This window comes from Nicotiana tabacum, chromosome 19 (assembly GCF_000715075.1).
Source record: "Nicotiana tabacum cultivar K326 chromosome 19, ASM71507v2, whole genome shotgun sequence".
NCBI classification, from domain to species: domain Eukaryota; kingdom Viridiplantae; phylum Streptophyta; class Magnoliopsida; order Solanales; family Solanaceae; genus Nicotiana; species Nicotiana tabacum.
Window position 1 is genome coordinate 64,964,302 of NC_134098.1, and position 72,089 is coordinate 65,036,390.

General features: G+C 37.0%; 3 protein-coding genes and 1 long non-coding RNA gene across 6 annotated transcripts; 3 read left to right on the forward strand and 1 right to left on the reverse strand.

Annotated features, from left to right (window-relative positions):
- Positions 1 to 8,831: 8,831 nt before the first annotated feature.
- LOC107787638 (ABC transporter C family member 14) lies at positions 8,832 to 17,988 on the forward strand. 3 transcript variants are annotated; one of them, XM_016609232.2, is made up of 12 exons: positions 8,832 to 9,143; positions 9,748 to 11,909; positions 12,568 to 12,888; positions 13,322 to 13,408; positions 13,551 to 14,171; positions 14,341 to 14,505; positions 15,057 to 15,351; positions 15,863 to 16,077; positions 16,251 to 16,556; positions 16,764 to 16,827; positions 16,944 to 17,183; positions 17,671 to 17,988. In XM_016609232.2, the coding sequence occupies exons 2-12, from the start codon at positions 9,783 to 9,785 to the stop codon at positions 17,769 to 17,771; spliced, it is 4,542 nt and encodes a 1,513-aa protein (XP_016464718.2). In that variant the 5' UTR covers positions 8,832 to 9,143; positions 9,748 to 9,782; the 3' UTR covers positions 17,772 to 17,988. The 3 variants fall into 3 exon arrangements, with proteins under 3 accessions (XP_016464718.2, XP_016464719.2, XP_075093965.1); XM_016609233.2 differs by having other exon boundaries at positions 8,975 to 9,143; positions 9,757 to 11,909; XM_075237864.1 differs by lacking the exon at positions 8,832 to 9,143 and adding an exon at positions 9,455 to 9,549.
- Positions 17,989 to 19,549: 1,561 nt separating this feature from the next.
- Positions 19,550 to 24,591, forward strand: LOC142173236 (uncharacterized). The gene is made up of 3 exons (XR_012702725.1): positions 19,550 to 20,607; positions 23,411 to 23,509; positions 23,961 to 24,591. It is a non-coding gene; the product is annotated as an uncharacterized LOC142173236 (long non-coding RNA).
- Positions 24,592 to 26,070: 1,479 nt separating this feature from the next.
- LOC107787637 (uncharacterized) lies at positions 26,071 to 28,288 on the forward strand. Its single transcript, XM_016609230.2, has 3 exons — positions 26,071 to 26,481; positions 27,749 to 27,870; positions 27,956 to 28,288. The coding sequence occupies exons 1-3, from the start codon at positions 26,142 to 26,144 to the stop codon at positions 28,070 to 28,072; spliced, it is 579 nt and encodes a 192-aa protein (XP_016464716.1). The 5' UTR covers positions 26,071 to 26,141; the 3' UTR covers positions 28,073 to 28,288.
- A 14,325-nt stretch (positions 28,289 to 42,613) lies between these two features.
- On the reverse strand, positions 42,614 to 43,258 carry LOC142173525 (uncharacterized). Its single transcript, XM_075239129.1, has one exon. It carries the CDS (start codon positions 43,256 to 43,258, stop codon positions 42,614 to 42,616), a length of 645 nt encoding a protein of 214 aa, XP_075095230.1.
- Between the last annotated feature and the right edge of the window lie 28,831 nt (positions 43,259 to 72,089).

Here is a 72,089-nt window from a genome sequence, read left to right on the forward strand (position 1 = left end):
TACATACCTCTGTTAATGTTGAATGTAACTCAAAAAGCTTATATTCCTCTGCCTGAATTGTAAATACTGTTAACCTTCATTAACTGGGCGCCTCCTACCCTTCTTCATCTTGCTTCTTTTGCTTGTTGAAACTTGTATTTATCTTCTGAATCTTTCATTGTCTATCACCATAAAGGTGGATAGGTATTCTTGCCTCAAGGCTCCTTATCAAGAGGCTTTCACATCTTAGCACACACATGATCTACTAAAGACCTTATATTTACTTATCATAAGCATCATGAAAAATCGAGTACCTCTAACTCAACTCTTCCATAGTCACATTCAATCTCTTACCAACTGTCTTTCTAGATATATGTATCATCTTATTACGAATAAAATAGAAGTTAGGAATTTGAATTCTTACAACTGAGCTCTACCATACGATCTAGAGTAAGTAGAAAGAGTGACAGTTCTAAATGCCATGTAGCCTCATACTTATAAATGTGGTGCACGACACACCCATAAGCAAGACTATACTAGACACGACTTGTAGACTCCTTAGGACAGAACTGCTCTAATACCACTTTTGTCACGACCCAAACCGATGGGCCGCGACTGACACTCGGTACCTTACTCAACCGAGTACCAACATAACGTATCTTTCTTATTACATCATCATATACACGTGACATTCGGGCCTAATAGGCCAACAACATCATTTATAAACTCAAAACATAGGACGGCGAGTCCGTACAATATTTTACGTACACGATATATGTCTACAAGCCTCTAAGAGTACATAAATCTTATAAAGGTTAGGACAGAGCCCCGCCATACTAATCAGTACATGTTCTAATCATACTGACCACATAAGCAACTCCGGAACAAATGGAGTGCACCAACATCTTTCGTTGAGTTGATCGCCTACTTGGATGACTCTCGACCTGTCTATCAAGACCTGCGGGCATGAAACACAACGTCCCCATGCAAAAGGGACGTCAGTACAAATAATGTACCGAGTATGTAAGAAATGAAATTCAGTAAATAATAGACATAAGAGAAACATGGAGTAAAAGACTCGACATGTACGTCTGTATAGATCTGTGAATCATTTAATTTTTATAATGTCATGCATATGCGTATAAATGTCATACCATGCATTGGTATATGCGTTCATAACATCATCAAGCCTCTAAGGGCATCCCATCATATCATTTCGGCTACTATGGGCAAATCACCAACGTATGCCAGCTGATCATGTGGTGATTCGTATATAATGTCGTAACCTTTTCCCATATTCCATATACATATATTATACATATATATACGTATATAACGCCATCTGGTCAGGGATCAATGTAAATGAATGCAATGCATGAGAAGTACGTCAATAAAATCTTTTGGAGTGTCATAAGACTGTTATGCCTTTGATTAATATCACGAAATAAACTTTATCAACTTACATATTTTCTAAGACCCATGAACAAATGATAGAATAATATGACACATGGGGAATCAAAAACATAAGCATCTCTAATATTTCTATGAATAGAGTCATGTATGGAAATTATAAATTTGCTCGTTTCGTTTATGTCGTATGGATCATGCCAAAAGAAATAAGGGATAGCCTTAACATACCTGAGTCGATCTCTTGACAATCCCTCTAACATACGTTAAGTACGAAGAAACACGTAAATGCGAGATCGAAATAGGGAACAATCCGTACGAAATGCTCAAAGCAATAACATTGCTATTGCAAAATCATCTTTGTCGAAACCCTTTCTCAAGAGATTTAGAATCAATGTTGTGTAATGGAAAGCTTGCTGAAACTCTTCTTATGAGTTTAGGAATAATGTTACATAAAAATGAAAAGCTTAGTTGAGCTCTCTTAGAAAGAACATTACTATGTTCTTTTCTTAAGAGATTTGAAAATAATGTTGAATTTGGAAAGTTATCCTTAATTATTAGGTGGACCCCACATGTATAGCTTAGTGTCACTTAAGTTCTTCAAGTGTGACACCTTTCATTCCTATGATAGGAGTCACAACTCTTGGGATGTGGACTGCCACGTTTTTGGCTTGGTCTTTATGCAAAGACTTCAATTAATCAACCACTAATCAATAATTAACTAGTTAATTCCCCCATTAACCAATTATTTACATAATTAAAAATTATCTCAAATTATTTAAAATACTACTCACTTTTTAACACACCTTATACACTTTACTATTATGGTCATGTGGTATCTTTTATGACACTAGTCCATAAATACCAGGTATTATAGCTCGGACCGTATTTTATCCTAAAATGTCAAACTTCGACGAAACTCATTTTCTTTGATTCGTTTACCCTCTAACCTTTACGAATTTACTTATCACTTGTTTGAAATAACATAATACTTATAACCTCAAAAATAATCTCATTTCTGAGCTTATATCAATTTACTCATGTCGTACTTTCATGTACGAAAACATGAGGTGTAACATCATTCTCCCCTTTGAAATATTCGTCCTCGAATATTGACTGATGCACTTATCATTATCATAATCTATAGTCCTTGCGAATACTTTAATACTCTTCTTGCCATCTAGGCAACTGTTCCGTGAATAAATCCAAAGGCCAGGGCATTCCCCCCTTTAGACCTCTTTATCATACCACGACTTGTGGTCGGAATCCTTCCGATCTCATAATTGTTGCTACATTCTATCATGCAGCATGTACTACTTTGACCTTGTAAATGTGCCTATGCGACTCTTCTCTCCCTTTTCCCCCAATCTCTATGCCTCATTTTGGGAACATATACAGAACTTGACAAGATATCCCTTTGGACATCTATAGGTGTACTGAAGTGCTTTTCTTGGTACTTTGTCGAACTTACGAATATTGTTATACCTTACTTCATGGTCTCGGTTATCCACCCGTGTGACTTTACTGCATCTAGGTAGGTCATACTATACCATAACTCTTACCTTAGTTTTATTACTATCGAGGTCTGCTATTTAATTCCAAGTTACTCTCTCGCTTCTTATCATAGATGTATAAATCCAAGTCCTTCAATGCTTCCTTATTATTGTTCATCTAAAGGATGGAATCCTTATCTTCTCTCATACGTTGGAACTTTATCCATCTATTGTTTATTTTTTTCCTCAATGCTTATATCAATTTATTCATGGCGTACTTTCATGTACGAAAATATGAGGTGTAACTCCCCTCCCCCGAAAAATATTGGGGGAGTAGAGATTCATCATGTGAGCTAATGTTAGCTCTTCTCCAGTTTCTTGGAACAAACGTCGAAAGCAGGCAATTGTCCTCTACATAGAAGGACTTACCTGTGCCGAACACACCTGGTAGCAGAGGCAAGATTTCACAATCATGGAATCAAGCTTTCCACTCAAAGAAAACGTACCCAAAGTAAAGGGACACATGTAAAAGTATGTAAAACCTTCCTTAGGAAGGGTCACTGCTTCGATAGATCGGGAGTGATGATATCCAATTCATGGCAACGATAATTTTCCTTCACAGCGGGAATACTGGAAGGACGAATGGAAGAAGGGTACCTGCTAACAACCCATGTACGAGGGTTAGCAGAATGTAATTTCTCCTCAAAATCCTTTGCGGTATTGAGTCTTTTTGGTATGATGGAGTCTATGGTTGGAACGATAAAGTCGTCGGTTATGTTTTTGCCTTTTGAAGAACCAGTACATTTTGAGGAGGAAGCCTTCGAAAAAGAGAAAAGGATTTTTGTTTGAAGAAGATGAAGACTCAGTAGGCGAAATAAGATGAAGGAAGTTAGAATACAAGGGAGGAAGTTGATACGTATAAGTAAAGTTTTGGCGGCTAAATCCTTGACTAAGATTACCTCGATAACCGGCAAAAGGCGTGCTAAATCATGGGAAGACGCGTGTTCGAGGCATTAAATGCAGAGTGACATGCGACTAATCAACCGTAAGTGGCCTTCAAAAGGAATTATAGTAATTCCCTCCAAAAGAGTGTTTCTACCAACTTTCCGGTAACACAAAGTTATGTCACCGAAAAGCAGGGGGACTATCTGTATTAGGTAAAATATGTTATGGCACGTGGCCACCCAAGAAGGGGACACGTGGAACCTAAGCCGGGAGGATAAAAAATCGGATGCAGATATCGCGTGTCACCGGAAAAGATAACGTTCGTGAAGACATTGAATACTCTTCGCCCGGTAGCATTCAATGAGGAATATTCCACAACATTAAAGAGCAACGACCCGTTACGGAGAATTTGGCATTTATGTTCACCGTTACGTCTTCATCAATGCTCCTCATAATTGACATTAAAGAAGGGCACAACCCTAGTACCTTCTTCATAGCTATAAATAATAAGCTTAATGATCATTGTAAGTGAGAAGAATTTTCTGGCTAACTTATACCACATTCTATACAAAATTTTAATACCATTTTACTTTCTCACTTTCTTATCTCATCATTATTGTGCCCGGAAACCCTGTTCCAGAACTCGTTAGTTCTGTTATTTCATCTACATTCTAAGGCTAAATATTTTATATTTTATCAGTTATTTTATTTATTTTTAGATCAAATTAATTCACTTATATAGAAATCACGAATAAATTTAATTGTATCGTTTAACAGTAAAGTTCAACATTTACCATTAAACTATACGTGATATTTTAGCATGGTATCTTTGTCCCTCTCGGAGAATGAAATGTGGCACCAAACTTGGTAGAAGGATAATGATTTTCATTGGTTCAATTATTAATCCCATTAGGCAGACTTTTCAGATGCATTTTCTTTGTTGTCACAGAATCATGAATATTCTCTCCAGCATAAACTACAGGACAAAATCGATGTTTTAGAAAAAAGACGGTTACTTTTTTAAATAAAAATGATTTTAGTGTGATTGATATAGATTTTAAGAGGGAAATATTGAATTAAATGTACGTGAAATAGTAATAAGATGTAAAACAGTATTTTGGCCTCATATTAATGAAAATAATGTAAAGTACTTCTCTCTATCTTATTTATCTACTAATATCTTTCTATTTTCTACAAATATCCAATTTCTATTTTCTATGTAAACTGTCTGATATACTTACAGTAGTATAAATAAAAAAATTAAATCTTCATGTGTATTTTTTCACCATTCAATTAAATTCTGCATCCACATAAATTGATTATGTTATGACAGACCAAAAGATTAAGCTAGCATGTTTGGACAAAGATTTGGTTAAAACTTGAAAATATAATTTTTGAAGTTGTGTTGAAAAATAATTTTTGGAAGTTGAAATTGTGTTTGGATATATATTTTATTTGAAAATTGATTTGTGAGTGGAAAAAAAAATTTCATCCAAATACGGCTCTAAATCAGTTTTTGAAAACTTACAAATTTATTTTAATTTTTTTTTCAAAAACTGATCAAATTCTATAAATAAACAATATTTTATTTTATTGTTTTTGAAAAATAATAGCCAAAATTTATCTCCAAATGGATCCTAAAAGAAAGTCATAATTTCGTTGGAAAGTAGCGAGGCAATTTTTGTCACTTCATCATTTAATAATTGCCTCGGTTATTCCAAATTTTAGAATTTAAGAACTTGACACTATCGATGTAGATAATTAAGGCGTCCTACGTCTTTGCTTTAGCTTTGTCTTACTTCAACATACTTGAAAAACCCGAACACTGCCTAATCTTTTGTCTGATACAGTTGTTTGTGATATTTACATTTTATCTCTTTTAATAAAATTTATAAGTGATTTTAAGAATATGTGATTTCACTTGGCACAAACTGAGAAATATAAGAATTGAAGTTAGAAATTGACCGTAAAATGAAGCAAACCAATGTAACGCGCAACTTTGGCCCTCGAGCTAGGTCGCCCTCGAACCAACTGAGTATATTATTGAAAAGCAAAAACTGAACAACGGAATAAGAGAGCTTAAGAGAGAAAACGTAATATATTGCTTTGTTATGCGTGAATCCCCTTACAAAATGATTGGAACACCCGTTTAATTATATAGTAGATGAGTTCTACATATGGTACAATTCTAAATATAGAAGGAAATCTTCTGATTGGCTAATCAACCGGTCTTGACTTGACATATGCCGAGATCTCCGCCACAATCCTCGCCCGGTCACGGATTCCTCAGCTTTCTGTTATTCGACTTAGCAGACTTTCTTCGATCTCGCTAGATCCCTATCCTTCTCGGTCTCGACCTTAGCTGGTCTCGATCTCGATCGATCCCTGAATCATGAGATATGCAATATTTATTCATGCAACGATCCAATATAACTTGAGATTGAACCTCGGTCTGTCACCCCAGTTTTAATTAACCATACAAAATCGGGTAAGCACGATTTTGACCGTATACACACATACTTATCAAAACTACTTTTTATCTTTTCCTTAAAATGTTTCGCTTAGTACCATGACATTAACTGGAACAGTGAGGGGTAGAAATTTGAGAAGAAGGTAATAACAAATTATTTTAAAACAAATTTTAAAAAAAGAGCATTCCAGTGTACAAAGCATTTCCCGTTGACGCAGAGTCCGGGAAAGGATCGCATCCCAAGAGAGTATGATGTAGGCAACATATCCTGATGCAATTATCAGTGGCTGATTCCACTGTTCAAACCTGTGACCTATACGGAGACAATTAACCGTTGCTCCAAATTTTCCCTCCTTAAAACAAATCTAACTTGTCAAAATAATAACATTTGAAATGATAGATAGTAATTTCTACTACACAGTTAGATTGGATAATTTTTTTTCTTTTATCTTTGGGTGAAGTTAATTAGAATTAGTGAAAAATAGTGGGAAGACATGCAATTCTTAACATTAATTCACAATTTGCAAAGAGTGGGAAGACATGCAAGTCTTAACATTAATTCACAATTTGCACAAAAAATGATAAAGAGAAATTTAATTCACTCTCTCCTATATATAAATATAAAGACAAACTAGCTAAAATCAAATTACCAAGGTCAGAAGCTCCAAATTACAATTAAAAATTTGTGTTAGACCGGATCAGTCGTCATACCAAACACTACATAAAGAAGATGGAAATAAGCTTGACGAGTACCAAACTATTTGTTTTCTTAAAACAATTAAGTTAAAACAAGTTGTAGTAAAGGCAGATGAGAATACTAAATAAGTTTAAACAACCACATGATAACATTCAGTTGTGATTTGCAAATAAAATGACAAATTTTTCTGTTAGTAGAGACTAATTAAGGAGGCAATGATGATTATGTAAACAACCTAGGCCCTAGCGAATATAATACTTACACTGTTTTATATATATAGGAGTTATATACCATGCATAATTTCCAAAGATGTTTTTATGAGAAGGCTGATTGAGAAAGTTTTTGCCATAAAAATTATACTCTGTATATACTTGTAGACTACTTTTAGGTAATTTTATAAATATTACATTCTTTTTACAGTGTGAATATATAATAGTTAACCTCTACCTACCTATTTTTGACAAAGTAAGGCTTGAAAATTACTTGTCAATTTCACTATTAGGCGACAAAATTGGCAGTATATTAAACTACAAAGGCACAAAATAATTGGTCGTCCCTTCTCACAAGAATCTGGTGTATAAAACACCAATGTGGACCATACCATACACTTAGTGGGCGTTTGAACGTAGGAATTTCAAAATTCCGGTAAAAAGTGAAAAAAAAATTGAAGTGAAAATGATATTTAAAAATTAGAGTTTTGTTTAAATATGATATAATTTTTGGTTATTTTTGAATTTTTATGAGTGATTTGAAGTGAAAATTTTGAAAAATATTTTTATAGAGTTTTTCAATTTTTTTTAAAAAATCAAAATTTATTTTCAAATGAAAATTAAAATTTTAATGACCAAATACTGATTTTAAAAAAAAATTATGGACGAACGGACCCTTAGTTGCATCCGAAATATCCTTACACTATTTTAAATTTATAAATGTAAAAAAAGTTTAGATAATAAAACGAAAGATTGTTTTCTATTTTCTACCAAGGACGAATATGAATTAGCGCAAAACGACAAGAAGGTTCTGCTACTTTGGGTTTGAATCTGGTCGATTACTATATCTCCACGTCTTTTCTTCCATTACCTCCATTGATTTCTGTCCTAGAAAATTCTTTCCAACAAATTGGTAGTGCTACCTTTTTCTTCATCAATCAAATCCACTCATTTCCTTGTGTTGAATTTGTGCATACTTACTCCCTCTCATTCTGCCATTTTTAACCAGACTCCAAATTTGTGAAAGGCTGGAATCGAGACTTTTGGTTAAATTTGTAGGGATTAGAGGCAAAGTGAGTTCTAATTACGAGTTTGGGGTAACTCACTAATTTTAGTTAAAATTTTATATTTGTATTAAGAATTTTATTCAATATATAAAATTTATTAGTTCAGAATACAGTAAATTGTGCTTTTTAGAATTCAAAAATTATAAACTCAAAATTTTGAATTGCTCGAGAAAGGACTCAAATCATCCCATACAACCGATAGGGTCGTTTGGTAAGCGGACTAAGTTATTCTGGAATACTATTTTATCCCACATGGGAGGTGAGATAAAATAATTCCCAAGTTTGATGAAATGAGGTGAGATAAGGTGGTATATCCAGTATTAAGTCAAGGGATTATATTTATACTTAGAGATCATAATCTCTTACCTAATCCAACGTACCAAAAGTGATCTCTTCTATTTTACTTGAAGGTGCTTAAAGAAATTTTTATTTTTTTTAAAAAAAAATTATGATCTTATAAATATACCATGATATTTTGTGAATGTTAAATCATGTTATTAAAAATAAGATAAAAAGCTTAATTAAATTATTGTTAAATAAAAAAATACTACTGTCATTCAGAATAGGCTAAAAAAGAACGTGTAAAGGAGGGAGAAAATTTCTTATCCTATCGTTGCTAGCAAACACATTGTCTTTGTCGAAGACTTGTAAACATCTTAGAGTTTGGACATTTGTTAGGAGAGATAAATTAGAAGCTAGGTGGAAATAGGCTGCTTTGAAAACAGAACCAAATACCAGAAGAAGAACTGACTGGTTCCTAGTACTGTAAGTGAACCAGCAAGGAAACTGCAAAGTAGATTTCTTGTTCATCAAATAAATCCTTGAGCTGAGAGATATGATTTTTTCTAAGGAATTTCTCTTTGGCTCTCTGTAGTGGTGAGTTTGATTCATATTTCAATCTAGTTTTTAGCTTTGCTTAAAAGCTTCTTCTTGCCACTAGACCAAATCCTTTTCCTTTTTGCATGACACTTTTTTGAGTTTCATTTCTCTTATTTATAGAGAAAATCTTTTGATGGGGATGGTTTTTTTTCTCTTTTGCATTAATGATTAGAATTTATCATTGTTAAATGGTACTCCCTCAATAACTTTTTGATTTAAAAAAAAAACTGTCCTTTCATTCATAATCATCATCTCCTTTATTATATTACTCTAAACTGTTGCTAAAGTTCCTTTTTGTATATTTTCCCTACATGAACTTTTGCTGTACTGTGAAAGTTGATGAACTTTTATTGTACAATGTTTTGGTCCAGTAGCTAACAGCCCTTTTATTTAATTCTGAGAGGTCTCTTTCTCTTTCTCTTCACACTTTCACATGTTTCCGTTTCCTGTAGATTTCTCCTTTCTCTTTCCTTGGTTCTTTTTCCAACTCATAATCTTCATGTGATTTCAATTTTTGTTTGTTTTTATTCCATCCTTTGTCTCTTTTGATATGGGTGACAAACATCTTCTCTTGCTGAATAAAAATTTCACCTTTTTTCAGTGTATGCAGATTCAGGGGATATAAAGACATAAAGGATGAATCTTTTATGGTATAACATGGATATGAGGAACAGTATGTCTTCAGAATCTTGTTTAGCATCACTTTCTTGTTCTGCCTCCACATTTCAATCGTCAGAGGATTCAGCAGTTGTTAAATGGTTAAGATTCATTTTCCTCTCTCCATGTCCACAAAGGACTCTTCTATCTTCCATTGATGTGCTGCTTTTGCTTACTTTCATTGTATTTGCAGTACAAAAGTTGTACTCAAAGTTGAGGTCCAATGAGCACTCTACTTCTAGCATTGATAAGCCTCTAATTGCACACAACAGGACTTCTGTTAGAACCAATCTTTGGTTTAAGCTGTCTCTGATTTTGTCAGCTATTTTAGCCTTATCTTCTATAGTTTTATGCATTTTGGTTATTGTGGGAAATTCCCAGTCGCCTTGGAAAGTCATAGATGGACTGTATTGGTTGTTTCAGGCGATTACACATGTTGTAATCACTATACTAATAGTTCATGAGAAAAGATTTCACGCTATTTCCCATCCACTGTCCCTGCGCGTGTTTTGGATTGCAAACTTTGTAGTTATGAGTTTGTTCTTTGGTTGTGGGATCACAAGGCTTGTGTCACTTAAGGAAATTGATCCTAATTTAAGAATGGATGATATAAGTTCATTAGTTTCATTTCCTATTTCTGTTGTTCTCTTCATTGTTGCCATTAAAGGTTCGACCGGAGTTGCTGTAATTAGTGATTCTGAATCTCACTTAAGTGATGAAACCAATGGTTATGAACTCCTGGATAAATCCAGTGTGAGTGGCTTTGCTTCAGCTTCTCTAATATCGAAAGCCTTTTGGATTTGGATGAACCCTTTACTGCAAAAAGGTTACAAGTCACCTCTCAAGATTGATGAAGTTCCTTCACTTTCCCCACTGCATAGAGCAGAGAAAATGTCTCAACTTTTCGAAAGAAATTGGCCTAAACCTGAAGAAATATCAAAGCATCCTGTCCGAACAACATTGCTGCGTTGCTTTTGGAAGGAAGTTATTTTTACTGCCATTCTTGCAGTAATTAGGGTATGTGTTATGTATGTAGGGCCAACACTCATACAAAGATTTGTTGATTACACAGCAGGAAAGAGGACATCTCCTTATGAAGGATACTACCTTATAGGAACTCTCCTAATAGCCAAATTTGTGGAAGTTCTAACCTCTCATCAGTTCAACTTTAACTCCCAAAAGCTTGGCATGCTTATTCGAGCGACACTTCTCACTTCTTTGTATAAGAAGGGCTTAAGGTTGTCATGCTCAGCTAGACAGGCTCATGGTGTTGGACAGATTGTAAATTATATGGCCGTAGATGCTCAGCAGCTTTCCGATATGATGCTACAGCTACATTCCATTTGGCTCATGCCATTGCAAGTTTCTGTGGCTTTAGGCATCCTTTATACTTACCTCGGTGCTTCAACTGTTGTAACGCTAGCTGGACTTGCAGCAGTGATGGTATTTGTGGTGTTTGGAACTAAAAGAAACAACAGGTTTCAATTTAACATCATGAAGAATCGTGATTCTAGAATGAAAGCGACAAATGAGATGCTTAATTATATGCGCGTTATAAAGTTCCAGGCATGGGAAGAACATTTTAACAAAAGAATTGAATCCTTCCGCGAATCCGAGTATGGATGGTTGTCCAAGTTCTTGTACTCAATCGCTGGGAATATCATTGTCTTGTGGAGCACTCCTCTTCTAGTGGCTACACTCACTTTTGGAAGTGCAATCTTGTTGGGAATCCCGCTTGGTGCAGGGACAGTGTTCACTGCAACATCTCTCTTCAAGATGTTGCAGGAACCGATCAGGGCTTTCCCTCAATCCATGATCTCACTTTCACAAGCAATGATATCTCTTGATAGATTGGACAAATATATGATGAGTAAGGAGTTAGTGGATAAAGCTGTGGAAAGACTAGAAGGTTGTGGGGGTACAATTGCTATGCAGGTGAAAGATGGAGCTTTTTGCTGGGATGATGAAAACAGTAAAGAAGAATTGAAAAATGTAAACTTTGAGATTAGAAAAGGAGAGCTTGCAGCAGTAGTGGGGACAGTTGGGGCGGGGAAGTCTTCCCTCCTTGCATCTGTACTTGGTGAGATGCACAAGTTGTCGGGTCAGGTATGGCTCTCATCCTTCTGTTTGTTTGATTAATACAAACTTTGCTGCCAATTACCTTTTGCCCCTTGTTGCTACCTCTTTTCTGTGGTATAAAAAATTAATGTAGGCTAATGTGTAGAGTGGAGGTATTATATGCAGAACAATTGCAATCAAGCAATTACCTGTGAGATACTATTTTGTTTTCATATTAGTGGACTGGTACATTCTCATTGGTGTATCGTTTGATCTCCACCAAAGCAGAGGTTTTACTGGCCGACAGAGTCAAACTACTGTGCTTCACTCCTTTTACTCCAATCCTTAGTAGTCTTTGCTTCTAATGAACTTCAAGCGTGTAATAGAAACACCATTATATTATTAGCTGATTAGTTACTTTACAATTCCAGAGCATATTTACATTTTCTGCTTGGTTGTCTATTACTCTGGATAACAGTCCTAAATGCAAGCAAAATCAACTGTGTTTTCAGTCTTGAGCTGACCAATTAGTTCATGATGTCCTCAGCTTGTCCAAGCTGGTGCCTCACCGGAATTATGTGGGACCTTCGTACTTAATCAACTAGTTCACCTTCTTCTTAAAAATATTGAATGATTTGATTGGTTAATAGTTCCTTAAATGTAGTAATTATTTGCTAACTTACTTTACCAACCCCTTGTCCAACAGGTCACAGTTTGTGGTTCAACTGCCTATGTTGCACAAACATCATGGATTCAGAATGGCACGATACAAGAAAATATCCTGTTTGGTATGCCAATGAACAGAGACAGATACAAGGAAGTGATCCGGGTTTGCTGCTTGGAGAAGGACTTGGAAATAATGGAGTTTGGAGACCAGACTGAAATAGGAGAACGTGGCATCAACCTCAGTGGTGGTCAGAAGCAGCGAATCCAGCTTGCAAGAGCTGTTTACCAGGACTGTGATATTTATCTTCTAGATGATGTATTCAGTGCAGTTGATGCTCACACTGGCTCTGAAATCTTCAAGGTTAGAAGTCCACAATGTCATGTGTCATTGAAGATTTAATTTAAGATAGAAATTACATTGTTTCATTCTGCAAATTATGGACCTATCAGAGAAAAATCATGGATTTTGAATGGCTACTTTCCCCAGTGAAGACACATATCATTTCCTGGGAGGAAGATGTGAAAGTGGCAAGCTATTTACTCCAAAAAGTATAATCTAAAAGACTTTTATTAAGTTTGGAAGGCTTAATCCATCATTTGTTATCTGTTGTCTACTTGTCTTTATTAAAATTCTTCTTAGTCCAATCACTTTCGATGAAGTTGACTAGTCTTAGTCACCTGAATACTTTAAATCTTTGCCTTGGTGTCTCTATATTTTCAGCCATCTCAATTCCGAAGCTCATATTTGTTTTCTCTTTGTAATGTCCATCTGAAAGTTTCATGCTTTTTTGCAGGAATGTGTGAGGGGAATTCTTAAAGATAAAACCATTTTGCTTGTCACACACCAAGTTGACTTCTTGCATAATGTTGACCTGATCCTTGTAAGTTTCAGAGTGTTTTATCAACCCCTTTGGAACCAAGTGTCAAGAGTAGTGTTTCTTGGTTGTTAAATGATTCACATGTGTGTTGGTTTCTATAAAACCTGAACTTTATGTTTTATCAGAGTGTTTTGCTTTCTTGAAGGTCATGCGAGATGGGATGATCGTGCAATCTGGCAAATATAATGAGATATTAGAAGCTGGAATGGATTTTAAAGAGCTAGTAGCTGCACATGAGACCTCTTTAGAACTTGTTGACGTGGAAACAACCAAAGAGAGCAATGCCTCCCTTGAAGAATCAAAATCTTCTCGAAGATTATCTAAGGAAGAAAACGGAGATGATAAATCTCAACAGTCTACATCTGATAGGGGGGATTCTAAACTTATAAAGGAAGAAGAAAGAGAAACTGGAAAAGTCAGTCCTCGTGTGTACAAGCTATATATTACTGAAGCTTTTGGATGGTGGGGTGTAGTGCTAGTTATCTTGTTTTCGTTCTTGTGGCAAAGTTCTCTAATGGCAAGTGATTATTGGCTGGCATATGAAACTTCAGCGGATCGTGCCATGTCCTTCAATCCTTCTCTGTTTATTGGGATATACGGTGTTATTGCAGTTGTTTCTTCGTTGCTGATAGTGATCAGGATGTATTTTGTGACACTTATGGGGCTCAAGACTGCCCAAATATTTTTCGGACAGATTCTTTACAGCATACTGCATGCTCCTATGTCATTTTTTGACACAACACCTTCCGGAAGAATTCTGAGTCGGGTAAATTTCTGAGGACAAGTTTTTCCTTTTGCATGTAAATTCAAACTTTGCTGCTTAGATGATTAAATAATGAAAAATATCCATTGCATGTTTTAATGTGTATGACATGTTAGAATTTTGAATAGAAGTTCATTCACTGATGTTGAGATGTTTTGTTTTTTTTCTGCAGGCATCTAATGATCAGACCAACATTGATGTCTTCCTCCCGTTTTTTATGAATCTCACTTTGGCCATGTTTATCACACTGCTCGGCATCATCATCATCACATGCCAATATTCTTGGCCTACCGTACTACTTTTGATTCCTCTGGGTTGGCTTAATATCTGGTACCGGGTATGAGCACTGTTTATAACAGCCGTCCTTTTTTCTTTTCTTGTCTGAACTCAAATTTGAATCCTTTGTTTAGAGGCAATTAGTCTGCTCTGAGCATTTTGGCTGACAGTTATTATGTATATTAAAAGGCAACTTTTTTATTCGTTCTGTCCAGCTAAAACTTTTTACTTAAAATGTGGTTAACTGCATATTTCTGTGTCTCCTATTTTTTGATTATTTGCAACTCTGATCAATCTAGATTTGGGGAAGGCTTGTTGTTAGTTGATGACTAGATACTAAGCTCACATCTACATTGGTTGCAAGTAGAATTTTCAAGTTGTCATTCACTTATATTGTTTGAACTAGGAGATTAGCATTCTTCTGCAAGGAGCCCTGAATGCTTGAAAAGTTAAACAGAAAAGAAAAAGTTCAGGGCAGATAGACATAATGTGTTAAAGTAATTCAATTGGAGCACAGATATATGACATGTGTTATTTGGGAGCTACGAAAAAGATAAGGACTATTATGTAGACTACAATTGAAATAACAGGTAATTCATTTCTGGTTTACAGGGATATTATCTTGCAACATCTCGTGAATTGACTCGGCTTGACTCAATTACAAAAGCACCTGTTATTCATCATTTCTCTGAAAGCATCTCAGGTGTTATGACTATACGTTGCTTTAGGAAGCAGGAGATGTTTTGTAACGAGAATGTAAACCGAGTGAATTCCAATCTGCGAATGGATTTCCACAACAATGGATCCAATGAATGGTTGGGCTTTCGACTGGAATTGATGGGAAGCTTACTTCTTTGTGTTTCTGCAATGTTCATGATTGTCTTACCTAGCAGCATCATCAAGCCAGGTATAACACCGTCCAATGCTCATTTATGGGAATTATAAATTCTAGTATTTGATAATCCTTCTGTACTTTAGATCTACCTGCTCTACTGAAAAATGAAATGAGTATGAGGAAATAGAATATCCGTTGAGCATTTATGTCTTTCTATTAAAAATTTGCATTCTATCTTCTTGTTTCAAGTCAAAATCTTGAACAACTATATCTAGAGAATTTTCCTTCTTGTGAAGTAATGCATATATACATCAAGAGAAGTCAGAGTTGCTGAATGAAATAGTAGATCAAATTTAAGTGTTGTGCCTATAAAGAATTGTATGGTGAGATTGAATATAGTGGTCATATTATTTTCTCAATCTTAGTGATTAAAGTATTCCATACAAACAGACAAGCATTTAGTCGTGCATTCATTGGCACTACAAAATTATCAACCAAGAGTAATATTCTTTCAGCTTTCCTCTGTATATGTGTGTTCTATTCTGGAGCTGAAGATAACTAATATTCTTTTTTATTTCTACAGAAAATGTTGGTTTGTCACTATCATATGGCTTGTCTCTTAATAGTGTCCTATTCTGGTCCATCTTTGTGAGTTGCTTTGTGGAAAATAAAATGGTTTCTGTCGAAAGATTAAAACAGTTCTCAGAAATACCATCAGAAGCAGAGTGGAGAAAGATGGATTTTCTCCCACCTTCAAGTTGGCCAAGCCGTGGGAATGTTGAGCTTGAAAACGTGCAGGTAATAATTCTAACTAATTCTGTGGTTGCTATTTGCTAGCATTTGCACAAAAGGAAAACTATAAAAAGTTCATAGTAAGGAAGAGAGGGTAGCTGTATTAACAAGCCTACAGATTCTTTAATTTCAAATATGTTACGTTGAATCTCTATATTGTTTGTTCTACTGGTCAACAGGTTAGATATCGTCCGAACACTCCTCTAGTGCTTAAAGGAGTTACTCTCAGCATTAGAGGGGGAGAGAAGATAGGTGTTGTTGGTCGTACAGGGGGTGGAAAATCAACATTAATTCAAGTTTTCTTTCGTTTGGTGGAGCCTGCAGCTGGAAGAATAATCATTGATGACGTAGATATATCCAGACTTGGGCTTCATGATCTTAGATCTCGCTTCGGGATCATTCCCCAAGAGCCAGTCCTTTTTGAAGGAACTGTGAGAAGCAACATTGACCCCATTGGACAATATTCAGATGATGAAATTTGGAAGGTAATCTAACTTGCTGACTGAAATAATTTACAAAAATCTCAAAATATAGTACAGAGTTAGCCAAACATGTCTTCTGAGTGCTGAGATCTTTTTGGATTATAAATTCTGTAAGAGCAACATACTATTTGTTAGTGAGAAGAAAAGCATATACTCCAGTGTTTTGTTATCTCCCAGAATGTCTCTAACATGAAATCGTGTACATTGCAGAGCCTCGAACGCTGCCAACTCAAAGATGTGGTGTCTTTAAAACCCGAAAAACTTGATTCACCAGGTAAATTTTCCTCCTCTACGTCATCCTTGTGGTTCTTTGCGGAATTATGCAACCAACTTTTTATGTGTTTCAAATATATATACTGATAACTGAATACTGTCATTGGTAAATCATAGTTGTTGATAACGGAGATAACTGGAGTGTCGGACAGAGGCAGCTTCTTTGCTTGGGAAGAGTGATGCTAAAACGTAGCAGACTTCTATTTATGGATGAGGCAACTGCCTCTGTTGATTCACAGACAGATGCAGTGATTCAGAAAATCATCCGCGAGGACTTTGCGGCCTGTACTATAATCAGCATTGCCCACAGAATACCAACAGTCATGGACTGTGATAGAGTTCTTGTTATAGATGCAGGTGCTGATTTCTCTCCTTTTACTTTGTACCTTATTTTGAATCTGGTAAATGATTATTTATCTGTATGTGATGGTTTCCAACCAATCATAGTCAGTACCTTTATGAAGAAATTGCCTAATGTTAGCCAAGTAGTAGTAAATGCATGAAGTCATTAGCCTATTTGTTTTGGATTTTGTGAGTTTCATACTTCAAACTGGAAGCTTATGCTATACTATCTGATCCCTTGTTTGTATAGATTGCTTTCTTTTCCTTTTTCTCGGATTTATCTTATATATAAGCGGACAGAGTAAAAGAATGTAAACATGCGTAATTTGACCTATTATAGCAGATTATTTGTCTTATTTTCCAGGTCGCTGATTCCACTTATTAGGAGTAGTTACACGTATTTATCTTTTAAGTGAAATAATAGTGTAAAGTTTCTTTTGGCACTGTCGGTGTAAAGAAGTTAAACTCCTTTCTTTAACCCCGGCATTTCTTATTCATGCAGGAATAGCAAAAGAGTTTGACAAACCATCTCGTTTGCTTGAAAGGCCTTCACTTTTTGGGGCTTTGGTTCAAGAATATGCCAACCGATCCTCTGAGCTCTAACCACACTATTTTGGCTTTCATGCCTTTTGCTGTAAATTGCAGCTATCTTGGAGGATAGGTGAAACAGGAAAAATACCTATCCAAATGTTACATAGATTTCCAAATAGTGTTATCTCCTACTAAGCTATCCAGTAGATTTTTGGAAATGTAACAATATTGGGATTAACAATTGTAATTGATGAATCTATTAATCAAATACAATGATTATTCTGTTATAGATGTAGTCTGTGCAATGTTATATAGACTGATTTCTCCTCTATATGACTTGTGTGTTTTATACGTACTGCTAAACTAAATTTGATGGAATACATATATCTAATAAATGTCTTGTTTTGATCTCCATGAGATGAACCGCTTATCTTACCGTTCCTCACTTTAGTTTGTATACAAGTAACATTAAAGAAGTTATACTTCTCTTTTACATCTTGTAAGTCTTTTTTGGGGGGGTTAACGGGGATATTATATTACTTAGTTAAAGGGAAATAACATACTGCTTTCCTGGGCCAAAATAGTAGTCTTTCTGGTAATAGCAGCACTAATTTTGTCCCTCTCCCTAGGCAAAAGGATGGAGGGGAAACTAAAAACATATTTGGAGATGAGGGAGCTCTTTTCCGTTAAGAGGTGCCTGGTCTCCTCCAGCTTCATTTGGGACATCATTGACCTGCAGTCATTAACAATGGAAAAAGGATGAGCATTTCAACTGTATCAGTACAATCCGTTTCAACCTGTAATGGGTATAGACCATGTTCTTTAAGCCCGTGTAGATAGCCCAGAGTTCGGCCTGGAGATGGTAGTGTAAGCTAAACTTCCATAATAGCATGTTACCCAATCACCCTTTGCAATTTCAGACGACTCCACCAAACCCTCATACTATTTGCACTGCCATCCGTGTTGAGTCTAAAACTACTTTTCCTGGGACGCTGTCAACATGTATATATGAATTATAACGTTAGTAGAGGTCAACATGTTATACTCAATGGTTCTGGAAACAACAGTGGCCACAGAAAACTGGTTATCGAGATTATTATGATGATTGTTGATTTGTTTCTATTATTCCAAAACACTTTAGCAATGTAGCAATACAGGAATACATGAACAACGGTCTCTGAGAAATTGGATCTTCTTCTTCTTCTCAGTGTCTCCCCATATAAAATTGCGCGGAATCCTATCAATGCTCTTAAAGTGCTCTGTGGAAGCTTAACACATTGCATTATATGGTTTGGAATGCTATTTACGAAGGCTTTTGCCAAAGTGGTATGACCGTCTAAATTTAAGAACTTGGTTTTCCAATTTGAAAGCCTTTTGAAGATCTTTAGCTCTGGGCATATGGTGTATTATAGGAAAACCACAGGTACTTGCCGAAGGTATTAGAGATGGGAATATTGATGTAATTAGCGATTTTATATTTTTTTATCGCTTGGACAGTTTTTTGAAAAATATTTTTGACTTAGCAAGATTAATGTTCTGTCAAGAATGAATGCAATTGGTGCATGATGTCAAAAGATAGATCTCGAATTTTGTACGTAAGATTCTGCCAACAGGGTAAGATCATCTGCAAAAGATAAATGGGATAGTTTGGGATCGGCTCTAATGTTCAATTTTAGGAATAAAAATGACGAGAATGAAGTGCTAAAGATTTTCTGTGTATTGTATTACATCAATATATACAAGAGAAATAAAGAAAAGAAAGATTCTTATTTGTACACTTGTCTTTCTTTTACTAGCTATTGTATAACAAACTCTAACTACTAAATTCTATCCTTAGCTATAATAATTACACGTACGTAAGAATGTTCTGGAAGATACAAAATAAGATGCTTGCCATCTGTGTTATTTATGCTGAAAATAGACGACCAAGATTAAATTCATCAAGCTTTAGATGGACGGTGGTGATGCAAATAATTTTATTCCTTCAAACAGTGTAGAGATCGAACTCTCTCATTCGACTGTCTCTTCTTTCTCAATGAATGCTCGATGCTTCTGTAAATCATCACGACTTCCTAAATCATTTGACCAACACCCCCCCTCCCTCAAGTTGGAGGGCGGTGAAAGTACCCCCAACTTGCCTAGAATTGAATAGTGATTAGGGCCAGAAAGGGGTTTCGTAAAGATGTCGGCGATCTGAGAAATAGATGGTACGGATGACAAAGAAATGAGGCCGGCGAGGTACTGTTGTCTCACAAAGTGACAATCAAGGTCAACATGTTTGGTACGCTCATGGAAGATCGGGTTTTTGGCGATGTGTATCTCCGCCTGACTGTCGGAGTGAAGCGGTACGGGAAGAACCGGCAAAACAGAGAGAACTTGAAGAAGGCGCACAAGCCATGTGATCTCTGCCACCACACGGCGCATTGAACGATACTCCGCCTCCGCTAAAGACAGGGAAACCAAAGATTGTTTCTTTGATTTTCAAGAAATCGGAGAGCCACCAAGAGTAATGAAATAACCATTGATAGAGCATCGAGATTCAGGGCATCTATCCCAATCAGAGTCAAAGAAAGCAATTAAATCCATATAGGGATTGGAGCTCATGAATAAGCCCAAGCTGGGGCCTATGAGAAGATACCCCAAACAATATATTGCAGCTTTGAAGTGAGGAACACGAGGACACTGCATGTATTAGCTGAGATGCTGCATGTATCAGCTGAGATGCTGCACGACAAAGGAGAGATGAGGGCGAGTGTGAGTGAGATAGTTCAGTTTTCCTAGAAGCCCTCTGTAAAGCGAAGGATCTGAAAGCAAATCACCACTATCCAGTCGGAATTGTACACAAGGATCAAGCGGAGATGAGGCAGACTTGGAATTCATGCATCCAAATTCAGATAGCAAATCTAAGGTAAACTTTCTTTGACTTAAAATTATACCTTTTGGCTCACTAATTATTTCCATGCCAAGAAAGTAATGAGCTTTACCTAGGTCCTTGACTTTGAACTCAGAATCAAGAAAAAATTTGAGTGAGGCAATTTCAGAAGGATCATCTCCTGTTAGGAGTATGTCGTCGACATAGATTGCAATGATAGAAGTTCTGCCCTCTAAGTGTTTAAAGAAAACAGAGTAGTCATTGAGTGAGTGAGAGTAACCTTTGAAGTTTAAGGCAGCTGTGATTCTGGAATACCATTGCCTAGACGCTTGTCTCAATCCGTATAAAGACTTTTTGAGTCGGCAAACATGATGAGGTGTAGGAGGTGAGATTCCAGCTGGGAATTTCATGTAAACCTCTTCTTGTGGGTCTCCATGCAGAAATGCGTTGTTCATCTAGTTGAAAAATTTCCCAGTTCTTCTTAACTACAATAGCAAGCAAGCATCTGATAGTTATCATCTTAACAACAGGAGAATAAGTCTCAGTAAAATCTATTCCTTCTCTTTGTATATCCTCTCTGATAACTAGTCGTGCTTTAAATCTTTCAAGTGAAACATCATATTTGTGTTTGACTTTGTAGACCCATTTACAAAGTAGGGCTTTCTTGCCTTTGGGTAGTTCCACTACCTCCCAAGTCCTGTTTGCTTCTAATGCTTGTAGCTCTTTAGACATAGCTTCTTGCCAACCGGGATGTAGAGATGCTTGGGAGTAGGAGGTTGGTTCAGAAATATAGGAGACAATATTTATAGTGACTGATTGAAATAAGATAAAGCTGAAAATGGTAGAATACTAGGGGAAACAGAGGAAGTGAAACAACTAGAAGAAACACCTGTTAAAAATACTGAATTACAGATATAGTCATTTAAGTGGCTAGGTAGATGATGTTCTCTTAGAGATCTTCTAAGTGCATGTTGAGTGTCAGGAGAGGGAGAACTGGGAGAAATAGAAGAAGCTGGAGAAGCAATCTGTGGTGAGGAGGAGTTCTGATGAGTAGGAACGATAGGAGTATGAATTGAGGAAGTGGATACTCTCCTAGATTGAATTGGGGTGAAAGGAGAAGCAGGCTGAATAGAGGGAGAAGAGTGGTCAGTTCTGGACTGCAATGGGTTGGAAAGGACCTGTCCATGATTAGGTTGAGGAATAGGAGAAGGAAATAAATCAGTAGCAATTGTTGAACTATTAGTGGGAAAGATCTGACTGGGTTGTTTAACAGAAAAGAGAAATATTGTCTCATGAAAAATAACATCCTTGGAAATAAAAACTCTATTAGTGTGTAAGTTAAGCAGCTTGTATCCCCTTTTCCCAAAAGGATACCCCAAAAAGACACATTTCATAGATCTAGGATCCAATTTTCTGTCTTTTGCTAAAGTTGAGGCATAACAAAGGCATCCAAAAGACTTGAGTGTATGATAAGCAGGAGACTTTCCAAATAAGATTTCATAAGATGTTTTTCCTTTGAGAAGCTTAGAAGGAAATCTGTTAACTAGATAAGTGGCCGTCAATAAGCAGTCCCCCCAAAACTTAATGGGCAAATTTGATTGAAAGAGCAATGCCCTACATGTCTCAAGTAAATGTCTATGCTTTCTCTCAACAACTCCATTTTGTTGAGGGGTGTAAGGACAAGTTGTTTGGTGTATAATCCATTGTGAAGCAAGGAATTCAGAATACTTTGGACAAGATCCTAATTCCAAAGCATTATCAGTTCTGACAACTTTTACCTTAGTGTCAAATTGTCTTTCTGTCATGGCTAAGAATTGTTTGAGAACTAGAAAAGCATTTGACTTGGTGCTGAGAAGAAAAGACCAAGTGGCCCTACTATAGTCATCGACAATTGTAAGGAAGTATTTAAACCCTTCATAAGTGGTAGTCTTATAAGGACCCCAAGTGTCATCATGTATAAGTTCAAAAATTTATTTTGTAGAAATAGAACTAGATTGAAAAGATAATTTGACTTGTCTTGCCTTAGCACAAATATCACAAGGATGATTATTAGAAGGAAAAGTAGAAAAAGAAACTGAACTGTCATTTTTCATATTAGAAAAGGGCATGTGGCCCAACCTGTTATGCCAAAGGCTTACATCACTAGAAATAGAAACTAAGGATAAAATAGGACTTGAAGACTATTTCCTAATATTCTGATTACAAATAAAATGGTAAAGTGCCTTGATTCTACTAATAACTCCAGCTTTAGGCTTGAAATGACTTGAATTGAAAATATAGAGACCTTGTCTTACTTCACCAAGCACCACTGGCCTCTTCATTGAAGGGTCTTCATTGAAAGGGCATGCAAAATAGCACCAAGAGAAGAAAACATTAGGATGGAACTGAATTGAGTGCACAACTTATGGACTGATAATAGGTTGTAATTGAAACTAGGAACAAACAAGACATTCTGTAAAGTGAGGTTAGGCAAGAGAGCAACATATCCTGACTGAAACACTAAAACCTTAAGAGAATTTGGTAGTTTGACATAAACAGGTTTAGGAAAAGTCTGCACATTAAACAAAAGCCTCAAATTTGAGGTCATATGTTCTGAATCCCCTGAGTCCAATATCCATGAAACTGAGTTTAAAGAAACTCTAATGAAAGATCTAGAAGAGTTTGAAGGCCAAAGAGTAGCATAAATACCATCGCAATTAGCAGAAACTGCTTCATCATTGGACTGCTCTCCTTGATTGCCAATTTTGACATTTTGAAGTAGTTGATAAAGACTGATACTGGTCTTGAGTCATAGGCATTTCTCCTGAATTGACTAATTGATTTGCTTGAGTTTCTGCAGGCAGAACTGGATTGCCTTTTGGCTCCAGAAACAAACCTCTTGGTCTTGGTGAATTTGAAGTCTGCAGGAAATCCAATGAGGCTATAGCAGTTCTTAATGGTATGATTCTGATTCATGAAATAAGAACAGACTTGAGCAACTTTCTTTCCTTCTGCAAAATTCTTTTTGTCAGAGTTATACCTTTGAGCTCCATTATGCTGTTTGGATGCTAAGAATGCCATGTGTGTGGATTAGTGAAAGATATGTACCTATCTTTACTTTTCATCCCTGATGAGCAAAGAGTAGGCATGATTAATGGAGGGTAAATGGGAAAGCATCAGCAGGCTACTCCTAGGTCCAGGGTAAGCATCACTAAGTCTCATAAGGAAATAGATGAGCCTTCCATCCTGCTGTGATTTGAATGTCTTGGTCTTACCTCCACAAGAACACTCACAAGTACAGTGTTGACAAGTATCCAAACTGTCCAGCCCATCCAGAGCCTTTTCATCTTGGTGTTGTATGAAGCAATATCATGATTTCCTTGTACTGATTTATTGATTTCCTTTTGAAGGTGATAGAGCTGAGGTCCAGTACTCTGTCCAAACCTCTCTTCAAGCTCCAACCAGATTTCTCTTGCTGTTTTGGAATAAAGAACACTCTCTGCTATCTCCCTGGAGAGAGTGTTCAAGAGCCATGAAATTACCATGTTATTGCAGCGACACCAAGATTTGAAAGATTCTGAAGAAATCTTTGGTTGAGCAATGGTGCCATATATGAATCCCACCTTGTTCTTAGCAGACAAGGCAATAAGAATACCTCTGCGCCATCCCCCATACCCTTTCCCATCAAAGATTGAATTCACTATGAGCTTTCCAGGGGAATGTGAGGGATGAATATAGAGAGGGTGAGATGAATCAGCAAAGGTTTTTCCAGATCCATCAGGAACGACATCACCTGTGGCATGAGATTTCCCAGAAGCAATGACTGATGTATCACCCATTGGAGCAGAAAAGATGATGCAGAAGGGGTGAAAGAAGAAGAAGAATATAAACTAGAAGGAATCGTGCTGCTCTGATACCATGTTCAATTTTAGGAATAAAAATGATGAGAATGAAGTGCTGAAGATTTTGTGTATTGTATTGATCACTGTACATCAATATATATATAAGAGGAATAAAGAAAAGAAAGATTCCTATTTGTACATTTGTCTTTCTTTTACTAGCTATTGTATAACAAACTCTAACAACTAAATTATATCCTTAGCTATAATAATTACGCGTAGGCAAGAATGTTCTGGAAGATACAAAATAAGATGCTTGCCATCTGTGTTATTTATGCTGAAAATAGATGACCAAGATTAAATCCATCAAGCTTTAGATGGACGGTGGTGATGCAAATAATTTATTCCTTCAGACAATGTAGAGTTCGAACTCTCGCATTCGACTTTGTCTCCTCTTTTCTTCTTCATCTCTTCTTTCTCAATGAATACTCGATGCTTCTGTAAATCATCACCACTTCCTAAATCATTTGAAATCCTGGCACCAACATCTAATAGTGGAAATAGGAATCAAGTTTTTGGTGGAAACACTATTGAACATTTTAATTTTTAATAGATAAGTGCTCTATTGTGATGCCAATGACGGAGGGCGGGAGGGAGGATCAAGTAGGACTGTCGGGCTTCTAGGTTGGCAAACTTCTGAAGAAGGGGTGCACATGTCACCTTAGGTGAATCCCACATCAAAATAAGAGAAAAATAAAGAGCTATATAAGGCATGACACTAGTTTATACTTTTGGGGCTCGATGTGGCATAATCCAAAAGACAAATTCGTGCGGACTAAGGCCCAAAGAAGATAATACGTGCGATGGGCTTGAGTCGTGGCATCTATACACAAGATGAAAATGTATCAAGAAATATGATCGCCTTGTCGAATACCTCTAGAGGGACTGAAGAGATTTGTTCGAGAGCCATTAATGAGAATGGAGATGGTAGTAGTAGTAATGTAGAACATTATGAGATTAACAAATTTTAAAAAAATTTTTAAAAAGAGAAGGGTTTACCTAATATAAGACCTTTCTAAGCGATCAAAACCCTTATCCAAATCTAATTTGATGGCCATATTACTTTTGGAACCTTTCATGCGATTAAAGTAAGGCATATTTATTGGATAATAATAGCATTGTCGGAAGCGCATCTGTACTAAGTCATTGGTACATATTGATGACTAATGTTGATTTAAAGTCTCACACAAATCTTTGAGCAATTTTGGTCTTTGTAAATTATTAATAAATTTTGATAGTTCGATTTAATGAGATTCATAAAAAAATGAAGAAAACTCACATTTTGAGATGTAGTATTTGTCATTTATCTTTGATGTAGATGCAACTTTGAGATACAGTTTTTGATATTTTAATCTATTTCTATTGTCTAGTACGATTTTGGGTGTTGCAATTTTTGGAATCTGATATTGTTTTCTTCGTGTTTTAGGCTAAAGTATTTTTCATGTTCCACTAAATCTAACAATAAAAGTTTATGAAATATTTGGTGGAGACAAAAAATCCTCACTTTTGGCAAATTTAAATGACTAAAACTATTCAAAAGTATACTTAAGGGGCTATTTTAAATCTACTCCAAACAAAGGGGGACCATATTTGTCATTTTCACTCCAAAAAATCAAAAGGGCGAAAGGTTTATCAAGCATTCCGAGTCTCCCCTTAAACCCTAGCCTCTATTTCGCACTTTCAACAGAAGAGATGGGTGGTTCACGGCGAAAGTACAAGAGATCAAAGCCGAAAGTACGAGTCGGTCTACCAAAGAAGAACCCTAATATATTCAAACCGGCGTTTACTCTCCCGCCGAAGCTCCGATCATTGGTGAACTCTCATTGGGATGACAAGGGCAGCGTTATCGACAATTACAAGTCATTCGGCGTCGTTTCAAACCCTAACTTGCTTGGTGTCCGTTGCCGAACCTCTCATATGATTGAAACCGACTCTCTTCAGGTTCCGCCGCCGCAGCAGCCACCTCCCTCTGATGATGCCACCGATGCATTTGAGGCGCTGGATGATTCTGGCAGTGAAGTTGAGGAAGATGGTCAGTCTGCTTTTTAATTTTCTCTTAAATTGCTGTTACTATCTGAATTTATTTGCTAATCTAGCTATGCCTCAATCTCGAACTAGTTGGGTGGACCAAAGAAATACTGCTTAGTAACCATTTAGCTCTGTTCATGTTAATTCTAAAATAATTAGTCTTTTGAGGCAAAATTAGGATTTTCTAAAACTAGAAGCTCTAAGTTTCACAATTTAACCTGCAATGACATACAAGTCTCTAACTGGACTAAAGGACTCCTCATAAATAACAGAACAAGGACCTAATGTAAGTGTAACAATAATTAAGCTTTAATCCTGAACTCGTTGGTGTTGCTATTTTGGTTGTTTTGGAGAAACTGTGTAGTTAACTAAGGTATGAGCTGAACTAAGTTGAGGATGGGATGTTGCAATGTCATAATGTTAGCATTGTTTGATATATTAAATTCATAAATTTTGCACTATTTATTGACGTATGAGGAGGTCTGATAAGACATAGAGTCTGGTTACTGAGGAAAATTTCTTTAGCTTCGTTGTTGAGTTCATTGGAGTGCTTCTGAGTTGAGTTACCATAATGGATGACTATTGGATTTTGTAAAGCATACATTTTGTACTTTTGGCCTTCAATTACGTAACTCGCGTCACCAGAAAGAGAATAGTACGAATAATGAAGGGAAGTGCTAGCCTTCCTGATAAAGAAAAATACCTTTAGGTCCTTTTTTTCCTTTTCTCTTTGGAGGAAATCATTATGTAGCCTTCTGCAATAGAGCCTTATGTCATATCTAGAATGTTTCAAATGATAATTGGAAGCTAGGATTTCATGCTTAGTGTTATTTGGTTATCTGTGATGTCAATTAGAAATCTGAAAGCATTATGCCCAATCTTTGCTTCATAGAGAAGAAGCTGCCAATCAGGTTGGTAAGGAGCTCAGTTATGGAGAGTGGGAGAGAAAGAGGGATTGCTAGAGGGATAGTGCAAAAGGCCAGCTGAGCTATCTTTCTGCATATGGAAAATAATATTCGTTTAAGATGAACAACAAATTCTTTTTGCGGAATTAAAGTAATTTCTTTCTGTTTACTCTTCCTACCGCATGCAGACATGATGAATATGAAGAGTTTGATTGAATATAGTGTATAAAGCATTACCTATTATTATATAGTGTATACAACAGCAAAGTCAATTTAAGTTTTATTAGAGTTTCTGATCCTTGTGTTTTTGTTTATCATGTCATTCAATATCCCCTACAGTTAACATGTGATACTTTTGAACTATAGATCTTAAGACAGCACTTGGGAAGAAGCGAAGAGATGGAAAAAGTGCTCCACTGCAACCACTCACTTCCATACAACGAGTTCATATTGGCAGACTCGTGGAGAAGTATGGAGATCATTTTCAGGTAGTGATGTGGATCTTTAAAATCATTTAACATGCGTTAGCGTTGTTGTTTACTTCTCACTGGAAACTGGTTTTTACCCCTGCAGAGCATGTTCATGGACACGAAACTCAATAAGATGCAGCACTCTGTAGCAACACTAGAGAAACTCTGCAAAAGATATCACATGTACCAGAATAAAAATCCATTACTTGTTGGTAGTTGAAGACTATCCCGGATGATTTACATGGCAATATGGTACTAGCTAGATAAAGGACTTTGGAGGGTCACTCATTAATCAGGGCTAATCTGGCAGAGCTCTGCATTGGTCGGTTTTGTACGGTTTTGAAAGATTTTGGTTCGGTAGTTTTTTTTTTCTTTCTAAAATGTTATATCAATACCATATCGAGATAAGTTAGGTAGGTATGGCTTGGTTATTCACTTATCGATTTCGGTTTGTGCCGTTTAAAATTATATTCTCTCAGCCAAACTTGTAAAATCGTAATTCATGAAAATGATAATCCAGATTGAAGCAAAAAGAGAAAGAAATTAGAAGAGAAATTAAATCATAACGTTAATGATATTTCAATTCTACACTAGACTATTGTTCGTTGCTTGAAAATAACAGTATAAAAAGAACATCAGACACTGTAGGGGTGGCAAAACTAACCAAATCTATTTGATCTGTTCAAGTTTTAATGGGTTTGGGCTAGAATAACTTTGAAAATTGGTTGTTTTGGGCTAGCCCAAGTTAATCCATAAAAATCATTAGCCCAAATGGATCCATAATGATGCCATTCATGGAAGTGCTCAATCTTAGAGTTATATCTCTGACCCATGTTTAGGAAAATATTTTTAAATTTTTTCATGTTTGGTTGATATCCTCAGAAAGAAAGTATTCATTTTATTGAAATGAAAAAAAAATACTTTTTCTACAACATGAGAAAAAAATATTCTTTTTGTTGAAATAAAAGAAAATACTTTTTCTACAACAGGAAAAGAAAGTACTCATTTTGTGAAAAAGAAAATACTTTTTTTACATCATGAAAACATATTACTCTTTTTATTGAAACAAAAGAAAATACTTTTTCTACAACATGAAAAGAAAGTACTTATTTTATTGAAATGAACGAAAATACTTTTTCTACATAAAAAGAAAATATTCTATTTTGTTGAAATGAAAAAGAAAATACTCTATCTACAACATTAAAAGAATATATTTTTTCTACTTCAAGAAAAGAAAGTACTTCTTTTGTTGAAACAAAAGAAAATATTTTTTCTACAACATGAAAAAAAAGTACTCATTTTATGAAAAAGAAAATACATTTCTACATCATGAAAAGAAAGTACTTATTTTATTGAAATTAAAGTAAATACTCTTTCTACATCATAAAAAGAAAATATTCATTTTTGTTGAAATGAAAAAGAAAATACTATATCTACAATATTAAAAGAAAATACTCTAAATAATATTTATATTTAGGGTGGGGGTGGGGATTCGGGGGTAGGGTAGGGGTTGGGTAGTGGGAGGTGGGTTGGGGTTGGGGTTGGTGGGAAGGTCTAATTTTACTACTTTTTTATTATTGATCTTTGTTAATATTATAAGATGAAGAACTATCAAATAAAATTCTAAATTCAAATTGAGGAAAGAAATTATTTTGGCAAGAATTGACATTTAATCCAAAATATAAGTTATAATTTTTATATATGCTTGTTTTAAAGGTTGAGAATAATGCAATGATTTGGGTCAATTTGGTCGGGTTGGGTTATAATTCATTGTTTAGTTCATCTTGACCAGCCCAAACAGCCCATTTGCCACCCTTAATTAGAGATAATATTATTAGAAATCAAATGTCATGAACTATTAACGAGTGCAAAACACAACACAAAATTATTGCTCGCTAGTCAAAGATAGTATAGTTTAATTATCGTCTCCACAAGGATTGGATTTAAATAGTGTTCGAATAATCTTTAGTTAATCACTATACAGGAAAACTAACACTTGATGGAATGGTTATTAACTACGATTATGTAACGACCCTGACAGCCGTTTTTAGCATTATAACCTCGTTCCCCCATTTATTGCTCAATTTATGCTTTACAATTGTTCTATGACTTACCGGGTTAGTTGGTTCGGGTACGGAAGGAATTCGGAGTGAAACGAGAAACTTAGTCTCATAATTGAAAATTTAAGTTATAAAAGTTGATCGGATGTAGATTTATCTGTAAACGACCTCGGAATTGAATTTTGATGATTTCAATAGCTCCGTATGGTAATTTTGAACTTATGAGCGTGTCCGAAAAATTATTTGGAGGTCGGTAGAGGAATTAAGCTTGAAATGGCGAAAGTTGAATTTCTGGAAAGTTTGACCGGGAGGTTGACCTTTTGATATCGGGGTCGGAATCCGATTCTAAAAATTGAAATACCTCTGTTATGTCATTTATGACTTGTGTGCAAAATTTGAGATAAATCAGACGTGATTTGATAGGTTCCGACGTCGTTTGTAGAAATTGAAATTTTCAAAGTTCATTAAGCTTGAATATATGTGGGATTCGTATTTTTAGTGTTGTTGGATGTGATTTGAAGACTCAACTAAGTTCGTATGATATTTTAGGACTAGTTGGTATATTTGGTTGAGATCCCGGGGGTCTCAGGTACGGATCAATTTCAGACTTAAAACCACTGCTGGAACTTTTGCTTCTGGTATTTTCGCACCAACGGAGGTTTGATCGCAGGTGCGAAGCCGCATGTGCGTACCAGCCATCGCAAAAGCGAGCTTTCCGCAGAAGCGGAGCTAGCCTCGCAAATACGAGCTCGCAGAAGTGGCTCTAGTGGAGGCTTGGCGAAACCGCAGAAGCGGCTAAGTGAGTCGCAGGTGCGGAATCCCTGGACAGTATACATTTCGAAGGGGTTCCGAGTTTTGCCATTTTTAGACCTTCAAGCACAATTTTTGGGGATATTTTGAGAGAGAATTCGAGGAAAACTTGAGGTAAGTTCCTTGTGATTATTTCTACTCCATAATATTGAATTATCATCGAATAATCCGACTAGATTACATATTTTTGAGGTGTATATCGGGGGTTTGAACTTAGGGATTTGGAAATAAGATTTGATGATTTGGAGGTCGAGTTGATGTCGGATTTTGATAAAATTAGTATGGTTAGACTCGTGGTTGAATATGCTTTTGAATTTTATAACTTTTGTCGGGTTCCAAGACGTGGGCCCCACGGGCGATTTTTGAGCTAAATTTTGGATTTTTATGAAAACTTGCATTTTCTTATGGAATTAATTCCAATAAATTTTATTCACTGAATCGAATTATTTGTGACTAGATTCGAGGCATTTGGAGGCCAATTCACGAGGCAAAGGCTTAGCGGAATAAGAATTTCACGGTTTGAGGTAAGTAGTAGTTATAAATCTAGTCCTGAGGGTATGAAACCCCGAATTTTTGTGTCATGTGATTATTTTGGAGGTGACGAACATGTTAGGTGACAGGCATGTGGGCATGCACCGAAGGGATTGTGACTTGGTCAGTCCCGTGAAACTGTAAAGTTGAATAACTTGTTGTTAGCTATATGCTCTCTTTGTGTTGAAGAAATTTAACTGTAAATCATGTTAAAAATTATGCTTAGGCTATGTGTTAGTACTGTTGGGACCCACAGAGGTCGCGTACTTGTTGAATTATTTGCTAATTGCTGTCTTGTACTCAGTCATGATTTTACTTGTGCATCATACCTCAGTCTTTCTTGATATTTGTTGATTCACTATGTTATCTTTTTTGGGCTGATCTTTGTGATTTACGAGAGCCCGAGAGACTAGAGAGGTTGAGGACTGAGTAAGACCGAGGGCCTATCGGTGAGGTAAGGATATATGGCACGTGAGTTATCTGCGCAAGATATTATAGCACGTGAGTTGTCCGTGCAGTACGTGAGTTGTCAGTGTGGATTATAGTGCTTGGGTTGTAGAAGCCCCTCCGGAGTCTGTACACCCCTAGTAAGCGCGAGTACCCATTGAGTGTGAGTGTTAAGGGCTTAGAGCCGAGTGGTTGAACTGTTATGAAGAGTTGAGTGACTGTTGCCCTGAGAGGCTGTACTTGCTTTTCATTTGTTGTTGCATTTAGTTGCTGTCTATCATTGTTGTGAAATTCTCTGAAAGATTCTATATCGGATTACATGAACATGAACTATAAAATTGATTTGACTTAAACTGCTGGATTTGAAAGCATGTCTATTCTTTGCTGGAATTACTGAAAGTGAACTATAACTGTGTAGCTTGTCACTATCTTCAGTTCCTTAGTTATTATTGTTACTTGCTGAGTTGATTGTACTCATACTACCCTGCACTCCGTGTGCAGATCCAGGTGCTTCTGGACATAGCGGGTGTTGATTCTCTCGTATAGTTGATCTTCCAAAGATTCAGAGGTAGCTGCCGTATTTCACAAACCTTGTCTCTCCTTCCCTATCTCCTTGTTTACCGTATTTTGGTCTTAGACTATTATAGACTGTATTTTTCCAGACTTGCATTCATATTAGATGCTCATGTACTCAGTGACACCAGATTTTGGGGAGTGTTCGTATCAGTATTTGTGAGATTTTGTATTGTATTTAAATATTATATTTTCAAACTTAAAAGAAATTGTGGTTTATTGATATTATCGGCTTGCTAGTATCGAGATAGGCGCCATCATGACAGGTTAGGATTTTGGGTCGTGACAGATTAACTACTAAAATTAAGCAATTGTCAATTGATCACGAAAGACAACACTTGAGCAACAAAGAGATATGAATGAGAGAAGTAAGAGTAATTGACTAGATAGGTGCAAGACAATTGACTCGGGATCCAATTCTTGAGTTAGTTCACTCCATAATACTGTTGATTCTCACGAATTCAACAAATAATCATATTACACTTGAAGTTAATGTTCCTCTTTCGATTAAACGTTAATTTCAGTAATTAATCATATTGAAGCACGATAAATAATTGCAACGAATAAAATAATGGTTATGGTCTAAAGGGTAAAACTTCTCACGAATATTTTCCTATTTTCTAGTTCGATTAGCAATTCAAGAGGCTCTTTTCATTACCTATTTGAATCGCGAATTTAAACTAGAGCAAAAGATGTAAAGAAATTCAATATCAAGCTCCTCTTTCGATTAAGCAAAATAATAACTAACTTCACAATATGATTTAAAGTTTCATCAATTAATTCAAAATAATTGTCAATAAGCGAATCCCTAATCAAGTTATCAATACACCATATCTATCAACACCCTAAGGAAAATTACTCCATAGCAATGGAAAAAGTCATCTCAATAAGGTTTAAAAATATAGAAAACATCAATGCTAATGATTCGATACAAACTCCCGTATTGCACCGATTATTGCTTGAAATCTTGATAAATTCTTGTGTCTTCTTGCCTTAGTTGCTTCTCAAATCTTTTATAGGTCAAAAGTCCCTTCAAAAAATATATTTTTGGTGTATTTATACCGTGTAGAAGTGGGTCCAGACGAAACCACCCTTTCCAAGCCGAACTGGACAATACTCTGAGAAAAATGCACTGGCACGGCACATGACGCGCCAATGGACATTTTCAGAGAGTGGATTCTGACAGAGTTGGCTTGTTTTGCACAACTGTGCCGCCCCATGCAGCACCCCACGCGGAGCGACTGTGATATTTTCTTAGAGTAAATTATTTTCTTCCCTTTTTGATATCCAGACTCGGTCCTCGACCCCTAACGCGATCCTGACTTAATTTCTTGGGCTTTTACTCAGATTTCAAAGCTCCAAATTGATCGATGTCGCTTCAAATTATTTTTTTAACTCGGAATCACTTCCTGCAGGGCATAAAACACATAATAAGTAGAATTCACTATTATTTAAGCTCAAACACACGTAAAGTGCAGTAATTAGAGTGTAAAATACGGCTAAAATACGGGTTTCTAACCTACCATCAACACCCCACACTTAAACCATTACTCGTCCTCGAGCAATCAAACAATACTTCACACAGAAATGACCTCTTTATCAAACAACTTCCCTAACACATCATGCCAAGAATATTTAAAGCAGATTAAGCATCTTACCATAACATCCTAACCTCAAGACTCAACTCAAAAGCACCACGCATTTTTCACAACCTGGTCACTTACTCTAACAAAGAGGTCAAAGTCATTACATTTCCTTCGCAAGTCATATGCCCTCACAACAAAAATAGAGAGTAGTTCCACACAAAATAAAATTCAAGAACAAATAGGAACTCTAGATAAGCAGAATTCACTCACTCTCAGAATCAAAATTCATATGCCACAGAAGATGTACCATAGGCTTGCCCGTGGTGTAACATTCTACTAATTAAGCTCATTCAGTCAAAGATAAAGTAGGACTTTGATTTGGTTGTAATGTAGGCTTCGGGATGGGTAGGATACAATTAGGATAATATTGTCTATACCTCCCTGAATACTTTAATACATACAATTTCACCAATTCAAACCCCACACTAGTGTTGAACCAAATCCCAACCTTCACATCATATTAGCACCAAACTCTCAATTTCTTTAAGCACAAACAAAGCAAGATTTACCACTAGCAAGGAATAATTTTCTTTATAATATATACAACACCAACGTTTTCTTTCTATTTTTCTTCTAACTTCTGAATTTCTTTTCTCTTATTTTTTTTCAATTCCCTACAAGTGGCTCTCACAATTTTTTCAAAGTAGTGCAACTTTCTCCTTTTCCATAGTTCCACTCAAAAATCCAATCATACCTCCACTTAGCTTTTAACAAGCTCATAAATATTTCAAGTGCTCATGAGAGGCAAAAATGTTCAAATAAATGGTCAATTCAACAAACGGGCCAGGCTTGTAGTGTGGTTGTTAAAGAAAATAGGATTACAGGCTCAAGGGCCTAACTAGGATACACAACAATTAGGCGGGTCACAGGCGTATAATTGGCTCAATAAAGAAACACCTACATCACTTCCTATACTAAACAAGACTGCTATTTTGCTCTGCAAACACACTGGGTAAGTTCTAGACATCAAGTGACATGCACATAATATCAACACAAACCTCACTCACACATCACATAACTCACTTAGGATTGGATTTATACTGACTCTCTAGTCAAAGTAGCTAAGCATAGTCGAGATCAAATAAATTAAGGTACTTATCCATGAGTCTAGAACTGAGCCTAAGCGTCACAACTCAGGCAGTCACTATTCTCAAGGCATACACAGTAAAAAAAATTGCCTCATGTTAGCACTATGACTTAAGATTCTTTATTCCTACCAAAAAAAAACTAACTACACCCAGTTCAAAATAAAGCTCTTAAAAAAGAACCGCGACATAAAGAAAACCAAGAGAAAATTATTACACTACCTAAGAAAGTAAAATAAAAATAAGACATATTTTTGGATTTTCAAACTCTTTGATTTTTTTGTATTTTTCTCATTCGACTTCAAATCCCTCAAGAAATCAGTTGATGAAATCCATCGCCGGGAAGAGTTGAAACTAAACAATTATAATTATTAACTATTACAGGCCGATTGAATTTAGAGTTATAATTACAGATCATATTGTCTAAGAAATCAAGAAACAAATCAAACAAATCCAATTGGCAAATAGAATACAAAATACAAGCAAATAAGAGCACCCCACCCCACACTTAAGAGATTTCATTGTCCCCAATTCAAAACAGTAAAACAAGAGTGAAAAGGTGACTCCCTAAGGCCCTTGGCCTAATCCTCATCAACACCCTCAAAGGTGCGCAAGTACTCCTCATCATTGGAGGTAACATAGCTCATGTCCTCATCCGGTGGCAGCTATCCTGCCTCTGCCAAGCCCAACCATTGCCAAGTGATAGCAGAAAGGGGGTTATCCTGCTGCCTCTCTGCCAAGTCAGTCTCCCTTGAGTAGCGTGAAGGCACATATCAGCAAATAACAGCAGTAGTGTCTCCTCGACATGAAACAATCTCCGATCCATAGGAACAACAACAGAAGGGGGGTCTATCACAGTTGTGACATCAAAATCCCTGACAGGATGCAGAACGGGGATCATCCTATTATAATGAAACTCCTCCTCCACATGGTGCATCCGCAGCAGCCGAGTGATCATACTCGGGTAATATAGGCGGCGACCCCCAAATGGGCACACTCGAGCCATGTGCTCCAGCATGATCTTGCCAAGATCGAACTTTATCCGGGTCAAGATAGCATAAATGAGACACACCTTCACCCTTGAGACATCAGTGTCGCTCTGGGTGGGCATAATCTTGGTATTAATCAGCCATAGAAGAACCATGATGGGACGCTGGAAATTGCTCTTCTTCATGTCTTTGTGATACTCCTTAGCATCCCGCGTCCACGTGGCAAGAGAATTAGCTCCACACAGCTAGCGCCTAATATCCGGATAATTGGGCTGACACATCAACCTCTAGAACAACTTATGAGAGTGCTCCGAGAACCCCATAATCTGATTAATCACTTGTGAGGAAAAGGGGATCATCTAGCCTCTCACATGTACATCATACACTGCATCCAAACTGGCCTTAGGCTTCTAGTTGGCATAGAACTCCTTTAGCAAGTTCACATTCCCCGCATCACCGGGACGGAACAAACATTCAAAACCCAGGAATTGGATGTTGTTGTATATACAGAGTACTTCCGGGCTAGCTTCCCATCCTCGATACCAACTTCAGGGTACGGGCTCACCGCATGATTAAATGTCCTGTACTAATTTTGAGCATGAACTGGCACAACCCGAATGTCATACTTGTACCCTAGGACCACATCAACATCCGGATCAATGTGCTATATCTCCTCCTCCACTGGTCAGGGGGTGGTGCACGTCTACCTCCTCTACGACTTCTAGAAGCGACCCTAGAAGAACCAGTGTTAGCACGTTTGCTGGGACGACGAGAAATTGTACCTTTACAAGACGAACACAATTAGCCACAACACTTAGAACAAAAAGAAAGACCAAACGAGGTACCACCCCACACTTATGTCATTAGTATGTTCACAAGTACAATGTGTATCACGGACTCAGACTACCCCATTAAAAGCACGCCACAAGTCATCAACACTCCACCCAACCACCGAACTAATATTACAATAATACAAACAACGATTATACTACACTATTGTAAAGTAAAAAATCAAGAAGCTAATCTAGTATCTAAGAAAGAAAAAAACAAGAATTTATACTACACTACTACACAAGTACATAACATAAATCAGACATCCCAATTAGTAACTAATAATACAATAGCATGGGGTGGTCAATCGATTAGCATTCGGGGCTAACACGCTATAATTTTACACATAAAATATGACCGCCTACCCCATACTTATCTTCTAACAACAAGTTCATTACTAAGTCACAAGAATCAACTTTGTGTTCATACTTCACCATTGAAGTCATTGTGGCATTTTTTCAAACATGTAATAGGTATTAGTGTCAATACTTTCTTCAACTTTAATTTGAGCATGAATCACTCATAATTGTATACCAAACATATCACCCAGTACAACTATAACATCACCACAATATAACAATTCCATAGGACGCACAAAATACATCCCACAAGGCCTCTAATTTTCGGCCAAAAATATACCCCCACAAAGATTTATCACAAAATAACTCCAACTCCACCAAGACATACCAAAAATCATCCACAATCATAAGAACAGTGAAAACCCTACAAAATTAAGCACAATTTTCGGCCAAAATATGAAAATTAACTAAAAATAATAAAAAACTACCTAGGGTTAGAGATATTAACTAAACTACCTAAAATCACTACTAGAAAGAGAAGAGAGAAAATATGGGAGAAAATTACTTACCTTGACTATGGAATACGAGGAGAAGACTTGAAATTGGGGAAGAATTTGGGGAAAGATAAGGGAGTTTGGGGTGGGATTTGAGAGGAGTTAGAAAGGAGGTAAGGTGAAAGAATGGGGAAAAGAGGGGAAGGGGTCGAGTGTTTTTCTCTTTTTTTCTAATATACAACTAAGATGTGTGCTTAGTGGTGATTTTTATTAATAATAAGAACAAAATATAAAAATATTGTCAGGAGGTCTCACAAAATGAAGAAAACTAAAACATAAAAATACATCAATCCTATTACTAAAGCTGAGCATTATACTCAACTTTAACAGTACATAATGAGTTATGAAGCCTTGCCTATGAGGAACTAAACTTAGCCAATTGATTGCATGATTAATGATCATCCAAAGAGTGCCCAATATGCTGGAATATTGCACAAGTGATGTTAAAATTGAGCACTGAAAATCGAAGCAAACTAGCTGCTTCAAATAGCACATGGGATTGGAATTCAAACTATGCAAAGCCAAAATGATAGCTGAACCATACACAATTATGCTTATGACCACTGTCCAGCTCCGTGCCGCCATATTGTTCTTTAGACTTTGTATCATGAATTCGTGATTGTACCTGGAAGTTATGAATAGAATCCTATTGAGCCTACCTTCCTCGAGCATAGGACACGCACAATATACCTGGAAGCTCCTCCAAAAGATACTCAAACAGCCCGCAAAATGAGCCTAAATCCTATGTCCTAAGTTTGAGTAGTGTGAGTCTCATGCGTGTTCCAAAAGCCATTGTTCTTCCATGAGCCTTGTTATAGCATGTTTGAAGAGCCTCCAGGGAGAAGAAAAATCTAAGACAATTATGCCTTTTAGTGCTTTGCTCCCCATCAGAACCAAGCTTATACACAATACATGTATTCTAGTTTGGTATATTTGTGTGAGGCTTCTTTTACTGTTTGCTTATTGCATTTTGAGCTGGTTTATGCAGTGGTTGTACCTACTAGGAATGAGCATAAAAGATGCTAATATCACCCAAATAATCTTGACCGCGACATAGAATCCAACTCCAGTAAAAGTACCTGCAAAACAAAAACATAGTTAGTTGAAAAAATCTTCATACTCTCCTCCATATGGATTTGAGTAGGAAGTTGAATGTGTATTCCTTCTCCAAGGATCACCTCATATCTTCCATCACTACACTTCACCCTCCACCTTATTACACTAAATGTCCACATCATCTTCATATCATCATATTTCCTCATCATCTATGATTTTGCCTTGGCCATTCTTGCCCTTATGTAGGGCATATGTAGTTTGTCACTATTTAGAATAGTCCTCCCTCGAATGTCCATCTCCAAAAAGTATTTCACCTGAATCATGGCATGCTGCTCAATAGATAGATTAGCAAGTTGATCAGTCAATTTATTACCCTCTCTCAGCACATGTGCAATTTGAAACACACCTCTAGCCATTGGAGATTTAATCTCCTCCACCTTATTGATAATGCTCCAAGGTGGCTCCCAAACATCATCCAAAATAATTTTCATCAATAAGGAATCTGTTTCAATCAAGCAAGGAAGAAACTGTGCATGAACTATATACCTTATTGCCTCCAGAATTGCCTGGGCTTCAGCTGGTGATGGAAAAATTGTTAAAAGAAAATAGTTAACCACCCATACTATCCATTAAAAAATGGGTTGGATAATGAACTTTTTAAAAACGGGTCAAATATGGATAAGAACCATATTATCCATTTAAAAAATGGATAACCAATGGGTAACCAATGGATAACCAATGAGTTTAACTTTTACATTTGCAAAGCCTCAAATTGGGGGTTCCTCAAGTTTGGGAGACTAGGAATTCTCCCAAAATAATCATATTCAAGAAATCATGGATAATATGGTTACCCATATTATCCGCTGATTAACCCATTTTTTTATCCATATTAAATATGGGTTGGGTCGGATAATTTATTCTTTTTTTCATTACCCGTTTTCAACCTGAACCATATCTGACCTGACCCGCCCGTTTGTCACTCCTAACTTCAGCTATATTATTAGTAACATCTTCAAGTTCTGCTGCCTGTGCATATATAATATCTCCAACTCCATCTCTTATGAAAAATGCATATGAAGCTCCATCATTATCACCTCTTCATGCACCATCAGGGTTACACTTAATTCATCCCACAGGAGGAAATTGCCACACTTTAGTATACTTCAACTTAGGAACATGGTGTAATAACTTGTCATTTAAATCTGGCCAGTTGGCAGTAACACATGTGAGGTTTTGCCTTCTCACTTTTAACAACATCTGTATTGATGTTGAAATTTGATAGATCAACCTATTGATGGACACATTTTTCCCATGCATACCTGAATTTCTCCTCTTCCATAGATGCCATACTATCAGACTTGGCATAGCATGATACACTGCCTTCAAACTTGTATTCACTGGCATTCTCCACCATTCATTTATAACTTGCAATAATTGTTTCCCATCTATCTTGATCCGTGCAGGAGCACCAAAGTAGTTCCATATGTATCTAGCTACTAGAGACTTCAGAAAGACATGAGGGAGTGTTTCTTCCTTAGGGTTTCTACAACACCAACATTTGGATGTTCTGAAATATCCCAACCTCAAGAAAAATCATCTAGGGGCAATTTTGCTTTCCACAGCCTCCACATAAAGAAGCAAACCTTAAATGGTAACCCCTTTACCCACATGAACTTGTATAGATGAATTTATTGCCTTTTTCTCCTTGTGTATTGCCAAGCAGATTTAATTGAGAATTGGCCTTTAGTTTCCTGTTTCCACCATGGTTTATCCTTCACATTATGGCAGGAAGGTGGTGCAATTGACTCCATAATATGATCAACTATATCATTAGGCAATAGTTCTCTTAGTAGTACTTTATTCCATGTTCCATACTCCACTACTTCATTCACATGAATAATGGATTCATCACAGCAATGCTCAGAGCCAGTAGCATGATAAAGACTACCTAGACCAGTCCAATTGTCATACCAAAAAAAGGAATTACCACTTTTTAATTGCCACCAAATTTGATGCTCCATTGGATCTCTCATTTGTAGCATTTTTCTCCTAACATGAGATCCTGCTCTCCATGGAACTAATACCTCATTGATTTTCTTACAATACTTGTTCTTCATAAAGGCTGTCTATAATGTATCCTTAGTTCTATAGTTCCACCAAAACTTTGCAAATAAAGCCTTGGATACATCATGAAGTGATCTAAAGCCACAGCTACTCTCATTCTTGGGTAAGCACAAATTATCCCATGATGCCCAATGCATTGCCCTTCCATTTCCTGAATTACTCCAGTGAAATACAACAAACATCTTGTGTATATCAACAATTACATATGCAGGTGAATTCACAGTAGACAATAGGTGAATAGGCATGCTTTCAAGTACATGTGAGATCAAAACTGCCCTCCCCCAATAGATAGTAATTTTCCCTTCCAGAATTGTAACCTTTGCTACACTTTGAATATTATATCTTTATAGAAATCCTTCTGCCTTCTGCTATAGAAGATTGGACAGCTCAAGTATGTGAAGGGGAAAAAGTGCCTTTGGAATTCAGTAATGAGATGCACAGTATTGGCTTCATCTGCAGGAGCCCCTTCATGTATATAGAATGTTGATTTCTCCTAATTAAACTTCTGTCCTGAGGCTGCTTCATACTCCTCCAATACATTCATGATCAATTGAATTTTCCCATAATATGAAGAACTAAATATAATTGTATCATTAGCATAAGAGAGGTAAATGATATTGTGACTCCATTTTGGCATCCCAAACCCTATAAAGTTAGGGTTGTCAAACAATGCATCCAAGGCTCTACCAAGCACTTCAGCAGCTAATATAAACAATTTATGGGATAAAGGATCCCCTTGATTTACACCTCTAGATGATTTTAAAAAACCATTTGCCTGCCCGTTCAATAACACTGAATACCAATTGCTTGAAACTAACTCGAATGCCATATCAATAAAAACCTCACTAGATCCCATTTGCCTCAATACCTTAGTCAAAAACAGCCATGAGACCCTATCATATGCCTTGTCCATGTCCAGTTTAATCACCACATTAGATGGCTTACCTCTCAACCTTATATCAGTCACAATCTCCTGTGTTAATAGAATGTTTCCACTATACTCATGCCTTTTACAAAGCCATCCTGATTAGGAGATATAAGATTAGGCAGCAAGTCAACTAACCTTTCATATATCACTCTTGATATGATTTTGTTTGAGAAATTTCTCAAACTAATTGTCCTCATATCTGAAAATGTAGCAACATTCTTCTTCTTAGGCAACAATACAAGATTTGTGTGTGTTATGCATTTTGGAAGCTCAGCACCACGGAAAAATTCCCTAACCATGTTTAACACATCTGCATTAATGATATCCCATGTAGTATAGTAAAAGTGTCCAGTGAATCCATCAGGACCACTTGCACTGTCCCCATTCAGACTAAACACTGCAGCCTTGACCTCCTCCATTGTTGGTTCTTCCCACGACCTATTATTCTGCTCATCATTAATCATTCTAGGAACATGATTGATTATGTCAAAATTTGTTGGTGTCCTTTCCTCAGTAAACTGAGCCTGAAAGAAGTCTACAACTTCCTTAGCCATCTCCTCTTGTGATTCAATCCAGTTTCCATTATTGTCCAGAATTCTGGACATCTGCAGTCTCTTTCTTTTACCTCTAACATGAGCATGAATTTTTTTTTATATTTCTATCACCATCCTTGAATCACTGCATGCCTGCTTTCTACCTCTAAAATTCTTCTTCTAAGTGATAATACCTAGTGAGATCAGCCTCCACCTTGTGCAATTTTGCTCTATTTTGAGCTTTTGGATTTAGCTCAAACTCAATTTCATGTACCTTTATAATATCTTTCAAGGATTAAATTTGTTTGAATATGTCACCAAATATTTCTTTGCTCCAAGCAGCCAAAGCTTTCTTCACATTCTTCATCATGTTTTGAAACAAAATGAAGGGGTTGCCCATACAATCAGTGTGACAATTCTCCTTCACCACTTTCAGGAAAGTGTCATGATTTGTCCATAAGTTAAGGAACTTGAATGGTTTCTTAACTTGGACAATGTCAGCATTGCAATACAATAAGAGAGGAGCATGGTCAGAACCATACTTGATCAAGTGCTCAACCTCCAAAGCTGAAAATAAATCTTGAAACTGCTGATTAGCCAAGTACCTGTCAAGACTCTTAAATATACAAGCATCATACGATCTTCCATTCCACCATGTATAAAGACTTCCTTTAAAGCCTAGATCATACAATGCACAAGTGCCCACAAAATGAGCAAAGTCTTCAACTTCACTCCGATAGACTCGAAGACCACCATATTTCTCTTCTTCAGAAAGGATGACATTGAAAGCACCCCCTAAAAGCCAAGGAGATTCCATGTCTGAAGCTAAATGATACATAGAATCCCACAATTCAATTCTCTCCACAACATTATATTTAGCATATACAAGTGTAATAATCAACTTCTTCCCTAGGCTTCTATGAAACAACTTTAGAGTCATCTGTTATTCCATATCCATAATAATGTCTACATCAATATCCTCATCAACAAAATCCCATATCTTGCCATTCATGTTTGTATAGGCAGAATGAATCCCTAAATTTCTTCTATACTCTTCAAGCTTGTTAATATCTTGCCAAGGCTCCATCAATTCAATCAAATAAAAATTGTAATTTCTCTGAAGGTTAATCAACCTATTGAAAGATTTTTGTGTGTTTATCGACCTCAAATTCCAAACTAGAGCATTATTCATAAGATTACTTGGACATAGAGATCCCAATTCTCTTTGGTTGCACCCTTACATGTACAGTTTTTTCCTTTTGCTTCCTTGTATATTTGCCAGCTGATTTCTTCTTGTCAACACTCCTGGGTGATATGTCTCCATCCCTAGCTACCTGTTAAAAATTGGCAGCCATTGATTCTTCTTCAATATCAGCACCTAAGCCTTCCTATTCACCCTTGTCATCATCTACCACCTGAAGAGCCAATAGATTTGGTTCATGATTTTTGGCAATCATCCCAGTTCCTTTTGACCCTTGTTGTTAATGTGAATGCCCTTAGCCAATATACCGCTTGTAACACTAAAAGTTTTTCTAGCTAGAATTCCGAGATCTTCTACTGCAGGAGCCACAATTTGGATTGCATTATTACTTTGCCAGTTTCAAAATTACATGGCCTTGTGATAAGGTCAATTTGATCATGTGTATTCCTTGTATCCTCCATCAACACCATAGAATATTGATCCCTACCCCCATACCTCCTGACTCGCCTTGAATTGAAGGTCATACACATCACCCAAACTAGGGTTCACTATAGCAGGAAACGCAGAAGTTACTATTCCATTGCCTTTTGACACCTTGCCTGCAACCGTTTGGTGAGGTGACCTCACTATATTGTCTATAACCCCAACTTGAACATCCATTTCTTGATCTCCACCTGAAAAATTCACCGAATCACCTCCAACCTTAGTTAATAACTGGATGGTACCACTAGGGTTTACTGTTCTATTGGCTTTCTTCTTAGCTGAAGCCTCAACTGCTGATCCACCAATGATATTAACCTCATCATGTGATCCTTTAATAGCTCCAAGTGATGGATTATCTTGAAATTTTCTAGCCCCTTCATAAACTTCAACCCTAATTTGTGGAACACTAGGGTTTACTATAGCATTAGGGCTCAAAGTAGATGTCAGTTGCTCCTGTGTGGTATCTCTTTCCTCCTTGCTCATGGGACTAAATTTTATATTTATATTACTCTCCATATTCTCTACTTCATCACTCCATAAGTCTCAACCAGACATTACTTCAATATTTGCACCATTCTCTTCAGAATCATCAAATGTTTGCGATGGAATTTTATGGCATGAGTGATTAACAGTGACATTGAGTTCTCTAAAATGTTGTGTGTTTGTACCAAATCTCCTATGAACCTATTCATATGTGGACTTCTTTTTATTTTCCTCATCAATCCCAACTTCATTAGGATTAGGAATTTGTGTAGCCACAATTTGTGTCCTAGTCTTCTTAGGAGTAGCTTTCCTAGTAGAAGTGGGATTTGGATATGTTGCCTTCTTTGCCTCAACATTCTCCTTATTTAGAAACTTCTCCACAACTTCTTTCTTTATTTGTTTTTGTGTTTCAATCTCACCATCTTCCAATAGTTCAAACTTGCTACTGGTTTGCCTGGCTTTGATTGAATTTTTCCAGTAGCACCTTCCTTCCCAGTTGTCTCCTTCTCTTTTGTTTCCGTCTTCTCTTGTGTTGTCTCAACAACAATGTTTCCAGCATCATCAATGATATAACCTCTACTATCTCGTTGGTATTAGTTCTTTCTTTCTTTGCATCCATTCATTCTTGGTTGTGTTTGTAACTGGCTTTCTTAGAACTTTACCACTTGCTAGTATTTTAGTAGAAGTTGCAGTTGTACCTACAACATCACTTTGAGTTGTGACCACCATCTCCTTGCCTTACTCTTCACCTTCTTCATTAAATCTCCTGCGCAATTCTGGGTGAATTATCTAGCATTCACTCTCATTGTGGCCTTGCTTCTTACATGTTCTACAATATTTAGGCATGTAGTCATACTTGATCTTAATCCATTTTGACTCCTCCGGACTAGTTTCATCCTTCTCTTCAATGATCTTAGTTCTTTAAGGCAAAGTAGCTAGTAAATTCACTTCAACTTTTACCTTAGCAAAACTAGGTCATTTACCATTTTGAGTTTCCAAATCAACATGTCATGGCCTACCAGCTGCATTAGCTAGAGGGAATACAAATTCCTTACCAAAATAATTAGGAGGCAGGTCAAGAAACGATATCCAGGGGATGGCAATTGGTGTTTCCTCCTCAAGTTTTCACCATGGACTCCACTTTGTACATCTCATCTGCCACATATCTCCTTGGGCCTTCAAATAAAATGCTGGCTTTTATAAAAAGTGAATGTAATCCTCCATTAACAACAATTTGATAAGAACATGAGTGTCCTCAATCAAACCAATCGAACATGGACCTTTAACTCGCATCGGATGGGGATAACTTTCCTCAACTCTTGAATCATTAGTTTTCCATAGGAAAACTTGACCAGAACTGATAGATGTAATCCTTGCCACAAAATTGATTGTTTAACTTTAGATTTCTTCTATCGTACCATGGGTTCACCATGTAAATATTCAACTGCTTCAAGTTTATGTTCGTTGCGTGCATGGGGGCATTAAATGCTTGGGGATGTAGAAGTTTTGAATAGTTAGGGATCAAACTAGGGTTTATGGATGTTTGGGTGGGCTGTTTGGGAGTGATAGACGACTGACCAACCTCCACTAGAGGCTGGCCAGTGGCCGGCGTGGCCATGGGAGAAGCTTCGCGCAAAATTGTCTCAGAATCGCCCTAAATCGCCAGAGCTTGTCTCTCTAGGCGCGCGAATGGGGGTCAGGTATTGTTTTTATAGCCAATCCACTAGGCAAGGTGCCTAGGGCTAGTTTTTATATATATATATATATATATATATATATATATATATATATATATACTAAAAACAAGAATAGAGTAGCATAAGGTCTTACAAAATGTAGGGGTATAACTCATGTAAAGTACATAATCCCTATTAACCAACCTTGAGTAAGGCATACCCAACGTTAATAGTACATATGATTGCCCTAGCAAAGTAGTAACTACTCAAAACTAGCCATATGATTGCAATTACATAAGACCATGTCCTCGACAATTTTGTGATCCTTGTCCAAAATACTATCATCAACATTGCCGAGATTTGTGCACCACTGGACAGTTTCCTTTGTTGTTCCTCCCATCCTGTGAATGTTGTTATTTTAACAAATGACTCATCAATTGCACCTTACCAGACCCAATTAAAAATGGTGCGTGTGCATGTCTTCCCTAGCCATTGACCTATGACATCCACAATCTTTTCCAGCGAGAACTCACGAGGTCTTTTTTGTGTCCGTCTGTGCTCATGTACTATCACATAGTATCCTTGTATCCATGTAGCTGAACATATCCAATCCAAGGCAACAAAATTTAGTTCATTATATCTAAAATCAAGCTCAATACCTGTCAGTTTTCTAGCATGTTTTGTAGCAATGAGGAGTCCTAGTATGTCTCCATTGATCAAAGCATGTCCAAATTTGGTGAGTCTGGACATTTATATTGTGTGCATGCATTCCACTTCTTCTTGTTTCTTCCATGTTCTTGAAGTTTTATTTTGAGCAGTGATTTAGGTTTAAAAAGGACTGTAGCTTCCAGCATTACATCAAAGCATATCAATTTCTCAATTCTCCAGATGCTTCCCATACTTGTGCCTACCATTAACACCCCTTCTTAGAAATGAGCACATAGTACTAATACCACCCTAATGAAGTTGCACCAAATGATAGGGCAGGGGCACAATAATGTTTCTTGCAAAAAAGAACACATAGTTAGTGAAAATCATAACCCTCAGGATTCGAACATGAAAGTCTAATGTAATTCCATAACTGTCCTCCCTTCTCCTAGTGATCTTCATCTCTCCTTCTACTAGCTCATTTTGACCTTCACCCTTAGATATAGACATAATAGCTTATCACTATTGACGATCCTCCTCCTTTGAATGTCCAAATCCACAAAACCACGAGCCTCTATTGAACTAAAGTCTAGAGCATAATTATCTAGGTGATCTGCTAGCTTATTACCCTCATTCATAATATGTGACACCCTCACTTCACATGATTCCATTAGAGCTTTAATATCATCTACATGCCCAACCACATTCCAAGGACTGCTCCATATACCCTCAACAACATTCTTTAATAACACTGAGTCTGTTTGCAATAAAATACGTGAGTAATTACAAGTTACACAATATTTCAATCCCTGCAACATAGCTACTGCCTCAGCCTCAACATTAGTCATCTCCTGTACCTCCCTACCACATCCATACACTATATCACCTTCTTCATACCTCAATACAAATCCAATTGAACTCCTACCTGGATTGCCCCTAGATGCCCCATCCGTGTTAACCTTAATACATCCCGGCCCAGGTAATTCCTATAAAACATTGGTGATCTTTAATTTTGGTATATAATATTCCATCATGTTTAGTAAATCAGGCAAATTGTATGGAACAGTTTTGAGGCTTGGTTTCCTCAATTGCACAAGATTTTGTAGAGTAGATGCAATCTGGTAGATAACCCGTTTAACTGACATGACATCCCCATATTTGTAGTTGTTCCTCCTTTTCCAAAGTTCACATACGATGACGGATGACAAAGCTTGCAAAACAAGTTGTAGCCTAGGTATCACATGTGCTGTCCAACACCTCACTATAGCTTGGTGAAATGTTAAGCCCTCCAGTTTTATTCCTGCACATAAAAGAAAATAATCCATTGTTTCTTCTTGCAGATTCACACAACACCAACACCTAGAAGCCATTAGGTATACCATCCTCATCTAGTGGCAGCTTATTCCTCCATACTTTCCACATGAAGAATGTTATTTTGAAAGGCAATCCTTTCACCCAAATCATCTTATATGCATTTCAAGGTTCATTCCGTCTCCTCAAATATTCCCATGACGATTTTACACTAAACACTCTGCTCGATTCAAGCATCCAGAATGGTTTATCAAGCACCTCAAGAGATACTAGAGGCTTGATGTTTTCCAGAATATAGTTAGCAAAATCATCTGGCAGCAGGTTCCTAACTTTATCAATATTCCACCCATCACCTTGTACTACATCGCACACATTTTGCACTGATTCATCACAATAAAATCTGGAGGTCTGATAAAATATAAAGCCCCTAGTCCTGTCCACTTGTCAAACCAAAACAAAGATGAACCCATCTTTGGTTGCCATACTATTTGGTGTTGAATGAAATTCCTACATTCCATCATCTTTCTCTATACATGTGAACCATCTCTCCAAGTAACTAGTATTGCATTCATCTTTTTATAGTACTTTTGGCTCATGAATGAACTCCACTATGTTGGTTGAGTTCTAAAATTGCACCACAACTTGCAAAATAATGCTTTAGACATATCATGAAGAGATCTAAACCCTACACCTCCTTCTTCATAAGGCATGCATAATGTATCCCAAGATGCCTAATGTCTAGCCCTTCAATCCACAGAATTACTCTAGAAAACCTAGCAAATAGCTTGTGCAACTTGTTTATCACAAAAGCAGGTGGATTCATTGCAGGGAGTAAATGAAAGGGCATGCTTTGTAATACATGTGATATTGCCCGACCTCCGATTGATAGTAACTTCCCTTTCCAAGATTGTAATTTATCAAGGAACTTGTTGATGAGTCCTTGATAATAATCCATCCTCCTTCTAGAATAAAAGATTGGGAAGCCAAGATAAGTGATTGAAAATTCTTGTTTTTCAATCCTAGTGATCCTTTGAACTTTCCTTATCACTTCTTCATTAGTTGAATGATGCATATATACTTCTGATTTTGACTTGTTTATCAATTGCCCAGAAGTAACCTCATATGCACTCAATACTTCTATGATCAATTGAAGTGAAGTAGCGTCTAATGAAGAGAAAATAATGGTATCATTTGCATATGCTAAGTGATTAATCTTAGGACTCCACTTAGGCAAACCAAAGCCACAAAAATATAGGTTCAATTGTAGGGCATTCAAACCTCTTGATAAAGCCTCAACAACTAGGATAAATAATGTAGGTGAAAGAGGATCACCTTACTTTACACCTCTAGTAGACTTGAAGAAACCATATGGCTGGCCATTAAGAAGTATAGAATACCAATTGTTGGACACAATACCAAATACCAAGCCAATGAATCTTTCACAGAATCCCATCTTCCTGAAAACCTTGGTCAAGAATAGCCAAGAAAGTCTATCATATGCCTTTGTCATGTCTAATTTGAATACCACATTGGGGCATGCTTTTGTTCTCAACCTTATATCAATGATTATCTCTTGTGTCAACAGAAAATTCTCAAAAATACTTCTACCCTTCACGAAGCCTGCTTTCTCATCAGAAATAAGATTAAGAAGAAAGTCTACTAACCTTTCATGAATAACTCTTGAGAAGACTTTGTTTATGAAATTGCTAAGACTAATAGGTCTCATATATGAGAAAATGTAGTCACCTCTTTCTTCTTAGGCAAGAAAACCAGATTTGTATGAGTTACAAATTTAGGTAGCTCCTGGCAATTAAAGAAGGCCTTCACCATATCAAAGATGTCATCACCAATAATATCCCAACATGAATGAAATAAGCACTCCCACCATTTAAGCCAAACACTACCACCTTGACTTCTTCTTTAGTAGGCTGCCTTAAAAGATCTTGATTCTGCTCACTATCCACCATATAAGGTACATGATCAACTATACCAAATGCAGTAGGAATCTTATCCTCATGGAATTGTGCTTGAAAGAAATTCATTGCTTCATTTGACATTGCCTTATTATCTTCGATCGAGTCTCCATCACTATTTTTAATTCTCTTTAGTTGCAGTCTCTTCCTTCAACCATTGATTTGTGCATGAAATAATTTAATGTTCCTATCTGCATCTTGAAAACAAGACAATCCAGCCTTCTGCTTCCAAAATTCTTTTTCCAATGCCAAGTATCTAAACAATTCAGCTTGCACTTTATGAAGCCTCTCCCTATTTTGGAACGTAGGATTTAGTTCAAATTGTGCCTCATGTAATATCACCACCTCTTCAAGACTCTTTATCTTCTAAAAAATATCACCATAGGTAGCCTTGCTCCACAAAGAAAGAGCTTTCTTTAACTTCTTGAACTTATAGTTAAAGAGAATGAACCAGATTTTTATGAAAGTCTGCCTTCCAATTCTCCTTCACTACTGACTGAAAAGTGTCATACTTGATCTAAAAGTTTAAAAATCTGAATGGCTTCTTGATTTTGACAGAATCTGGATTGCAAGTGAGCAATAAAAGATTGTGATCCGATCCTATTTTGAACAAATGACTAATATCCATCCCATGTCATATTTGTTGAATTCTATATTGGCTTGCATCTATCCAACTGCTTGAAAATATAGTCTTCTTTTGCTTTACCATTCCACCAAGTGTATTCCCCTTGAAACCAAGATCAAATAGGTTGAAAGTATTCACATAATGTCGAAAATTATCAACTTCATTTAACGAGACTGGCAATCCACCAAATTTCTCTTCTTCATCCCAAATAACATTACAATCTCCCCATATAATTCAAGGAGTGGTCATATCTTGAGCAAGTGCATAGAGGGAATCTCACAATTCTCTTCTTTCAATCGAGTCACACTTAGAATATACCAACGTAAGTATGAACTCCTTGTGTTCTTCAGTATCAAAAAGCTTCAATGTTAGCTGTTGCTCAATATTAAACATGATTGTTACATCAAATTTCTCATCTACAAATGCCCTGATTTTATTAGAGACATTAACTGTAGCCTGAGTAAAACCAATCCTCCTCCTGTATCTATCCAATTTTCTTGACTGTTGCATTGGTTCCATTAGTCCAATAAACTGAAATTGGTGTTGTCTATGCATTGTGATGAGCCTTTCAAAATCTCTTTTAGTATTCACTGATCTAATATTCTAAATAAGAGCATTCATTGATAATTTATGGATTTAGAGATATTCCTCCTTATTTGGACCCCAACTGCCTGCACACTAGGGATCTCCTTTGTTTGTTTCTTTCTACCTCTACCTGCTAATTTTCCACTTTCAATTTGTCTAGGTGATAAGTTTCCACGTCTTGCAACATTCATAAAATTCTGGGCAGCTGATTCTTCATCCAAATCTCTTCCTCAAATCTTCTGATTGCCAGTCTCTCCTTTGTTTTGTTCTTGATTCGCCATCTGGTTTATGTGTGCTTCAGGAATCAAAATTTTACTTGGCTTTTCCTTCATAACAAATCCATTCATAGCAAGTGGGCTCTTTTCTTGAACAGTGATCCCAGATTTTCCTGTGAACCCTAGCTCCTTATTTTGTTGAGGAGCAGGTATCAAGGACTGCTTCATTCCAACATCACTACCATTCTTGTTGCTAATACTAACTATGTCATATTTTTGGTCAGTACCTACAGTTCCTCCTGGATCAATAAGCTGAATATTGGGTGGGGTAGGGTTTACTATAGAAATCTTAGGGTTAACTGTTGCTTCCTGCAAACCATGTTTAGGTTTAGGGCTCCGATTTTGCTCTTTAGAAATTGGGACTTCACTTTGAACTTGATCATCATTCACTTTGGACAAATTTTCACCTGACTGCACCTCCATCTTTCCACTCTTGCCATTTACACTTTGTTCCTCTTCTTCTTGTTCATCCTTCTCAATTGCATCATCATCCGCATCATTATATTTATGTAACTCTCCCTCTTAAAAATCCTCTTCCACTTGATCACACCATAGTCTTCCTCCAGTAAAATTAATTTTTTATTTCAAACTCTCTTGTTCTGCTATCTCATTCGTGTATAATGACTGAGATTGAACTTCTTGGCATGATTTATTAGTTGTAACCTTGTCACAACCAAAGGCTCGCTGCACCCACTGTGAAGTGGATTCCTTCAAATTTTCTAAAGCCTTCTCCTTATCACTGATGTTACTTATAGTATTTCCTTCCTTAGCTACTCCACTCCCAAGTGAAGTTGGCTTATAAACTTATGTTGCTGGATTTAAAACTTTCCTTGTCCCACTAGGATTAGGTATAGCACTACGTTGAACAGTGTTATTCTCAACCAAATCCAATTGATTATTATCTTCCTTCTCACCCTCTATGACCTCCAGTGCTGCAAATTTGTTGGCTACTTGGACATGCCGAGACACCAAATTATCAACTGGTACAATCTCCTTCCCAGATGTTCCTTAAGCTTCATTCAACTTATTAGCATTCTTCACACAATTGTCCTTGACTTTTTTCTGTTGTTCACCAACATGCTGCACGACTCTTCCACCTGTAAGAATTATCAAAGGCCTCTTGTATTTATCATTGTCCATTTGTTTTTCATGAACAACATGCTTTTCTATTCCGGTATCCTCCATCAGTTCAGAATGCAATCTCCAACAATCTTTCTCGTTGTGGCCTTGTAATTAATATTCCTTGCAACACTTAGGAATATAGTCATATTGAATCTTCACTCACTCAGTCCTTATAACTTTAATGACTTCATCTTCAATGTCCATACACACCCTCTTAGGTAGGACAACTAGCAAGTCAACTTGCACCTTTACCCTAGTACAACTAGGTCTAGTTTTGTTAATGGTGGCCATGTCTAGGTGCAAAGGCGTACCTACTACAACAACTAAGGATAATAACCACTCTTTCACAAAGAATGTAGCCAGCAAATTGGGAAATGAAATCCAAGCTAAAGCCAGTGATGTCTCTTCATTAATCTTGAACTTAGAATCATAAATTAGAGGCCTCATTTTATATTGATATACATCTCTTGCCTTTAAATAATATGCTCCTCTTAAAGAGAAATTGATAAAATCTTCTAACAGTGTCAAACGAATAAAAACATATCTATTTCTGAATAATCCAACATTATACTCACCTTTAATACCACATTGTAATGGTATTATTTTACGTAGCTCCTGCAAGTCAGGCCATCCATAGGAAACTTTGCCTACCATTGCATATTGCAAACCTTCGATCAAGTTCATACGTTTAACTTCTGACTTCGTCTTTTGGATGAGAGGCTGACCATGTAAAAACATGATTGGTTTCATAGGGATTGGTTCAACAGACGCGACACTAGAGTTTTTCTGCATGGGCATATTTAATGACGAAGGTTTCAATAAATTGGAGAAATCTAGGACTGTTTTTTTTGTTTGGATTAGTGTTTTGGGGCTGGTTACTAGTTGTAGGAGGCTGGCCGCCGGTCAGATTGGCCATAAAAAGCAAATCACCGGTGAGTCGCCTCCAAGTTGCCAAAATCGCCTAGAGAGTGAAGCCCTCAAAGAAGTGGGTGGGGTTTTGGGGGGTCAGATGTTTGAAGTCATAAACAGGGCATTTTTTTTAAATTATTTTAAATTTTCCAAAAATTGAACTACTGTATCGCGGGGTGCTGTGCCCCACGCAGCGCGACTATGAGGATATTTAGAGAGGCTTACTTTTAGCAGACTTACCCATTTGTCCTAGCGCGGTACCCCGCGCGGCGTGCTAGGCCAAGTTTCTCAGAGTCTTGGCGATTTTTGCTTTTTAGCCTACTGGTTGTATCCCCACTCTATTATGTACTTATTTTGTGTCTAATTCATGCTCATACATGTCCAAACAAATATCAAAACTCATAAATTCTAATATTCCTAATCTACACTTATCTAAGCTACTCTACAAAAGTAAGAAAAAAGGGTTAGAAGTAGTTCTGAGTTATAGTCATCAGCTTCACTCCGTCACTTAGGCTCATTTGATCACAAAGCTAGAGGATTGCTTGTCAAATCCTCCAATAAAGTACGGTTTCAACCTGTGCCCATTCACCTTATAGCTTTCATTCCCTTCCTCATCTTGGATTTCAATGGCGCCATATGGTGTGACATGTTTCACCACATACAGACCCGTCCATCTTGACTTGAACTTTCCGGGGAACAACCTAAGTCGACTATTATATAGTAATACTTTGTCCCCTTCATGAAAGTCCTTTGGTTTAATCAAAAGATCATGCCACCTTGTTGTATTTTCCTTAAAAATCTGCGCATTTTCATACGCGTTCAGTCTAAACACTTCCAATTCATTCATCTACAACAACCTGTGTTCACCTGCAAGACTAAGATCAAGATTAAACATCTTAATTGCCCAATAAGCTTTATGTTCTATCTCAATAGGTAGATGACATAATTTTTCATACACTAATTTGAATGGTGAACTCCTTATGGTTATTTTGAACGTAGTTCTAAACGCCCATAGAGCTTCATCCAATTTTACAGACTAATCCTTACACCAAGCACTAGCCATTTTTTCAAGAATTCGCTTAAGCTCGTGGTTAGCCACCTCAACTTGCCTACTAGTTTGGGCATGGTACGGGGTTCCTGTTTTGTATGTGACCACATACTTGTACAGCAGTGCATCAAATTGCTTGTTCACAAAGTGTGACATATTTTCACTGATAATCACTTGAGGTGTCCCAAAACGGGTAAAGATGTTCTTCCGTAAGAACTCACACACCACCCCGAGCATTATTGGTCCTAGTAGGGATTACTTTAACCCATTTAGAGACATAGTCAACGGCTACTAGGATATACTCATAAGAATGAGATGATGGGAACGAGCCCATGAAGTCAATACCCCAAACGTCAAAAATTTCACATACCAGAATGGAGTTTAGTGGAATCTCATCCCTTTTGCTAATGTTACATGTCCTTTGTCACTTGTCACATATAGCTACATACGCTCGTGCGTCTTTTTACAAAGTAGGCCAATAGAAACCAGCCTCCATGACCTTTGATGCAGTGTGATTTCCACCATAGTATCCTCCAGATGCTCCATCATGACAATAAGACAGAATGCTTGCCATCTCTCCTTCAGGTACACACCTTCGAATCACACCATCTGCACACAGTTTAAACAAGAAAGGGTCATTCCAAAAATAACTTTTTACCTCACCTTGAAGCTTCCTTCTTGATCACGAGAGAGGTTACGTAGAAATCATCCACTAGCCAAAAAGTTGGCTATATCAGCATACCAAGGCAGTCTTTCGAAGACCGCATCAATAGAGAAAATCTACTCATCAGGGAACTCTTCCCTTATTTTCACTATCTCAATTGGAGGTCTCTCATGCCGAGATAGATGATCTACGAGTTAATTTTTTGTGCCCTTCCTATCTTTAATATCTAAGTCGAACTCTTGGAGCAACAACACCCACCACATCAGACGCAGTTTGGAATCCTTCTTACTCAGCAAATATTTCAACGCTAAGTGATTAATGTGCACAATCACCTTACTCCCCACAAGATATGACCTAAACTTGTCAAAATAAAAGACCACAACAAAGAACTCTTTCTCAGTGGTGGCATAGTTGACTTGAACATCATTCAACGTCCTGCTTGAATAGTAGATGGACCTAAACATCTTATCTTTTCTTTGCCCCAGAACTGCCCCCACAACTATATCGCTAGCATCATACATTATTTCAAATGTCATGACCCCGAGTTTCCTCCGTAGGATATCGTGACGGCACTTAGTCTCTGAGACTAGGTAAGCCTAACAATATACGAAAACATAAAATAAGAGACTAAAACTTGAACATCCCAACAATTTCATAAATAGAATCTACCAAAAACTCAATACGCACAATCCCAAAACCTGGTAAGATATAAGTCATAAGCTCTAGATACAGTACCGAACAATCCTATGCATCACTATCTATAAAGATGAAAAGAAATAAGGAAGGACAGGGTAGAAGGGGAATCCGAGGCCTGCAGACGCGGGCAGGCATACCTTGAAGTCTCCAAAAGCAAGCAAATCAGCGCCCTAATACCGGGGCTAATGGAATATACCTGGATCTGCACAAAAATATGTGCATAAACGTAGTATGAGTACACCACAACGGTACCCAGTAAGTGCCAAGTCTAACCTCGGTAGAGTAGTGACGAGGTCAGGTCAAGGCCCTATTGGAAATAATAAGAAATAAGATATAAGACATAACGATATAATAATAATGGCAAAGGAAGTGAAACAATAAAGAATTTACGGAAAGTTAAAAAACACGGAATCAAGGCAATTAATACAACACGAAAGGAAGACAAGGATTTTACATGTTAAGGAAACAACAACCAAACAAATAGAGAAAAGATCAACAGGGGCACTCCAGAGGTACCGCCTCGTAGTACCAAATCATAAAAGTAACTCACAATCTTTCCTTATATCACCGCAGGGGCCTTTACATTTAGTTTTTAAAATTATTTTTGCCGAAATAGCACCCCGCATATTAGCCCACCTTATCACACTGCATGGCTTCTAGTAGTTCCCCTACTAGCCACGCATATCAAGTCCACCTTATTTCACCGCATGTGCTTCAACACCCAGACCTTATACCACCGCATGCATATAAATAGTAACAATGGCACAACAGAAACCTCGTGCAAATAGCAACAACATCATGACAAAAACCTCGTGCAAACAATAAACACAGCACAACAGAAATCTCGTGCCAACAACCAAATAATCACCTCAACAATAACACGAATGCCAAACATAAAAACTAAGTAAAATGACATTTCACAACTTATACCTTGCCTCAGTAGAAACCATGGCCTTTGCAACTCAAGACCAAACTCAACATCAAGATATTTCAAGGATAGCAATTTTAAATAAAGAATTCCACAGTTAAATAGTGAATACGGAATTAAGAAATCAAGTAATTCAACTAAACATGTAGTACAAATTTCAAATAAGAGATAAGACAAGTAGATATGTGAAGTTAGGCTAAACATGATGAATATAACCTGCTAAAGTAACTCAAATTAGGCATGAAAAGGAAACTACGTAGCTAAAACTGGAATTTCAATATTTAGCCAGTGTACGCACTCGCCACCTTGCGTACACGACCTTCACATATCATAATTATCACAACAATAGCAAATCCTAAGGGGAATTTTACCAACACAAGGTTAGACGAGTCACTTACCTCAAACCACACTAAATCAATCAATTAGAAGGCCTTTCCCTCGATTTTCCAATTCCGAACGGCTCGAATCAAGGCAAAACAATTTTATACTATAAATAGAACTATAGGAAACTAATTTATATAATGATATTATGATCTTAGCACGGAATTGAAAAATCGCCCCAAAAGGTCGATCCGGGCCCGCGTCTCGGAACCCAACCACCGAACACCCATTCGATATCAAGTCTAACCATATATGAATTATCCAAATCCGACCTCATTTCGCCTCTCAAAACTCATAAATTTAGCCTAAGGACTTCTACACTTTTTTCCCAATTTTAAACTCCAAAACGCTAATTAAAAGATGTAATTAACAGTAGATTCATGGGAATTAATCAAAAATGAGTCAAGAATCCTTACCCCAAAAATTCTTCTGAAAATCCCTCAAAATTTTGCCTCAAACCGAGCTCTCAAAATCCCAAAATTAAAATGAAGCAAAACCCTTGAAAAATCCCCTTTTCTACCTAGTTACATCACACCTGCAACCACAATGGCGCACTTGCGGCTCCGCACCTGCGGAAAAAACCATCACAGGTGTGGAGTTCACATAATCCCAAAGAATTCACTTTTGCGGAAAAAGGCCCGCACCCGCGCGTGCGCACCCGCGGCTCACGCGTCACACCTGTGCTTATAGATGCACCTACGATCCTCTCCATCGCAGAAGCGAAGCCGCTCCTGCGAAACCGTTTCTGCACCTGCAAGCCCAGACCTGTGCTGCCTTCTCCGCTTCTGCGCTCCCCCACACGCACATGCGAGTCCGCACTTGTGGTCATTTCCTCCGCATGTGCGATGACACCAGAAGCTGGAAATTTTCAAAAATTGCACAAGTCCAAAATTGACCCGATATTGATCTGAATCACACCCGGGACGGGACACCGTCCTAATATACCAACCAGTAACAAAACTACTAACGGACCTACTCGAGGCCAAAACCCACATCAAACAACAAGAATTCAACGAATCGCAACCCAAATTCAAGCCTATGAACTATGAACTTTCAAATTCTGAAAACAACGCCGATTCATACCAAAATAACTCCTATTAACACCAAATTTTGCACACAAGTCATAATTGATATTACAGACCTATTTCAACTTTTGGAATCGAAATCGGGCCCCGATATCAAAAAGTCCACTCCCAGTCAAAATTTTCAAAATCTTTCAAAATAATATCCGGACTGCTTGAAAATTCCAAAATTTTGCACACATGTCCGGATGTTATTTTGGAGGTCCGTAGGTCGTTTTAATCAGGTGTTTCCATAATAGGAGCACTCACAAGTTTTTCTTTTATCAATTCGAATGCTCTTAAGCAATCCATAATGAACACAAACTTAACATCCTTTTCCAGCAATGCAGTCAGCGGCTTGGTAATGCTGGAAAAGTTTTTAATGAACCTTCTATAGAACCCAGCATGTCCCAAGAAATTCTTATGCTCTTCACAGAAGTCGGTGGAGGAAGCCTAGCAATCATATCAACCTTTACTCTGTCAACTTCAATGCCATGTGCAGTTACTTTTTGACCTAAAACAATTCCCTTTTCACCATGAAGTGGTGCATCTCTCGGTCAAGGACCAGGTGAGTGGTTTTGCAACATTCAAGCAGAAGCTCTAAATTTTTCAGACAGTCATCAAAATCATCACCAAACAGAGTAAAATCATCCATTAATACCTCTAGACACTTCCCATTTAGATTAGAGAATATAGACATCATGCATATCTGAAAAGTGTCCGGTGCATTACACAATCCAAATGACATCCTCATGTAAGCAAAAATACCTAACGGGCAAGTGAATGTAGTCTTCTCAACATACTCTAGGGCAATGGGTATTTGATTGTAGCCTGAGTACCTATCGAAGAAACAGTAACATCCATGTCCAGCCACTTTCTCGAGCATCTGATCAATGAAGGGAAATGGGAAGTGGTCTTTCCTTGTTACATTATTCAGCCATCTATAGTAAATGCACATACTCTACCCAGTGACTGTTCTTGTTGGGATCAATTAATTATCTTCATTCTTCATCACTGTCATGCCCTCCTTCTTAGGTACAACTTGCACTGGACTAATCCACTGGCTACCAGAGATGGGGAAAATCACTCTTCCATCTAGCAATTTGATGATCTCTTTGTGCACTACCTCCTCTAGATTTTTATTCAGCTTGTGTTGGGGTTGAACCACTGGTTTGTTATTTTCTTCAAAAAGAATTTTATGCTTGCAAATGGTTGGGCTAATTCCTTAAATATTAGCTTTGGTCCAACAAATAGCCTTCTTGTACTTTCTCAGCAGCTCCACTAGCTTTTGTTCCTGTGCACTTGACAAGTAAGCAAAAATAATCATAGGAAAATCAAGAAAAGCATATTTCAAGTGAGTAGGTAGGACTTTCAATTCTCACTACGTTTAGAAGCCTCCTTTTTAGTTTCTCATCATTAATCACTTGATCCTCAGTCTCAAGAGATTCAATTGTACTAGACTAGGTAATACACCTCTCTAGAGTATCCCTCACAAGCTTGTCAAACTTATACTTTTCAGCCAACTCTCCAACAATATCAAGATTGAAACACGAGTATGCAGATGCATCATCTCTAGGGTATTTAATCATTCCTTTCATCTGGAACACCACTTTCTTGTCACCCACTCTGAGCATAAGTTGTCCCTAATAGATGTCAAGAATGGCTCTGCCTGTATATAGAAAAGGCCTCCCTAGAATTAGAGGAATCTCATTGTTCACCTCCATGTCCACCACAATAAAGTCCACTGGAAACACAAACTTATCCACCTGTATTAGAATATCCTCGATAATTCCTTCAGGCAGGATGGTGGTCTAGTCAGCTAGTTGTAGGGACCCTGGTATGGATTTGATCGCTCCAAGCTCACCTTCAAGTTTCCTGAATACCGACAAAGGCATTAAGTTTATAGAAGCTCCAGAATCACAAATAGCCTTGTCAAATTTTTCACCCCGACGAGCACGGTCTGGTGAAGCTTCCTAGGTCCCTACACTTTTGAGAAATTTTATTTTGTAATATAGCACTGCAGTGGGCATTCAACTTGATCACTGTTGTCTCCTCTAATTTCCTCTTATTGTATAAGATTTCCTTCAGGAACTTGGCATAAACAGACATCTGAGTGAGCACCTCTGTCAAAGGAATGTTCATATAAAGTTGCTTGAGCATCTCCAAGAACCGCCCAAAGCACTTGTCTAATTTTTCCCGCTTCATCTTTTAAGGGAATGGCAAAGCTGGCATGTGTCTACTTTCTTCAATATCCTTTTGTACCCCACTACTCTGACCTTTCTATTCTTCACTCTTTTGCTCTAGCAGTGTCTCAGTCTACTTGTTTACCGCCTCTAGTCTAGCTTTCACAACTGGGTCAACTAATGTTTTGCCACTTCTCAGAGATATAACTTTGAGTGTTTCCTTTGGGTTCTTTTCAGTGTCAGAGGGTAGAGTCCTAGGAGCCCTCTCAGATAATAAGTTTGCAATTTGTCCCATTTGTCTTTCTAAATTCCGGATGGCCATGCCCAACTCCCGGATGGCTGTGCCCTATTCTCTGATGGGTCGTGCCCTGAGTCTCAAATTTCTCATCTGATTTGTTGATGAACGCTTTCATGAGATCTTCCATACTAGACTGATTTGACTGTTGTAGCTGGTATTATTGGTATTGCTACCTCGACTCATTCTGAAAACCTAGTGGTCCTTGGTCCTAGAGTCTTGGATTATTTTGCTGCCACGAGTTCAAACTCCCACTAGGTGAACTCCAAGACAAACCTGGATGTCTTTGTCCCATGGCATTATATTTATTCCCACCTTGGTAGTTTCCTCTATTATAGTTTCCCACAGTGTTAGCTTCCTCAGCTGAAGCTTGACACTCATGTGTAGGGTGTCCCTTTCCACAAAAGTCACATGCTGCATGCGGCTCACTCTGTACCTTGATTAAGGTCAACTTTCTTATTTCTTTGGCCATGGTGTCTAGCTAGGCTTGCATTGATATGTTAGAGTCCACCTGGTGAACCACAACATATTTTCTTCTGTCATTACTCTCAGCAGACCACTAGTTAGCATTCTCAGACAGTTCATCAAGGATTGAGACAACCTCCTCCAGAGTTTTTTCATTAATGGTCCTCCACATGTAATACTCAGAGTTCGTCATGAGGAGGGTGTCAGTCCATCCCAAAAGTCCTAGAGTTACATCCATAATTCGATTCCATTATACTGACACCTTATTACTATCTCCTTGAATCTTTCCCAAGCTTCGAAGACCGTTTCCATCTCCTTCTGGCAGAAATTGTGGATTTCTCTTCTGAATTTTTGTGCTTTTGTAGCTGAAAAGTATTTGTCCAGAATTATTTTTGTCATATATTCCCATGTCCCGATCGACCCCGTCGTCAAGCTACGAAGCTAGTTCCTCGTGTCATCCTTCAGTGAAAAGGGGAATGCCCTTAAGTAGACTGCATCTTTTTTATACTCCACTATACTGAAAGGTGTTCATGATTTTCTCAAAATCCATCAAGTGAGTGTTAGTATCTTCATTCACCTTTCCTTTGAAGACGCAGTTGTTCTGGATGGCTTGAAGCAAGCCTTGCCTCAACTCGAAGTTGTTTGCTGCAATGGGTAGAGGTCTGACACTTGACAGTCCCTGATTGTAGACTGGTCTGACATAGTCACCTAGTGATCTCCCATGCCTGGGTGCCACATTTTGAAACTGGTCTTCAACCAAGAGTCGATTTAGATTGAACCTTCGTCCCCCATCATCTTCGATAGTCTCCTTAGTAGCTCTAAGGGCTGCTTCAGTTGCTATCCGTGCAGCTTGTTCTCTCTGTTGTGCTGCCTCTTTTGCAGCTAAGTCTACTCCATCAATCTCTTTGTTTGCCATTTTATCTTGAGTCGAAGTATGACCGAAGAAATTTTCTGTGAATCCTCTTTCTTTTCTCAGTTGTCGTAGGTGTTTCTCTAACTCTGGTTTGTAGGGTATCACTTCCTTTGAATAAGACCGAGTCATACAACAGAGAAGTTAAACCTATATCCTGCACACAAGTAAGAAAATGTGAATACAATAAAGTAAAATTGGTTCCTAAATTAGTACTAAAAACTATTTTAAACACTATTGATTGCCAATCCCCAGAACGACGCCAAAATTTGACGAGCGCAAATACAATACAAGAATATTGCTCGCTAGTCAAAGATAGTATAGTAAAATTATCTTCTCCACAGGGATTGGATTTGAACAATGTTCGAATAATCTTTAGTTAATCACTATCCAGGAAACTTAACACTTGATGGAATGATTATTAACTACGATTAGTTACTAAAATTAAGCAATTTTCAATTGATCACGAAAGACAAAAATTGAGCAACGAAGAGATATCAGTGAGAGAAGTAAGGGTAATTGACTAGACAGGTGCAAGACAATTGACTCGGGATCCGACTCTTGAGTTAGTTCACTCTATAATACTGTTGATTCTCACGAATTCAACAGATAATCAGATTACACTTGAAGTTAATGTTCCTCTTCTGATTAAATGTTAATTTCAGTAATTAATCCAATTGAAATACAGTAAACAATTGCAACGAATAAAATGATGGTTATGGTCTAAAAGGTAACTTCTCACGAATATTTTCCTATTTTCTAGTTCGATTAACAATTCAAAAGGCTCTTTCGATTACCTATTTGAATCACGAATTTAAACTTGAGCATAAGATGTAAAGAAATTCATTATCAAGCTCCTCTTTCGATTAAGCAAAATAATAACTAACTTCACAATACGATTTAAAACTCCATCAATTAATTCAAATAATTATTAAGAATCGAATCCCTAATCAAGTTATCAATACACCATATATGTCAATACCCTAAGGGAAATTACTCCATAGCAATGGAAAAAGTCTATCTCAATAAGATTTTAAAACATAAAAAATATCAGTGCTAATGATTCGATACAAACTTTCGTATTGCACCGTTTGTTGGTTGAAATCTTGATTAATTCTTGTGTCTTCTTGCCTTGGCTTCTTCTCAAATCTTTCGTAGGTCAAAAATCCTTTCAAAAGCGTATTTTTGGTGTATTTCCAAGCCGAACTAGGACAATACTCCGAGAAAAATTCACTGGCCCGGCGCAGGGTGCGCCGTCCCACGCGGCGCGCCACTGAACATTTTTAGAGAGTGGATTCTGATAGAGTTGGCCTATTTTGCACAGCTGTGTCGCCTCATGCGGTGCCCCACGCGACGCGGCTGTGATGTTTTCTCATAATAAATTGTTTTCTTCCTTTTTTGATATCCAAACTTGGTCCTCGACCCCCGGACGTGATCCCGACTTAGTTTCATGGTCTTTTACTCAAAATTCAAAGCTACAAATTGATCGATGTAGCTCCAAATTATCTTTTTAACTCGAAATCACTTCCTGCACGGCATAAAATACATAATAAGTAGAATTCACTATCATTTAAACTCAAACGCACGTAAAGTGCAGTAATTAGAGTGTAAAATACGGCTAAAACATGGGTTTCTAGCCTACCATCAACTATAAAATTTAATATTAATATGTTTGCAATCATTCAACAAATTAAATTTAGGGTAACAAATTTCACTTACCACGCTTATTATTAAAGAAATCACACAATAATTAAACAGTCAGAAATTGAAATGAGAGGAGAGAGGAAAAGGTTAAGGAAATTCCTTTAAAGCTCAAATAATGAATGCCCAAACGGACCAAACATTTTATTCACTTCAAAATATATTTGATTTATTCAATTGTATGAAATTATTAACATTCTACTTAGTGGTAAACAATTAGACCATTATGAGAATTTAGAAGAAAAAAGCATATACGAAGCTATTTTTTAATTGAAAATAAATTTTAACTATTCAAAATGTATGAAATTATTTTTGACATATACTAAGAGTAAAAGTTGAAATTACTGATGAAAATTTTAAAAACATTCAGTTAACCTTGAAATTTCTTAAAATATTACATAAGTGTTTTCTGGATGATAGAGATACGTGCAAGATGGCTCGAACATCATCATTATAAATAAAGTTCAAATAAAAATATATACTAATCTTCTGTTTAAATTCAATCACTAATATGAAGCTTTGGGTTTAAGACACTAGTTTTAAGCCACTAGTTTGGATCTTAACTTGCCTTTTATTTTTAGATTTATCAATAATATATTAAAAATATGAAACTCTTTAAGTAAAAGTTAAATTATGAAATTACCTCGACCCCCGGACGTGATCCCGACTTAGTTTCATGGTCTTTTACTCAAAATTCAAAGCTACAAATTGATCGATGTAGCTCCAAATTATCTTTTTAACTCGAAATCACTTCCTGCACGGCATAAAATACATAATAAGTAGAATTCACTATCATTTAAACTCAAACGCACGTAAAGTGCAGTAATTAGAGTGTAAAATACGGCTAAAACATGGGTTTCTAGCCTACCATCAACTATAAAATTTAATATTAATATGTTTGCAATCATTCAACAAATTAAATTTAGGGTAACAAATTTCACTTACCACGCTTATTATTAAAGAAATCACACAATAATTAAACAGTCAGAAATTGAAATGAGAGGAGAGAGGAAAAGGTTAAGGAAATTCCTTTAAAGCTCAAATAATGAATGCCCAAACGGACCAAACATTTTATTCACTTCAAAATATATTTGATTTATTCAATTGTATGAAATTATTAACATTCTACTTAGTGGTAAACAATTAGACCATTATGAGAATTTAGAAGAAAAAAGCATATACGAAGCTATTTTTTAATTGAAAATAAATTTTAACTATTCAAAATGTATGAAATTATTTTTGACATATACTAAGAGTAAAAGTTGAAATTACTGATGAAAATTTTAAAAACATTCAGTTAACCTTGAAATTTCTTAAAATATTACATAAGTGTTTTCTGGATGATAGAGATACGTGCAAGATGGCTCGAACATCATCATTATAAATAAAGTTCAAATAAAAATATATACTAATCTTCTGTTTAAATTCAATCACTAATATGAAGCTTTGGGTTTAAGACACTAGTTTTAAGCCACTAGTTTGGATCTTAACTTGCCTTTTATTTTTAGATTTATCAATAATATATTAAAAATATGAAACTCTTTAAGTAAAAGTTAAATTATGAAATTACCTCGACCCCCGGACGTGATCCCGACTTAGTTTCATGGTCTTTTACTCAAAATTCAAAGCTACAAATTGATCGATGTAGCTCCAAATTATCTTTTTAAACAAAAAAACCCTACACTAACCTCCATGTCTAAGCAGACTCCAAGAGTTGCACCGGTTAATTTTGTTCTCTTTAATAATGAGAACCCTATGGCAATTTTCTCTCAATATTCACTCTTCTTTATTAAGGCAATAGGTATGGGATGTGAACTCTCCTTCACCCAATTCTTTATCTTTTTCAATTAATCTTTTTGTACCCATACTTTTTTCCCAAATCTCCTTGTTTATTAGATATCCGGCGTCCGTACTAATTCATCCAATTATTTCCTCGCTGAATCCTACCCGATATTTATCTTTGCCAAAGTCAAGTGTAAGTTTCTTGATTTGTTTTTCTTATTAATTTAATTACATTTGCGCCGTCATTGATTTTCGAATCTTCGATTACAATAGAAATGGTTAGGATTAGGAGATGTGTAAGCATGAAGTTTAAATTTTCACGCCTTTATTACAGTTTACTTGAATTTGCATTTTTCCACCTTACTTTTTTATGTTTCTCTGTAGCCTTATTTATTGTGATTGCTGCAATTTGTAAATGTTACTTTTATAAAAAAAATCTTCATAATCTCCTATTTTAGTTTTATATAAATGGATAGCATAGTAACTCCGAATCAAGAAAACTCAATTTATGGTGTATTCAATGATAAGAACGAGTTAAAAAATCTTAGCGGTGATTTTGGTGGGACGAAAGCCGACTCTTGTATAATAGATAATGTATTATTGGAAGAAATATTTTCTTAATGAAGAAGCGGCAGGAGAAATCAAACAGATTTTTACAATGGTTTTATTATTTGCTACTAAGGGCTAAGTGATCACAACTAAATCACACTCAAATAACAAGTATGAAACGATCATTGTAATTATAATACCCAACTTGAGTCGGGGTCGAATTTCACAAGGAATTTAAGATCGGTATTAAGGTAGATACTCAAGAATAGAACATGAAATAGCTTAATTAGACTTTCAAACACATAAGGTGATTGTTATCTAAGTTAACAGCTAAGAAATCAAACTAAGTTATAGCAACTAGAGATTGAATTGTTTTTGGTGTATTTAATTAATTAAGAAAAAGCCTAGGGATGTAACCTTCACCTATGTATAAACTTAATGGGTATAGTAAGGTAATGCTTGCTTGGTTGATCGGGGTGTGTTATGACTCTCAATTCTCAAGTACTGAGTACCCACTCAATACCTCTCGGTCATAGAGTGGTTATGCCCAAATTGGCTTTCTCAAGACCAAATGAGTTACAATCTAAGCAATTGATACGAATCCAAGTGAGATTTTCTCTATCTCTAGTTCAAATTATTTAATCAAACTAGTCAAATCCTTAACTAGCTCAATTTCTTGTTAGCCAAGTTTTTCTAGACTAGGTTCTTGTTTCTCAAGTAAGAACTAAGTTAAATAGGCATAAATCAATATTTGCAACCATTAATTCTAGATATTGTAATGACCTGACCGGTCATTTCGAGAATTTATACTTCGCTCGATAGTTTGAGGGCATGAGTAGCTCCGTATGATGTATTATGACTTGTGTGAATCGTCGGTTTTGGTTTTCAGGTTATTCGGAATCGATTGGAAAGAATGAATTTCATGATTTAAGCTTTAAGTAGGAAGAGTTGACCAAGTTTGACTTTTGTGAATTTGACCTCGAAACGAAGTCTTGAGAGCTCTGTTAGGCCCGGATGGTGATTTTGGACTTGGGTGTATGCCCGGATTTACATTTGGATATTTCTAGAAGGATTCGTCGCTAATTGGCGAAATTTAGAAATTTAAAGATTTGGAAAGCTCATAAGTTTGACTGGGAGTTGACTTTGATGGTATCAGACTCGGATTGTGGTTTCGATAATTTGAATAGTTTCGTTATGTGATTTGGGACTTGTGTGCAAAATTTGAGTTCATTCCGGGTTGATTTGATAGGTTTCGACGCGAGTTTTGAAAGTTGGAAGTTCAAAGTTCATTTAAGTTTGATTTGAGGTGTGCTTCATCGTTTCGATGTTGTTATGCATGATTTGAGGCCTCGACTGGGTTCGTGGTATATTATAGGACTTTGTAGTATATTCAGACAGGGTCCCAAGTGGCCCGAGTGAGTTCCGGGCGAGATTCGAACCATTTATCATTCTCATTTGGTTGCTGGCAGCTACTGGTACTGGTGTTGTGCACCTGCGGTTGCATTTGCGCAGGTGGGATGGTTGCAGAAGTGATAAAGGAGTCGCAAGAGCGGAACAGGAACTGGGAGCAGGGCTCCGCAGATGAGAGAAATGGGTCGCACCTGCGGAAGCGCATAAGCGGTGCCTTGGGTCGCATGGGCGAGGTATGGCATAGGTGTGATGCCAGAACCGCACCTGCGGGCGCGCAGGTGCGAAGTGGTGTTTCGCAGAAGTGATGGCTGCTGAGTTTGGTTTGTTCGCAAAAGCGAAGATTGGGCCGCATGTGCAGGTCCGCAAAAGCAAAAATTTTGTTCGCAAATGCGATAATCACTGGGCAGAAGCTATATTTTTTTAGGGTTGGTCATTTTATTCCCATTTTAAGACTTGGAGCTCGGTTTTGGGAGACTTTGGAGAGGAATTTCATCACAAGGATTGGGGTAAGTGTTTTATACTCGGTTTTGATTATATTTCGTAATTTTATCTTCGTTGTTGGTAATTGGACTATGAATTTTAAAGAGAAATTGGGGGTTTTAGCCTAAAGTTTCATAGAGTGAGTTTTTGAGTTTTGAACATCGATTCGGAGTCGGATTTGGATGAAACTAGTATGGTTAGACTCGTAATTGAATGGGTTATCGGATTTTATATGTGTGTTTTGGGTTTTAAGGTACGAGCCCGAGTTTGACGTTTTGGTTGATTTGGGGCTTTTGAGTAAAGATTCGACCTTTATCGATTGGGTTTGTTTGCTTTGGCATTATTTGATGTATTTGAGTTGCTTTTGGCTAGTTTCGAGCTGTTTGGAGGTCGTTACGCACGATATGGCACTTTTGGAGCATCGCTTAGCTTGCTCGGTATTGGATTTGGCTTGTTCGAGGTAAATAACACTTCTAAACTTGGTGCTGAGGGTATGAACCCCTGAATATACGTGATATGTGTTTGGTGTTGAGGTGACGCACATGCTAGGTGACGGGCTTGTGGGTGTGCACCGTGTAAATTGTGACTTAGTTATTTCTGTGGTATTGTGTAGTTACCTAATCTTTTTTGTATCCATGAAATCTCTACGTGATAGAGTAATTGAGTTGTGATCCATGTTATAAACCATGTCTAGGCTATATGCTTATCCTATTGGGACCCACTGAGGTCATTTCTATTGTTGAGTATATTGGAATTACATACCTAGTCATACGCATTCATTTGCATATCATATCTCAGTCTCTATTACCATTTATTGATACATCACATCATCATTTTGGACTAATTTTTATGACATTGTGAGCCCGAGAGACTGGAGAGATTGATGACTGAGTGAGGTCGAGGGCCTGATGGTAAGGATATTTATGGGATCGGTTTGCACGACGCAACATGTTTTATTGATTTATGCCATGATTGGCTTGTTATAGCACTTGGGCTGAAAGAGCTCCTCCGGAGTCTGTACGCCCCCAGTAAGCGCAGGTACCTACTGAGTGCGAGTGCCGAGTGATTGGGAAGACTGAGTGAATATGAGGACTGAGTGACTGGGAGGACTGAGTGAATTGATACTCTGAGAATATGCATATAGTTTTATCACTGAGTTGCATTGCATTCGACATGCACACTTGACATACAGGCATAGAGATGCATTTTCCTCATGCTGTACGGTATCACGTCATTCATAAATTCACATACACATTTACATATAGGCATAGAGATGTATTTTTCTCATGCCATTTGAAATTTAAACAGTTACCTGTTGAAAGTTTTGGGGAAAAAATCACAGTTTTACAAACGTACTCATATTTTGGTGATTACGGTAAAAGGTTTGGGTTTTTATAGATATACTTGAAATGCATGCCTATTTTCTGGAACTGTGAACGAGCCAAGAAATATGTCTGTGAGTTACTTCTTTTATCACTTTTATTATGTTGTTATGAACCGTTATTGGCTATTGGTGTTGGACTCCGACCTTTATCCCAGCTCGTCACTACTTTCAACCTAAGGTTAGGTTTATTACTAATTGAGTACATGTGGTCGGTTATACTCATACTACACTTATGCACCTTGCGTGCAGATGTTGGATGTTGACGTTGTTGTGCACGGTGGGAGCTAGATTTGAAGATGTACCTGTGTTCCGGTCATAGTTGCCTCTTGATCTTGGTAGCTTTAGAATTTTAATATGTCCAGGTATATTTCAAACAGATGATGTGCTTTATTTAATTCGAGCTTTGCAAATTCTAAATCTTAGAAACTCATAATTTGTACTACCAGTTCTTAGGGAATTGTATAGGAATTCAGTTATCTCATCTTTGATTCACGTCAGTATTATTATATTATGTTATTTTATTAATTGGCTTACCTGGCGGGTTGGGTTAGGTGCCATCACGACGGTTTGGATTTTGGGTCGTGACATTACCAAAGTCAACTCAAGAGTCTCAAAGTCACTAAATAGAAATATTTCTTTCAAAAACCTTATTTATAACCACAAGCATGTAGTTAAGTGTGTTAGTACAACCCTAGATAAAATATAGCTACTCATGCTTGAAGGAGTAGAAACTAAAATAGGAGAAGTAATTAAAGACTAAAAAGATAAAAGTAGTGGGTATTCTTCAATTTTGATCCCTATTTTCCCAATAAAGTAAAATATAACCGCTACAGCTACTGGAAATACAAAAGTTTCCCTAAAAAGTGATTTCTATCTATTTATAGTGTCCAAAATTTCGCTGACAAAAATGCCATTCGGGAGGTTCTGCGGCCGCATAATTTTATGTGTGCGGATCACACTTTCTTCAGCTCTAGCAATAGGAGGAAATATGCGGCCTCATAATTATCTCTACGGCTGCACTTCAGCTTCTGCGGCCGTACATTTTGGCTGCGCACCCCATTCTTAAGAGTCTTCTCACTTGATCTTTTGTAGCTTCTCTGAACTTATCAGTGTCACGACCCTAATTTCCATCCGTAGGATGTCGTGATGGCACCTAGTCTCTAAGACTAGGTTAGCCTAACAAGTATGCAGAATAATTGAAATATTAAGCCAAATCTCAAAACATCAATATTTGTAATAAACAAAAACTACAATTCAACTATAACAACTCCCAAAATCTGGTAGATATAAGTCACAAGATCTAAAGAAACACTAAATATCCTTATACACCAGAGTCTAATGATGATAAGAAAACAACATAATAAAGATAGAGGGGGACTTCGAGGTCTACAGACGCTGGTAGATGTACCTTGAAGTCTTCACGTACGGACTAGGTCACTAGGTGGTCTGGTAAGCAGTACCTGGATCTGCACAAAATGATGTGCAGAAGCATAATATGAGTACACTACAATGGTACCCAGGAAGTTCCAAGCCTAACCTCGGTAGAGTAGTGACGATGTCAAGTCAGGGCCCTACTGGAAATAATAGGAAACAAGGCAGAAGATATAATAATATAATGAAATGACTGAGAAGTGAACAATGGGAATTTACAGAAGGTAATAACACAAAATCAAAGAAAGACAAATACAACACGAAAGCAAAGCACAAATCTTATAAGTTAAGGAACAACAACAACAACATCAATACAACAAATAGAGGAATCAACAGGGGCACTCCCGATGTACTGCCTCGTAGTCCCAAAAGTAAATATCTCACAATCTTTCCTTATATCAACGCGGGAGCCTTTATATTTTATTTTGAAAATTATTTTCCCGAAATAACATCTTGTGTTTTAGCCAACCTTATCACACTGCATGACTTCTAGTAGTTCCCCTACTAGCCACGCGTGTCAAGCCCACCTTATCTCACCGCATGCATTTCAACACCCAGACGTTATACCACCGCATGCGTATCAATAATCATAACGGCACGGCAGAAACCTCGTGCAACAATAACAACCGCACGACATAAACCTCGTGCAACAACCAAATAATCATCTCAACAATAATCACGGAAACCAAACATAACAACTGAAACAATGATATTTCAAGAATAGCAAATTTCAAGTAAAGAATCCCACAGTTAAATAAGGAACATGGAATCAAGAAAGCAGGCAATTCAGCTAAACGTGTACTACAATTTGAAAATAAGAGATAAGACAAGTAGACAAGTGAAATTAGGCTAAACATGATGACTATACATGCTAAAGTAACTCAGTTAAGGCATAGAATCAAACTACTTAAATAAAATCGGAATTTCAACATTTAGCCCGTGTACATACTCATCACCTAGCGTACACGGCCCTCACATATCAAAAATGGTCACAATAATACCAAACCCTAAGGGGAATTTTTCCCACACAAGGTTAGACGAGTCACTTACCTCAAACCTCGCTTAATCAATAAATAAGAAGATATTTCCCTCGATTTTCCAACTCCGATCGG

Coding starts and splice junctions, on each gene's coding strand:
- LOC107787638 (XM_016609232.2), top strand. CDS start 9,783: ATGAATCTTTTATGGTATAACATGGATATGAGGAACAGTATGTCTTCA. Junction 13,409..13,550: donor ATAATGTTGACCTGATCCTT/GTAAGTTTCAGA, acceptor GCTTTCTTGAAG/GTCATGCGAGATGGGATGAT. Junction 14,172..14,340: donor CCGGAAGAATTCTGAGTCGG/GTAAATTTCTGA, acceptor TTTTTTCTGCAG/GCATCTAATGATCAGACCAA.
- LOC107787637 (XM_016609230.2), top strand. CDS start 26,142: ATGGGTGGTTCACGGCGAAAGTACAAGAGATCAAAGCCGAAAGTACGA. Junction 26,482..27,748: donor CAGTGAAGTTGAGGAAGATG/GTCAGTCTGCTT, acceptor TTTGAACTATAG/ATCTTAAGACAGCACTTGGG. Junction 27,871..27,955: donor AGTATGGAGATCATTTTCAG/GTAGTGATGTGG, acceptor TTACCCCTGCAG/AGCATGTTCATGGACACGAA.
- LOC142173525 (XM_075239129.1), bottom strand. CDS start 43,258: ATGACTCTAAAGTTGTTTCATAGAAGCCTAGGGAAGAAGTTGATTATT.